The sequence below is a fragment of the Ptychodera flava genome, chromosome 16 (genome assembly GCF_041260155.1).
Source record: "Ptychodera flava strain L36383 chromosome 16, AS_Pfla_20210202, whole genome shotgun sequence".
Classification (NCBI taxonomy): Eukaryota; Metazoa; Hemichordata; class Enteropneusta; family Ptychoderidae; genus Ptychodera; species Ptychodera flava.
The window spans coordinates 34,816,173-34,876,111 of NC_091943.1; the positions used below are offsets into that span (position 1 = coordinate 34,816,173).

General features: G+C 36.2%; 1 protein-coding gene and 1 non-coding gene across 6 annotated transcripts; both read right to left on the bottom strand.

Annotated features, from left to right (window-relative positions):
- Positions 1–1,815: 1,815 nt before the first annotated feature.
- LOC139114681 (double-stranded RNA-specific adenosine deaminase-like) lies at positions 1,816–56,172 on the bottom strand. Of its 5 annotated transcripts, XM_070676546.1 has the most exons (11): positions 56,034–56,172; positions 55,131–55,191; positions 47,451–47,715; positions 14,183–15,639; positions 10,511–10,676; positions 9,121–9,292; positions 8,611–8,704; positions 7,549–7,823; positions 6,816–6,998; positions 4,722–4,968; positions 1,816–3,992 (listed from the first exon to the last, which is right to left on the bottom strand). In XM_070676546.1, exons 3-11 carry the CDS (start codon positions 47,688–47,690, stop codon positions 3,758–3,760), a joined length of 3,069 nt encoding a protein of 1,022 aa, XP_070532647.1. In that variant the 5' UTR covers positions 47,691–47,715; positions 55,131–55,191; positions 56,034–56,172; the 3' UTR covers positions 1,816–3,757. The 5 variants fall into 5 exon arrangements, with proteins under 5 accessions (XP_070532647.1, XP_070532651.1, XP_070532650.1 ...); XM_070676550.1 differs by lacking the exons at positions 47,451–47,715; positions 55,131–55,191; positions 56,034–56,172 and adding an exon at positions 46,143–46,353; XM_070676549.1 differs by lacking the exons at positions 47,451–47,715; positions 55,131–55,191; positions 56,034–56,172 and adding an exon at positions 31,136–31,240.
- A 2,577-nt stretch (positions 56,173–58,749) lies between these two features.
- Positions 58,750–58,822, bottom strand: Trnar-acg (transfer RNA arginine (anticodon ACG)). The gene has a single exon. It is a non-coding gene; the product is annotated as a tRNA-Arg (tRNA).
- Positions 58,823–59,939: the final 1,117 nt, after the last annotated feature.

The window sequence follows — 59,939 nt, forward strand, 5'->3', positions numbered from 1 at the left end:
CAGTGTGAGTGCTAAGGTCTTGGACACGGCAGACTATATTGTATGATAAACCATACAAGGTAAACAATACCTGAACCGGGAACAATAAACATTGATACATCACCTTGCTGTACAGAAATAGTGCTCAACTCTAAGATATGGACTGCAAAGTGTGCTGTAAGTTTACAATGGCGCCCTACCCCTTCCTCCTAGTGATCAACATTGCAAATCAAGTTGAATCAAGTTTAAACCCTTACAAAAATATCCTATACCAGTCCTATAGGGTAGAGGCATGTAGGGTCTTATAGGACATCAGGCAGTAGTAGTCTTACAGGATTTTGGAACGCAGTCTTACAGGGAACCCTATAGGGAGCCCTATAGGGGGTCTTATAGGGGCCCTATAGGGGGTCTTATAGGGAACCCTATAGTGGTCTTACAGGGAGCCCTATAGGGGGTCTTGTAGGCAGCCCTATAGGGGGTCTTATAGGGAACCCTATAGGGGGTCTTGTAGGGAGCCCTATAGGGTACAGAATATGCTTTACATATTGTTATCATACTTTCTAAGAGATTGAACTCGCACAAGGCAAACAAACTTCTGTAAATGAGTGCAGAAATTTTGTTAAGTAAGGAATAACTCCTGATTTTGCTATTGGTACCAAATGCAATGAATAACTGCAAAACTCACAAAAAGTCAGTCAACTTACAAAACAAGTAATTATAAACATGTAGTTTATTTCTAAAGGAATGAAGATTAACAATCAATCAAAACAGAAATCAATGCAACATACAGGGACTACAAAATATAAAGCAACCTACACAATGAATGCAAGGCCTACCTTTGACTTGTCACCTCAGCCAAGTGCATTATTAACTGAATAGATGTGTATCTTAACTCACGTAATTTCAGTTATGTACCAAAGTCAGGTCAGTTCAGTTGATGCTGCAATGTCGATTCTTACAGTTGTGACATATTAGTGAGCTCCCTTCTCCATAACACTGTTAGAATCTTGGTAATGGACCTTGGATCCTAATGTTCCATGCAATTTGGAGTTGAACTTAGTACTTAAGAGCCATGCATGTTCACTGGTGCACTGCCTCAAGTGCAAATGAATAATGCGTGGCTGTACTATTATGTAATCAGCCCATTGTAAATGCAGGAAACTATTTACATAACAAAGCAAAGGCACAGGTCAGCTCACTTGACCTTGGATCTAACAAAGAGAGTCTTTATCTGTGTACAGCCATGACATGTACAAACGGCAAAAGGAATATGGTATGTTCCTGGCATGTGTGTGTAAATAGAAGTAGCTTTTGAGAAAGGGTATATGAGAATGTGTGAAATTCTACAGACTATTTTCGTAAGGGAATAATTATAATTATAAACATTACTCAAACATTACTTGTTCAGTTTTACAGTCCTAAAAGTCAGGCAGAATCATCTTGTAGGGTGTCCTATAGGGCACAAATATGAGCCTATAGGACTAGTACGAACCCATAAGACATGACACATAAATCCTACAGCACAGGCGTTGTCCTATAGGATGAGTGCTATAGGATGGAGGTAGCCCTATAGGACTCCTGCAGGATCCTTGGGTCCTACAGGGATCCTGTAGGACTTTTTTGTAAGGGAAAGTTCAAGGACACACGATGGAGGCTTTGATATTGCTTTTCATTGTGTGTAGGCAGTCTTGGTATCTGCCCAAATCAGGGGGGATAGATCAGGAAAATACTGCAAGCAAGGCAGTATGAATGTGACACACTTTTGCTTCAAAACGGTCTAACTACATGGATTTTCTCAAAGTGGAACACAGATCATCAGATGTGACCATCAGCATAGGGAACAGTACTGATCAACATATCCAGTTATTCATATCTTGGTTGCAATATTGTTGACATGAGAACTATACTGTACCAAAACATGACATGTGTATTGAAGCAGTTTATATGAACAGTAACTTTTGAAGCGAACAAGATCTCTCTTAGTGTACATTTATAAAAAACTTTTTATTGCTTTGCAACCTAACAGGAAATGGCAGTAAATAAGGATAAATCTGTGAGTAAATACATTATATTTCACTCAACATGATTGCCAAATAAAACTGTATATTATACAAGCTAAAAACATTAACAAAATTCACTGAGTAATTCTGCAAAACCTAAAAACCAATCACCACTTTTTCTTGGTTGCATAAACACTACAATACACAATATCAGAAACACTTTTTCACTTTTTAGAAGAGGACAGTAACAAATATCCACATACCTAATGTGTTCACTGTATAAAAGCTTGGACCCTCACTGACAAGCGAATGAACATTTTGCCCGGAAATTCCACAGGTGCAGCCAATCACAATTGTGGGAGATTGCCAGTCATGATTGGTTGAAGTTGAATCACATGATGAAATCTGTTCATTATGATTGGTTTAAAGGAGTGCAGTGACATAATGAAATGATGACACTGATGTGAGTGAAATGGAACAGAATGACACTTCACAAATGAAAGATCTTGTATCTATCTTTAGCTTTACATGAACCCAAGGTAGACCCGTGGAACAACACATGATTTCAACCAATGACGCATCAAACACATTTTTAACCCACAAAACTGTATCGCCACTATCTTACTTAAACTTGTCATTTTTAACAAATGTTTAAAGCCGTAACCAATGGACTCAGGTCACGTATAGACTGACACACTTTGTAAGCACCCGGTCAGTTTTCTTTTTATCTTTTTTGGTTTTTTTTAACTTCAATTTTGTTACAAGACAACACAAAAATACACTGACTACAAAATAGATATGAAGACCACTAGACTAAGAATACACTCTGACATCTTCACAAAACATACATTTTACATCTATGTACGATAAATATATCAAATTCTGCTAGATTTCCACAAAAATTTCAATGTTTTTCCATGTATTGGAATGACTTCATTGTTGTCAATAGCAACAACATTGGCTACTGATGGGGACATGGAGGATGATAGGAATCAACTGTGAACTTGATCAAAATGACAGACTGGCAATGAGGGAGCTGTGTTTCATCAGGTGCATGATGGTTTTTTTGACATCAATGAGATTTTTTACAATAGGATATGGAATTAGCTTTGTTCCTCTTTCACTGTTTTTTTCAACACACTAAATATTGTAAATATCACACAGGCAAGGTGCTTTGTGTCAAGGGTCAAGAGGTCAATCTATTCAAGAGACAGGGTTGCATTGAGTTTGTCATTCTGAACAACTTAATGAGATGTAGGACGGCACCAAGTTGGTGTTGATGAAAAGGGATTAACTTGTTTCCGTGGTTGATCTCTGGCACAAATTCAAGGGTGTTTAAGGACTTGTATAACATACCACAGACCTGTTGTAAGTTTATATAATGTCTGTCCACAGAAAGGTATGGAAGAAGTGCTGACCTCAAGGCATGATGGGAATTACAAGGACATTACTAATCTCACAGCTTCAATAAAGCGGTTTTGCTCACAACTTTTGCACTGTAAGATCAAACAGTAACAATTATGATACAAGACAATGAAGCTGAAGTAACATACCAGTCAATAAACGAATCTGAATTTCTGGCAGCCAGCAATTTCAATACATCTGATTGAAATTATCAAGACACACTCATATTTTCATGATCCCACAAATCATATTTGTATTTTTTAAACTAAACACTGACTAGTGGAATAATCAGTGTACGTTGACTGGAATTCCAGCACACACTAATGCCTATAGTTTACTAGGCCAACACTGGGCAAAGCACTATTTTGCCATATCTACACTGAAAACATCTCCTCTTCAGGGGGTTTCTCCATCCATTTACCAAAGTCATTCTTTTCAAAATACTCCATCATGTAACTCTTGGCTTGCTGGTATTCCTTGGCCATCTTCTTGGCTCTGTGATAGGTGTTTGCCTGTAGTAGATCTTCACGGTTCAACCTCTTGCAAATATTCTGGAACTCAGCATAGAGTGGAGCCTTAGCCACCACTGATACATTCGATTGACCAGATCTGTAATGAGACACAAAAACGAATATTTCTGAGTATGTGAGTGCAAGAATAATTGTAAAAAGTTAGCCCGCTAATTGAACCACTCTTTTCTAAGAGTGGGGTTTTGGCCGAACAGTTTTGACTGTGATGTCTTTGCTTGGTGACTTGGTGCCGTACGTTGTGAGTTGGAATTCAATCAAAAATCTACTGAATTTGCATCTAACCGGCAGGAGACACTATTCTTTCAAGACATCCGTGATTATCTTATACTGCAAACAAAATGTACATTTGGACAATGACAGTGAGAAACAGCTGCATGCTGATTATTTGCCAAACATACAGATATCAAACAGAGAGAAGAGCCTATGACACACTTCTGAAAAAGGAGGGTGTTTACAACTCTCTGTTTGACAAACCCTTTGTCAGCTTTCACCAATGTTACCACTGAAACACTATTCTTGAACATAGTAAACTTGTGAGCAGCCATTGTGTCTGCAGCCGACTGACTAATTACATGTACACCACTTTTATTCATTAAATAGTCACGCACACTGGATGTGTATTGGATGAGAAAGGTTAATTGCAAATGAAAATTCCATTTACATGTGAGCATGGCATTTGAATTTCTGTAAAACATGGCATACATGCACATCCAATACACATTCAGTGTGCATGTGAAACTTATATTCATACATCATCTTTGGTATATCATTCAGACTATGTGCTTTCAAATACTTGTCAATATATTACCTTTCTAAGCATTTCCCTTTGGTACCATCAGTCACCTCTGGTTTGGGATCATTGACACACCAATTGATACTGAGCGCTTTGGTTTTTTCGGTTTCTCTGGGCGGGTCAAACGCTGTAACACATCCCAGCTGTGGGTGATGTAGTTGATACGTTGGTGGTAGCGACACGCTGTAGTCCTTATCTTGGTTGCCATGACTCAAACGACAACACAATGCTCTTGACAGGTGTCCATGGTGATACAAAGATCCTGATAATCATGAAAGTTCAAACAAAATTTTAATAGTTGCCCCATACTACACGTATAAACACCTATCACATTAAATGTATTTCCTTTGAACTTGGTATAAACAATACCACAGATAGACCAGAATGAAAAATTTACAAGACTTCTCTCCCAAATGCCATAAAGAAGTATGAATTATTGCTTGACTACTTTTTGCTGATAAGAAACAACAATGACACACTTATAAACTAACAATGGCCAAATAGATGTTTTTGAGTCCCATTTATAAAAACAATTTGGTCAATAAGAAACAGATTCAAATGTTTATTTGCCCTTTTTGTGAACGAATAATGGCTAGTTAGGAACAAAGAATATTAATAAGCCCTCTTTATTAATGAGGCCTATCTATAAACTAATAGTGGCCAATGAGAAAGAGAAATGTTAATGAGGCCCATCTGTAAACTAATAGTGGCCAATGAGAAAGAGGAATGTGAATGAGGCCCATCTGTAAACTAATAGTGGCCAATGAGAAAGAGGAATGCGAATGAGGCCCATCTATAAACTAATAGTGGCCAATGAGAAAGAGGAATGTTACTGAGGCCTATCTATAAACTAATAATGGCCAATGAGAAAGAGGAATGTTAATGAGGCCTATCTATAAACTAATAATGGCCAATGAGAAAGAGGAATGTGAATGAGGCCTATCTGTAAACTAATAATGGCCAATGAGAAAGAGGAATGTTAATGAGGCCCATCTGTAAAACTAATAATGGCCAATGAGAAAGAGGAATGTTACTGAGGCCTATCTATAAACTAATAATGGCCAATGAGAAAGAGGAATGTTAATGAGCCATCTTAATCACCTAAAATGGCCAATGAGGAGAAAAATTAATGATTGTACCATGAATTTTGTATTCAACTTGCATGGAACAGAAATATCAGTTGACTAATTTTCTCATTGACAATGAGTTACATGCAATCTAAGCAATACACAGCAGGGCATTCCTAAACAGACTATCCTGTCAATTCTATTGGATGAGGAAATTAAATAATTATGCATATTCAAGAGAGGTATCGAACACTTTGGATAATCATTGATACAGATTTTTCCCATTTGCTCAGTGAGATAGAAAATGCAGGGCAAGGGAGTAAAGTGTGATAATCTCTAAGCTAACTGAATAATTTATGTCCAAAGCCTGCAAGTGTCTGTGACTTGCCCTAATTAATAACGCATGATGACACGATCCACACAAGCTAAACAGGTCTGGGGGACTTTGAAATCAGATGAATATCATCTGTATATCTCTCAAATCATGAATTCTCAAACGACAAGCATAAATATCGGTACATCAATTCAATGAAGGCAAGTAATTACCATGTAAATTTTAACTAAGCAAATTGAACCAATTGTATAAAACTTGGGTAAGTCTAAAATGTTTTGAGAAAATGTTTGAAATGTTTGAAATCTGTATTTTCATCACTTTCAAAATCATGACATCAGTAAGATGTTAATCACTATGTATACACCCTCCGCATACTAAATCAGCCGCAATTTGCAAACTAGATTGCTCACCTTCTGTTGTCATGGTATCAAAGAAATTCAAATACTCGAAGTACAGTGTTTCAAAAAAGCTGGCTCAAAATTGCTTTGAAACTTTCTATGCATGTTCAAAGGGGTAAACTTTTTAAAAAGCTGGCTCAAAAATGCTTTTCTAACAGAGTCAACAGGTTGGATCTCTAAACATCTACTGTACATATGACTTTAATTTTGAAACTTCTAAAAATATAGAATACGTCTTACTTGAATTCTGTTGGATAAAACATGCTATGTACAAATATACATAATAGAGAAATAAAGAATATGAACTTACCAAGTGTAATGGAAGCCAAGTAAATGGGTTTGATGAAGTGTGTCAGTAATGCCCCCTGTAGACCCAGTAGATTCCATCTAGCTATCTTATCACTACAAGACATTGTACGTAACCTTTCACCTCGAATTATACCGTCCCATGTCTGAACTGAGCTGTCACGATCAATGGGAATTGTACCTTCACCTGTCAATGAATTGTAATGTGGGTGACGTGTTAGAGATAACATCATGATCAAATGAGTCACCTTCCAAGGCTGGACTTACAGTCCATGAATACAGAGTGTGAGAATGCAGTTCAGGAAAACTGAAGTGATTAGATTCACTGAGATCTGATCAATTTGCAAAATCTTTGGACAAAGTCAATGAATAATTCATGGTCAGTAATTCCCTGAATTATCAGATGCGTTTTATCAATAGAACATGTGACAAATGAAAAAAAATGGCTGTGGCGTTGTTAAAAACACATCTGAAAATTCATCCTTGACATCCATGAACATAGTACATTGATTGAAAGTGCTGATGATATAAGAAAATACAATACACCCAGTGTATCTAAAATCTATTTTAAAACTAGAGGAAATAGTTATTTTTTCGTGTTTATTTCCCTCTTATTTATCAGGTGTCAAGTATATTGGCCATAATTAGGACATGTAGTTGTATTGAGTCTAAAATTCCATGGAACATAAAATACAAATTTCACAGAGTCCAAAGTTATCTCTATAAGACTGACTTACCGCCCTCCATTTTTGTTCGCAGCAAACCTTGTATACTCTTAGTAAAGGTTGGCTGATGAGTGGCATTTCCGGTGAAATCATCGGAGCCGACACCGGTCAATGTCTCTCCACTGCTGTCACCTCTAGAAAACTGGGCACCATCACCACAAGGGGCAGTACTGATGTAGAGATGGAACGTTATTCCTTGCTGCACTCCTAGCTTGCCGCAAGGCTTGCTCTCAAAGATACTCTCTCCTGGATTGTCCAAATACACGTTCAATTGCTGATACAAATACCTGTCATGAATGATTTCATATAAAGTACATTTAAGGCTCTGTACAATAATAGAGTCTCCTAGAATTATTATACAATCAAAGAAAGCTCAAAATATCTGGTAAATACATCATGTAAATCACGGAAATGAGAAACTCTTAGTTCAGTAGATCAAAATATGACGACGACTTTGTTTGTTAAAATGTGCACAGACAAAGATGTATAATTTAGATTTAATCATTGAACAATACCCAGCAACAGATATACCACATGATTTTGACCAGTTCGTGACATGTATGTATGAACAATAGTGAAAGCATATATGTTGTAAACTGGTCAAAATGGAGTGGTATACCCACTGCTGACATGGTTTATTGCTTGGATATCATAACAGTCCATTGATTTTCTGGCATAAACCTTATACGAAAATTATTTTTCTCTGAAGTATTTTTTCTGTCTTAACCAATACGATCACTGTATTTGCGCCCTCAATATATAAGCAATATTAGTACATATTTTGTCACAGGTAAAGTAATCGTACCGGTATGTCTTGAGAAGGTGAGATTGGTGTCATTTAACGACAAATTTTACATAGTGTTCATGACAGCACTGCTTTGGTAAATTTGCTTGATTAGATTGACAATATTTAAATTAGAAAAAATTATCACAATCCCTTGCAATGGAAGCTTATCTTCAGTGATGAGTACTTGCATACAGATGACAAACTAGAGATCTTTGAACACATATATTTTTATGCCTGCCTTGGGATTATTTGTCAGAGTAATTTGTAAAATTATTCAGCGTATTTACCTCAGAAATGATCTCCTTGTGATGATTTCAGCGTGTGAATCATTGACTGTGTTTCCTTCCAGACTCAACATGTCTCCTGTCACGCAACGGTTACCTAGTCAAGCAAAAGCCAAAATACATTATGGCAATGACCCAAAATACACCATGGCATAGAACAGGCATTAAGCACATGAACAACAACCAAACAAATTCTCAAATGACAGAATTTTTTATTGATAATCAACATGTTATCAGATGTCATTGCTATTTTTTGAACGACATCTTCATGAATCTTCGGGTTTATGAAATCTCACTAAAAAACCCAAATCCCTTACTTGTCCTCTTTAATATATTAATATATTAGAAATTTTGATCGAAAGGTGTAAAATATCTCCTGCCTAAAGCAAACTGGGAGTTATTTTCATGAAGTGTTTTGCATAATTTTGCACTTGATGTTCTGCATTTGCGTAAGGAACAGAATACTGACACAGGCCCTGCGTTTGTGTGAAGTTTGCGATATCATCTACTCACCAGTACCCAGACTGATAACGGTGCCTTGATCTTCACAGTCTCTGAACATGACCAGTGCAGCCAGGATTTTCCGTCCTGAAATGCATTCTGGGATGTTGGCCACCACTGCATTGAATGTCTGATGGCTCAGTGCAGCAATCTTGTCAGCGTGTAAACTTTCATTGGTGAATATCTAATGAAACAAAATGATAGCATTTACTTGTTAAAGAGAAAATATTCTCATCAGAAACTGTTCCTTCAATATGTATGTCATGGTCTATGAGAACAACATCCTGAGAGCTATCACTTTTTACTACACATAGCTGACAGGGTTAATCAGCACTATACCTTATTCAGGTGTGGAAGAATCCTCACATTATTTCATGGACCTGAAAACCAGTATCAAAGTAACACCAGGACTTTTCAGCTTAGTTTGGTAATCCTGCATATACGCTGTTTTTCATACAATGACATAAAACAATCTCATTCCCAGAAAAGACAAGTTAATTAGCTGATCTGTGCAAAAGAACTGTCAGGTCTTCGTGCCAGTCATTGGCCCTATGAATTTCCTGCACCCTGTTAAATGGGAAGTAAACATCACAATGAGCTTACTAAAATTATTGGAACTCTTTGGTAAAAGAGTAATTTTCACAAGGATTTCACTTTGCTAGTTTGATGTGTCAGACATTTTTGCTAGCATTTAAAGTCACTGATTTACAACTTTAAGGATAAAACAATCAAATCTGTTGTTATTCATCATTTCCACTGGGTTTTAATTCAGCAGATTTTATCTTAGGGCAAAAACAGTGAATTATAAAAATTGCAATGAATAATGTGTGAAATGGTTCACACATCCATGTTTGTTTTTGTCCCTGATTAGAACTACAGTTATAGGGGAAAGGAACACCACCTGATCTTGATACTTGTACAGAGTTGAATGGAAAATAGCTATAACTTTTGATGATATTTTCATTAATTTTGTTCTAGAAAGCAAACTCTATTTTCTTCCTCATCTCTATACAGTATGCTGAAATACCCAGATTATTAATGCAAACAAAATTCATTGCATGCATGCAATGTGTAATGATGGCGTTAACAAGGGAATTACTAATCCATATTAAGCGGTTAGTTATCAACAGTATTAGTGAGCATTCCATGCATACAGGCTGTGTTATCATTGATCACTTGGCATTTCAACATCAGGTGAGTTAAACAAGAAACTTTATTTGAAAAACAGAACAAAACATAATGAAAAATACAGCATAAGTTATAGCCTAAGTTTCTATGACTTGTGTTGGGAGTACAGACCTGCTTGTATGCACGCCCATTCAAGCAAAGGTGCTAAAAGGTTATGAGCAACAACTATATCAAGATACCATACACAGATTCAACAAATGTTTGTTATACTTACCTTGTTGTTGTTTGGTATACTTGCTGCCTGTACCTGAGGTTTGATTGAACCCTCTGCAATAAGTACACGTAAAGCCTTGTCTGCTGCCTCCCTTTTGCCGTCTTTTTTGGATTTGCTGATCACAGATGGAAAACGTCTTCCATTCACACTGGCTGCCATGGTAAATCTGAAAATTGTCAGAAATATTGGTTCAATGTAGAATACCATTATTGCAGTAATTACAAAAGTACTGGTATTGTTATTATCGTAGTAATCATGAAACAGGCAATTTCTTGTCTTTATTAAAGAATTCAATCATGCAAGGGGTCTGTTAATTATTTCTATTTGTCACAGAAAAAAATCTTGCTATGGTACCAAACCTTATTCGATGAGAACTAAGTACCAGCAATACAGACTTATCAGCACAGCATCAAGTCTTTCTGGTGTAAAAGTTGTGATTAAGATAAATCAATCGTCTGACGTCAGTACACATTCACTGATGAAAATCACATTTACTGCATTGCTTGTGTATAATGGATGGGCAGTTAACCTAACAAACAACTTTGCCTGCTGTCAATCCTGTTGTGAAATAAAATGCCAACAAAACCAAAGCCATCTCATACAAGTGACAGACTATTCCATTCTGATTTGCTTACAGTTGTAAAATATTTCATTTCTCTTTGAAGTCTTACTGTTTGGCCAATCTGTCTGATATGAAGACATTTTGGTGTCTATAAACATAAAATTATATTAATGAACTTATTTTGTTTCTCAAGTAATTTTTGAATTCACACCATGCAATTTTATTACATTTCATAACCTTCCAAAAAAGGTACTTGGCAACAAACACAAGAATGTTAAACAAAGTTTATCAGATGTGTATCAAACTGATGATTTCAAATATCATACAGTTGATCCGCCTTATTCTTGAAATTTCTAGAACTTAAACATCTTGATTTTTACATGAACTAATGAAGTGAAAATATCACTCTTCAAAATTCAATTGGCTATCTGATACTTGAAGTTCCTTATCGTTAACACAAAATTTGGTTTGCAAGCTTTGGTTTGATTGCATTTTCTTATTTCTGATTAATTTTTTCATAATTCAACTAATTCTGATGACACAAATTTTTATAGTACAAGTACAATTTGCAAAGGGGTATTGAAAGATCTCTCTGATGATGTACGGCTCGATTGTGTACAAGCTTTATTTCTTAGAGAAATTTTGATTTTGATGAATGCTGCCACAAATACAACTTACAATCAGCTAATTCAGTAGCACACCTGATGACCACTATTACTGACAACCTAGGGTGATATGTAGTAATTGAAGTACTCTCAAATCTATTAGAACATGCCATGGTTCATTCTTTGGTCAATTAAGCTTTCTTGTCAAGCAATGTACGATATCTGAAAATGCCCTCTGGAAATCCAGTTCATTATTTTCATCACACTTGCAGTATATGGCAGTTCATCAAACTTACATGTATATGCACAAGGTTTCCTGATAAGATTATGAAAATTTCAAATCCATTCGCCTGTCATGTGATGGTATATTATAGTTGTATTGATAAGCACTTCTTATTGAGCGATGTACAAAAATTGTAGATTTTTTTTGGAAATCAAGGGTATGTGCGTTGTTAATGCAAACAAATCAAATTTGTACGCACATGGACTTTATGTATTCCAGAACAATCTGAGAGAGAGTTGAAACCTAAATATGGGAACTGCCATGTGGTTGGAGAGTAACCAGCACTACATTTAGAAATTTGGGGGTTTGCTCCACTAGATTCCGGACATTTTAGCCTGTCCAGCTCTGTGCATTTGTGAATCTGTTCTCTGAAAAGATTTGAGAAATTTTACTGGTTATGAAGTCAGTGGATAAGCTAGATGAATCATTTCAACAGTGATAAATTATGTTTTACAGTCAACAAAGGTCATGAAGACCATAACTGTCATTTGTTCCATGTATGATATTAAGACTATTAGATTTCAATTTTTTGAACTTTTTAACGACATATGTATAGCTGCTGGTAAAAACAGAGTGAAAGTTTAAATTTGACAGGAGTTAACACAGAAAAATGCTATATGTCTATAGGTTTGTTACATGACTAAGATTATGTTGAGAGAAAAATACACAATAATTATATGCAGTTTTCTGTACTGTCTTCTTAATCTAGCCTTGAAGACATGGTCCCAATCCCAACTACTCATGCTTAAGAGCTTAATCACCTTGCTGCTGTTACTGACTGGCATCGATACAAAATTACAATAGTGATGATGTGTCTGTAGACAGTAAGCATCAGTGAATATGTTACGAAACCTATTCAACTTTTGTGAATGTTGACATCCTAGACTCAGACCACTCAAAAGTGTTTGGAGTAAAAATAGTGAACACTGATACTTGTAGACATCAACAGGGATAATATTCCTCTTTATGACCCTGATACAGTTGTTGTGGACTAAGTTTGTACAGGTGTATGACGGAATGAACCAAGCTCACAAACGCCCGCGCGCTGTATTACTGAGGGCTGCAAAACCAGTATCAGGGCTGTAAAGATTGTATCATATACCTTATGGACCGATAAATATGAAGTTTTTTAATAATATTCTAGGAAGTTATACAATGCTGAGATAAAAATGCATTTGATATCAAAAATGCATTGCCATCAATGTCAATTATTCTCAGTCGATTTGATAACATCCTTTCAGTTTACTTCCTAGGATCATGTACTAAGTAATGCGCTTACTTTACATGATATTTTAATAGTAATATCAATCAATGCTTCACTGCTGCTACTACAATCAAAATGAAGAGATGTTTTATAAAGTCTTGCACTAGTTTGTGGAAAGTTTGCAGATAGCAACGCGTATTGTAACCAGAAAGAAAATCGTTCAGAAATTCGTAGGATTGCCTATATTTGGACAATGTGTGCCTGGGTATGATACAGCAAATTATTGCACTATTTTGAGGGTGCTTTTTGCCATAGCATTACACAAGAACATGGCTTGAGGTATATGACAAAAAGTAATTACCCTCTGTGGATAACACAGTTCATTGGTAGCAGACTGAAATCATGATAAACGATTCAAGGAAAAGCAGAAATGAAGAATAATATTCCTTAAGACGTCACTAAAATATAGCACCATCTTGATACAAAATCAAATAATCCAGGCTGGTTTTACATCTATTTATAGCACCAGTGAGGATTAATGGGCAAAAACCTTTGCATATGAAGAAAACAAGTTCTCCTAGGGGAGTCTGTACTATATTAATTACCTCATAGACTACCTAGGTTACAAGTGATTAATGTGAAGCACTGTGTGAAACACTTTAAGACTAATGCTTTCTATGCCCACATACTTTAGGTACCACAGACAAATGAATACATAACCTTCTTTTGTGCCGCATGGTGCAGTCCAAAACTGATGAATATACGATTGAAAGTTACAAATCGGTGTCCCTTTAATCTTTTGAACCCAGTTGAAGTGTAGGTCACCAAGGGGTCAGGGTTCAAAGGATAAACTGATCCCTATTCTCAGTAAAGACCTCATTTTATCTCATACTGCAAACACTGACTTTCAATCACCAAGCAAACCCCCTTAGCACAAAAAAGCAAATATCTAATATCTCACACAATACATATTTCGCTACTCAGCATACTTCTGACAGAGCAAGTGAACATAACTAACCTTGGGCTATGAGGTGGTCCGCTCTGGTAGAGTACATCAATAGAACATTTGAACTGCCGTGACTGTGCATATTCCATCAAAGCACTGATGGGGTTTTTATTGATGACAGCAAATGCCTCGCTGGTAAGCATACTGCCAAAAGCACCACCATTACCGCCACCTGTGAGGGCAGTCTGCTGCAATAAAGCCGTGACACCTGCGCTACCATCCATTGTATTCTGTTGCCCATTCATATCACCTGCTGTAGTCTGCATTGTGTCCATTGGAGTAGGAGGTATTTTGAAGGCAGTTTCCTCATCTTCAGTAGGACAGGGACCCATTTGTACGTCTTCGCCCTCTATTTGTTCCTTACCTTTGCTGGTAATGCACCAAGTTGGTGGTGAGTCGTTGATCTTCTTGGTAAGCCCCTTTCTTTGTAAATGGAATAGTGTAGGATTGATGTCCTTCTTGCTTTGAAAGCCTACAGCCCTGGCAAGGTCCATGGCTTTGTAGGATTCTTTACTTGCCAAAGCCTGTAAGAGAGATTTCTCCAACTCACTTCTGTTGACTTGGCTCGTGGCTACAGGCTGGGTGAACACATTAGCACCAATTTGGTGTATCACTTGTCTGGGATCCGGAGGGACTACAAAGGCGCTTTCTTGAGACATCTGCAAGTCCTGTTCCTTGACATTGTCAGCACCTTTGTCCGTGATGACCCACTTGGGTGGCACATTGGATACCTTGGATACCAATCCCATGTTCTGCATGGGAAAGAGAATGGGGTTGATGTCCTTTTTGCTGTTGAGACCCACTAACTTGGCCAAGTTGTTGGCATGAATGGGCTCACTCTGCTTGCTCAAGGCTGACAGAAGCTGCACCTTCAGTGTTTCTTTATTATTGTTGATGATGACAACTTCAGCGTTTGGGGTTGCCATGTCTATTTGATTGGGCATCAGTCCAACGTGATTTGAATCACCGTCTGTAACTGAAGACTGGAAACCTAGTCTCTCGTGATTGGTCTCCATAGCAACAAGATCTAATGGTATCTGTGGACTGGATTCCTGATAATACATTGTGTTTCCATGGTCACCAGCAGAAGCATAATTTTCATCAGGTTCTTCTTTTACAACTGGTAGATTCTCATCATTGTGATCGTCGTCGTCATCACCATCGTCATCATCATTATTACACTCTCCCTCGATTTCATTGTCCTGAGTCACGTGCGCATCATCTCCAGAGGTCTCTTCTTCATCAGATACACAGCGATCAACAAACACGGGATGTTTCAAACCCCATTTCGGTGGTACATCTGACACTTTGACAATAACTCCTTTCTTTCGAAGTTTGTACAAGATTTGGTTTATTTCCTTTTTCTGCTTGATACCAGTGTCCTTCAATAACTCACTAACACTGAGAGAAGTGTTGTGATTCTGCAGTGCACCAAGTATCCTTTCTTCAATGTCTACTTTTCTAAAACCCTGCAAAAAAACAAAGGCCAGAAATAATCATTAGGCATATACTCCTACAATTTAAACAAATTGGTACCAAGTGATAGTAAAGGCTGGTTAAAAACAATAACAAAATACGCAAGACAGAAAATGGTTAAATATTTCAGATCTACTGCATGTTCTAAAAAAATGTTTCATAGACAAGAAAGTAAAGAAGTTGAATTTTGAAAATAACATACATGCTGTGCTTGCTCCAGTAACTTTACATTGTTGAATCAAAGGGTAGAATGTGCCTCGGGGACAGATATTCAGACTCCATTTTCTGAAGGGGCTCATTTTAAAGCTCTTGGAATAAGACAAGCTTTCACTGTTTTAGTTTTTCGAAAATTATAAATTTTATTTTTCCCCATGGAGTTAACACTGAGATAACAGCCATTTTAAATTTCAAATATCAGTAAATGTTACTAGGTAATTTATTTCTCTCGTACCAAATTTTGCATGGTGACCCATGGGTGGCAGCTGAATGAGAGAATGGTTGACAGCTTCATGGAGGAAAATTTGAGCGAAAGTTTTTATCAGAGTTTCACTTTCGAGGTGCATACTACCTAAACACCAAAAGATTTGCCTATCACGATTTTGACTATCTCCTCAAAGCTGCATGTGGAACTGCCCAATCTCTGAGCTGCTAGAGGCTTTGTAAGATATTGCAGATCTGTGATGATTCCACAACAGTCTCAGAAACTCGGACAAACACCACCACATGTGCAATAGTAATAAATGCATATTAAAAGTTAAATAACTTCAGAAAAAGATAATTGATTGTATTATGCTGTAGAAAGCGTGACTTGCTTCACATAACTGCAACTGAATGTATCAAATATCTGTATGTGTCAGTCTTGCTACTGATCTCACAAAGGGCTGAAAATTGTATGCTTCATGGGTTATTTTCACAAAAAGGTCAGTGACAAACAGAGTGTGCTTCCTTATGACAAATCTGCACAGTATTCACATCAAAGTGTCTTTCAGGTAAATTATATGCACTCACTACCACCCAGTACAAATTCCTGTAAAAATAGTCATTTATTTTCACAGTTTGGTGAGACATCACACGATAGAAATACAGTACATGGGCAGAGCCATGACCTGCAGCTTGAGCAAGAGCTAGGTCTCCGAGGAACTGAGAAATGCACTCTGGGACAAATTTATCACATGAGTTCCAACAAATCACAAGCTGCTGGCAAAACTCATTTCACATTGCTTGCCTGTTGAATTTAAAACAACATATCCACTGGCAACTCAGCCATACCGGTACATCTGGCTAATTATAAAATTTTGCTGTTCAATTTCAAACGTATCAGTTCCCTCTTTGATACTTATTCAAACTGACAGAATAAAGATGCACAGGAAAAGCCTTTGGGCATATCCCATATAATATAACATGAATATGATAAGCAGAAAGGTACTATAGGTATGGCTTTTGATAAATTTTTGTTACAATTGTCCTGGAATACAAATGTTTTCTTTTTCTTTTCCATTACATGTATTGAATACAAATACTTGCTGAAACTCTTGTTAACGCAGTGCATTGTGAATAATGTGCGATATTATTGTTGACAAATTAATTCTAGTCTAGACAAAGATTCATTTGTCAACAATAACACTGTTGAGTAACTTACAGGTACATAAAAGTATAGACAACTGAGTGGAAGATAAAAGCTGTATTGACAAGTTGCATGCTGGGTATTTAAGATAAATTTGGGAGCAGTTCAACAGACAAGATTGTGCAGGCAGTGGAAAATGTATTAGACTCACACTTTCATACATTTACTTTGTAAAGTATTTCAAGGATACTGTATCCTTAAAGTCAATTTCTTTCTGCCAAATAATCCAATTAGTGTGATAATACGACTCTGTCGACATCTACTGGCACAACTTAGCAAGCCCGAAGGTAACTGAACTTGAAGTTCAAACAACCTCAAACCAATTCTATATGATTACAGGAATGTAATCTCCACAATGCCAAGCAGTAGTATAGGTACATATATTTCACAATCCAATCTAAAAGCATGTAATATAAAAGGAATTTCTTGGTTAGAGAATGGATCTTTAATGAGTTTTTAACTTGATCAGAAGAGGATAATTCTCTCATAACAGTGCAGTATTTGTTTCATGCCGGTTGCTATAATATAAGGGGGGATTACACAACTCCCCCTCCCACCAAGATGTCAAGGTGGAAATGGAATTATTATTGAGGGAGGGTTGAAATCTATTGCTTTCACAGAATTTAAGTATTGGTTTCACTGTGAACTGTTTGGTTTCCAGTAAAATGTCCAAACTAATTTGCTACTGCTAAAGTGCTCAGAATGGTACCAGTGAAAGGTTTCTCTGATGATAATTACAACTACTACAGTACCTCAACAAAGTGTTACAAAGGTAGTCTTGAATGCTATTCAACAAATGAAGTTCTAATCTGGGTTACTGAGTTACAACAGTCTGTCAGAAGGGAATGTGATTTACGGAGGTTAAAAAGTCAAGAAATTTGCAGAGTTCTTGCCTGACTTGCAATGGGCATATTACACACTGGATTGGGTACCCTCCCTGTATTGCCAGTTCTTGTATTGCTGGCATTTGGTTTATCTTATATAAAACAAGTGAACTCCATGCACTTAACAAGTGCATGTTAATTGTCCTTGTCACATCCATAGGAGTACCATCATTTACTCAAAATAGTATTCCACAGGATGAAGAATTTTGGAATAGCTGAGATACTGTTAGCATTCAATCTATGTATATTTCATTTTCAGCTTTGCCATAATTTTGATAATCCACTACAAAGCAGACCATTTAACTTCTGACCAGACGCAACAGAACTGGTCAAGTAAAACAATGCAATCACAGTAATTTTCATTCTTTTGGATAAAAACACTGGTACCTTAAGAAGGTCAAACACTCACTACACTTTGTATTTGATGACAGTAATACATACATAAAGTGTTTGCTTTCTATAAGTAACTGTAATCTAGTAACATGAGATATCAGACATGTGAGAGGCCAAATATAAACACATAGATTAAATATACATGGGAATAACTGCCTGTATATGAGTGTTTGTTTATTCCATTCAGTGGCATGGATTTCCTGTGATGGGACAGCAAGGCTCTGTCACAACCTCATCCTTCCAATTGTTTTTATAGTCCGTGGGCCGACCTCGTCTATCGTGTCAAAAATGCCAGATGGTCCTGAGGATAATTTTCATCAGTACCAATGAAGGTTCCTTGCATACATAATATAGAAATATCCATGTTCTACTGCCGAATCTTGAATAACCTTGGCGAGAATTTCAGGTGAAAATTAAATAAAAAATGGTAGACGCAGACAAGGGTAAAGGTCACTATACCGTCATGTAATATAACAAACATTTTCATTGGCGGCAACTGCAGGAGGGCAATCAAGGTCGCCAATCAGATGTTACTTTACTTAGTAATTAAAATGGCTGCCTCTACTGCTACGCAGTATGCTTGCCATGTCGTCGAGACAAAAAAGAAAGGAGCCAATTTGCTCCTTTACAGAAAAATCACGGGCAAAGTTGCTTGAGTGTAGTGAAGTATGGATCAATTCCGATGGCGTTGAGAAGGAGGTCGCTCAACAATTACTCGGTGAATGCGAGATCAAGCCTCGGTCGGCTACCATCGTGTATGTTGTCAACGTTTCACGGATAAACGTAGCTGTGGGTCCATAGCTGTGGTGTTTTCAGACGGGATTCATGCCTTTTACGGGCTGGTTTTGACTTTTACGATTTTAACCCCGCCACCACACGGGGTTAAAATCGTAAAAGTCAAAACCAGCCCGTAAAAGGCATGAATCCCGTCTGAAAACACCACAGCTATGGACCCACAGCTAGGATAAACGTAGCTGCAGTAAGCTCGAGGTTTTGCCTGGGTAATTCAATTTGGGTCGGACAGCAAAACCAGACTTCGGGATGTGAAAAATACGCTCGGGAAATGACATGTTTTTACCATCGTGTATGTTGTCAACGTTTCACGGATAAACGTAGCTGCAGTAAGCTCGAGGTTTTGCCTGGGTAGGCCTAATTCAATTTGGGTCGGACAGCAAAACCAGACTTCGGGATGGAGTTAGGTGCGGAATCGTGTCTTTTCCTGAAAGCCATTTCTAAACAACGTGCATTCCCTATGGGATTGGAGCTAAACTAGCTAAAAAACGATAAACACGGCAAAAAACCTGATAATTATCACTTTCTAAATCTCGTTCTAAGTTTAGAAAATAGCTGTAGTTTAGAAAGTCGGGCTTGAGTAAAAAAAGTTTTCCAGGGATATATCGGATAAAAACGATAATTATCACAATCTAAACATCGTTCTTAGTTCAGAAATTAGCTGAAGTTTAAAAAGTTTAGAAAGTCGGGCCTCAGGTTGAAAAATTTCTTCCAAGGATATATCGAATAAAAACGATAATTATCATTTCTAAATATCGTTGTAAGTTTAGAAATTAGCTGTAATTTAGAAAGTTGAGAAAGTCGGGCCCGAGGTTGAAAATTTTTTTCCAAGGATAGCCTATATCTACGGTGGCCCCTACACGCCACGGAATTCTACTACTTTTGAATATAAACTCTAATTTTTCTTGACAATATCTTTAATATTTGTAAGAGATTTTATTTCTCCACCGCAAACTTTTAATTTTGTACGGGCAACATTATCTTAACATTATCTTAACTTTAACTTCTCGAAAGTAGTTTTAGTTTTAACAATAAAGAAAATATGTTTCTCAAAAGTATTTTTATTTTGTAAAACAAACGTAAAATTTTTTCAAGATAACAAACTCCCCTACACGTCATTGAAATTTATTACTTTTGAACATAAACTCATATTTCTTGACAATATATTTAATATTTGTAAGAAATTTTATTTCTCCACAGCAAACTTTTATTTCTGAACGGGGAAACTTTATTTTTGGGGTAAACTGTTTTTAAAAACTTTTAACAAAAACACTTTAACTTTTAAAAAATAACTTTAACTTTGAACAAAATATTTGTTTCTGAAAAACGTTTTTTATTTCGAAAAGAAGTAAAAATTGTTCACAGCAAGAGTTTAAGATTTTTGCTGAGCGCGAACTGAGTTACTTAAATGACATAACCTTATGTTTTTAGAGCAGAAAACTTAAATTCTTAAAGAAAAGTTTTATTTTTCAGGAGTAAAATTAATTTCTTTATGGAAAAAAGATTTTCTCAGAGCAGCAAATTGAAATATAGTGAATAAAACTTTTTTCTCAATGGACAGAAATTATTTTCTGAAGACAACAAAACTAATGTTTTCAAGAAATATTTTCTACATATGAGTGTGGTTTAAGAATTTGGTAAAACTGAACTGAGAAAGAACGAAAAAGGAAGGATGAAAAAGTCAAACTTACTTTTCTTCAGAGCGAAATTATTCCTGAGGAGAAATATTTCATGTGAGGGCGCAATTACCTATAATGCATAGCAAACTCTTTCCAGCGAGAGTGAACATATTTTTGGGAAGAGTAAAACATTTTTCCGACGAGCAAAACTATTTTAACGGCGGCGGAAGTTAAAGTATCCCACCATGCAACACCCAAGTGTGATGACCCAGAGTCTCCGAGTTGGTAGCCGGTATCAGACAGTTCGTGTTCGTGTCGGCTACATGGACGATCTGCTCTCCGAGACAACCATGACTGACTTCATAACAGTCATAAGCGATACGGGCACGCCCGCCCGGCCCTACCCTGCCTGCGTACGATGCTGTGTGTTGGGGCTGTATAACGCCGGGAACTCACAACATCATACACAGGGCTACGGGCACGCGGGTCAGTTGCCACTTGTCTGAGTCCCCGAAGAACGGTTTTATGTTTGAGTGATTCGTCCTGACGGCAGACGGTGTGCGACGGACCGCATTGCGGTTCTTCATTAGCTCTGCATTGCATAGCCCTGCGTACACGGTACAGGTCTGTGTGTTCCCGGCGATACGCTGGGAACACACAGACCTGTACGCAGGGCTATGCATGGCAGGGCTGTGTGTTACCGGCGTTATACAGTCTCCCACTACATAACACCGGTAACACACAGCCAATGTGTGTGATATTCATTTTTCTAAGAGGAGAAGCCAGATTCGTAATTTATAGAAACTGAAAGTGAACCGAGCCCGCCAGATTTGACCACAGTCGCGGACTGGTTTTGACTTTCACGTGCTTTGCGGGGTCAAAAACGTGAAAGTCAACCAGCCCGTAAAAGGCATATCCCGTCCGAAAACGCCACAGCAGTGGACCCACAACTACTGTATTGAACCAGGCTCGACTGTGGTCAAATCTGGTGGGCCAGGTTCAGTTTCAGTCGAAGACTCTATCAATTACGTATCTGGCTTATAGAAAAGATGACTATCACACAACATAACATTAACAACACAGAAACTGATGAAGGAATAGCTCTGCATGGCAGGGCTGTGTGTTACCGGCTTTATGTGGTGGGATGCCGTATAACGCCGGTAACACACAGCCAATGCAGAGCTAATGAAGGAACCCGATGCGTCCATCCCGTCGCACAACGTCTGCAGTCAGGACGAATCACTCAAACACAAAACCGTTCTTCGGGGACTCAGACAAGTGGCAACTGTTGAACTGACTCGTTTGCGTGCCCGTGCCCATAGCCCTGCGTACGATGCTGTGTGTTCCCGGCGTTATACGGCCCCAACACACAGCATCGTACGCAGGCAGGGTAGGGCCGGGCTAGCTGCAGTACAGTACGGCAAACCGTCTGACCCAAATACCCAGGTAAAACCTCGAGGTACTGTACTGCAGCTAGGGCCGGGCTAGCGTGCCTGTATCGCCGATGAAGTCAGTCATGGTTGTCTCGGAGACTCTGGGTCATCAAACTTGGGTGTTGCATGGTGGGATACTTTAACTTCCGCCGCCGTTAAAATAAAGTTTTGCTCGTCGGAAAAATGTTTTACTCTTCCCAAAAATATGTTTACTCTCGCTAGGAAGAGTTTGCTATGCATTATAGGTAATTGCGCCCTCACATGAAATATTTCTCCTCTCAGGAATAAATTTCGCTCCGAAGAAAAGTAAGTTTGACTTTTTCATCCTTCCTTTTTCGTTCTTTCTCAGTTCAGTTTTACCAAATTCTTAAACCACACTCATATGTAGAAAATATATCTTGAAAGAATTAGTTTTGTTGTCTTCAGAAAACAATTCTCGCCATTGAAAAAAAAGTTTTATTCTCTGTATTTCAATTTGCTGCTCTGAGAAAATCTTTTTTCCATAAAGAAATTAATTTTACTCTTGGAAAAATAAAACTTTTCTTTAAGAATTTAAGTTTTCTGCTCTAAAGACATAAGGTTATGTCATTTAAGTAACTCAGTTCGCGCTTAGCAAAAATCTTAAACTCTTGCTGTGAACAATTTTTACTTCTTTTCGAATAAAAAACGCTTTTGAGAAACAAATATTTTGTTCAAACTTAAAGTTATTTTTTAAAAGTTAAAGTTTTTTTTTGTTAAAAGTTTTTTAAAAAGTTTACCCCAAAAATAAAGTTTCCCCGTTCAGAAATAAAAGTTTGCTGTGGAGAAATAAAATTTCTTACAAATATTAAATATATTGTCAAGAAATATGAGTTATGTTCAAAAGTAATAAATTTCCATGACGTGTAGGGGAGTTTGTTATCTTGAAAAAATTTTACTTTTGTTTTACAAAATAAAAAATACTTTTGAGAAACATAATTTGTTTATGGTTAAAACTAAAAATACTTTCGAGAAGTTAAAGTTAAGATAATGTTAAGATAATGTTGCCCGTACAAAATTAAAAGTTTGCGGTGGAGAAATAAAATCTCTTACAAATATTAAAGATATTGTCAAGAAAAATTAGAGTTTATATTCAAAAGTAATAGAGTTCCGTGGCGTGTAGGGGCCACGGTATAGTATCGGATAAAAACAATAATTATCGCTTTCTTAATAGCGTTCTAAATTTAGAAATTAGCTGTAGTTTAGAAAGTCGGAGTTAGAGTGGAAAAGATTTTCCAAGGATATACTAATTGGATGAAAACGTTGGAACACCATTTCTGTTGTCATCTGTATATTCCCTAGTGTTTGAAGGGAAAAAGTGTGAGCTTGTAGGAGCAGTCTTGTAGAACCTGGAAAATACTATCAATTTTCTCCAGAAGTAAGTTTTAAAGCCAAAGCTGAAATGTGACTTGTCCAATAGACCGACGAGATAGTACCTCCAAATTAATGCATTGACCCTATCAAAAGTGTTGCCAGCCAGGCTGCCATCTCTCAGCTGCGTGCTCACAGTGAAATGTAGAGTGCGTGAGATGAAGTCCACAAACTTTTCCAAGAATGTTTCGGATAAAAGGTTGATACATGGTTTCTGTTGCCATCAGGATATTCCCAAGTGTTTGAGTGTGTAGGAGCTTTCTTGTAGAGTCCGGAAAATACTATCATTTCCCCCCAGAAGTAAGTTTTAAAATCCAAAGCTCAAATGTGACTTGTACAATAGACCAAAATGGAACAATACTACCACAGTTTTAATGACCAAGGTGTGTTCAATAACGATCGCGTGCGTCAATTTTTGCTTCAAGTTAATGCTAATGAGGCATTGATAAGGCTTAGATAATTAGCATTAATTTGCACCACAATATACACGATTGTCGTGGAACTATCTGACCCACTTCTTGTCTGTATCTGAACACACCTTGGTCATGCGAATTGTGGCAGTATGGTTATTTACATTCGTCTTCACGTCACACATCTGGTTTATTTGTCATTAACACTTGCGGTGGCTATTTGACAGTCTTTGTTTTTGACGGTCAAAGAATAAACATTCACAATTTTTCGTCATCGCTCACTCACAGCCACATTTCTCTACTTTATGACATTCAATTCTTATTCAATTCAATTCTTTATGACATTCAATTCAGCATGAGGCGCTTTTCTCGCTGGTCTATGGAAAAAAAATCACATTTGAGCTTTGGATTTACGATTGGGAAAACAAATATAATAGTATTTTCCTGGTTCTATATATCCGACATATCCTCGAACAAATTGTTTCACCCGAGGCCCAATTTTCTAAACTTCAGCTAATTTCTAAATTAGAACGCTATTTAGAAAGCGATAATTATCGTTTCTTGCTAAACTTTCCAAGTTTAGATTTAGATTTAGACAATTCTAATTTAGCTTTCTAAACTTCCAGCTAAACTTTCTAAACACGATCAAAACACAATTCGGCACCCTAATGCCTACTCAAGCCCAGAAGCGCAAAGAGAAAGGTAATCTGCGGAAAACGCTGTTATCAAGTACATCAAATGAGCTGTCAGACTTTGATAATGACGACAAACAACACGTGTCTCCTAAAAAACGACACCTACGGTCTGACCCTGCCTCTAGTTCCATCTCTGCAGGAAAACGCAAAAGTGCATATGTACTACCACCGATATGTACGGTATAATATGCACACGTCAGAAACAACGACTTGATCCTATTACAAAGAAGAGGTCATACGAAAGACTTACTGCCCGTGAAACTGACGGACGAACATTGATTAAAGCTGCCGAATGACTGGAAAGTTTTACCACAATTTAGAGGTCAAGACTCGGTCAGTATTGGAGTGAAGTATCACAGATCATGTTACTTAAATTATACCGGATGCGTAACTTACTCGTATCAGAAAAAAACAGAGGAAGACAGCGGTATCATGTATGCTCCATCCTTCAAGAAATTTGTGATGAAGTTGTACAGAAGAGAGTCATAGAGGGACGGGAGTGCATTGCAATGGATGTGATGAGAAATATCTTTATTAAAATGATCAATGACAATGAAGGCATTGATGCATCCACATATCATAACTCGTCATTAAAAAGAAGACTGCAAGCAAGGTTTGGTGACAAACTTGTGTTTATTCGACCTGAGTATCGGCAATGCGAAATTCCTATGGCTAGCAGAGAAGACACCGGTTTAGATAGTCATATCTTGAATATTACCAATACAGATTCTGAGAGTGGAGGGAGTGAAAATGAAATGGAATCACAGTCGATGACAACAAGCTATGATAACAGCCAAGATTAAAGGCTTGAGATGATCCACACTGCAATGAATATTCACAGTATTCTTGAAGAAACTGAAGGCGTTAATAACTAGCCTCTCAGGGCAAAAGACCTGTCAATCCAACAAAGTAGTTTTGTACCCACAATGCTGAATAAACAAAAGAATTGCCTGAGACCAAGATGGATATTACTCAGTGATGATAGAAAAGTAGCGGGACATCTCTGTATTTCAGATATATAGCAACAGAAAAATTAGTACACAGTCATAAAGAATGCGTGGCAATAGTGTTTTCTCAATATTTTGTTAAAATAGAGTTAAAAGAATGATTTTTGGTCAAAAATTAGTTATAACTATCATTTTCCAAATAGAAGGACATAACTCATCATATATTTTCTCTGAGAATCATATACTAGTAAAATGAAATCATTTACAATTCAATTTTAGGGCCTTTACAATGTTATGAAAAATTTTTAAAAAAACTCTATTTTGGTCAAAAAAGGTTTATTTGATGTTTTGATCAAACTTAGTGTTCATTTTATGTCAGTAAATGTGAAATGAGAAAGGAAAATGGTTTACTTTTCATGAAAGAAAATAAACTTGTATGCATGTCAACATTTTGGTGAAAAAATTGAAAAATGCACGTTTTTGGTAAAAAAGGCCCCTTTTTACTGTAATTTCATTAAGTTAATTGCCATTTTGCTGATAAGTACAATTTTAACTGGTAATCACTTCAATAAATGCAATGCAAAGTAAAGCAACCTTGACTTAGTCATTTTTATCAAAAATATGCAAATCTGTACTGATTTGGTCAAAAATCTGAAAAGTACAGATCTAACTGCGGTAGAACATTAAATTTTCTATACAAGTATGTGTAAGGTATCAATTCCACCACATGACAACTTGCTCAAATTTCCTCTTTCAAAAAGTCAACTTCTAGAGCCCTTTTCAGGGTTCGGCCCACAGACTATTAATGCCTGTACCATAGATATTGTATCATAACCCCTGGTGATGTTGCATGGAAGTACAATTCATAGCTAGTACAGAACTTTTCAACAGGACAAATACCTGACAACATGGGCAGAATACACCTCACATTTATTGTTCAAATATGCACTGTCACATCTCCATCACTGTCCAGGGTTATTTCTACTCATTATAGACCTGACTTTTCCAGCTAATCACTGAATCACCGATATGTCCCTTACACTAAATCAATCCAGGACTTTCATTCGTCAAAATCTGTGTGCTCTGAGTGACAGCCTAGCCTATCACTGCTGAGCTTTGGAAGCCACTATAAAATATGTCGATATACTACTGTCTTTTCGTCCTTCTATCCAATCATGGCCTGGAATTAATACTCTACAGCGTAATTTCCACCTTATCTAAGCCTCTTTCCTAAATAAACATCAACTTTGTCATATAATGTAATTCTGGCATATTTTGATGAAGTACATTTCTGTAACACAGTAAACTTTAAAAAGTGACTTTTGATGGGATTACTTCCGGAGTTTCGATGATCTGGAAAATAAACAGTCTGAGTTGAACATGGAAAAACTGGCATTGATTACAGGATGTATAAAAACATAAGTCTTTCCAAAGAATAAACTAGTATACTCAAAGATGGAAGCATGAGGTAGAATATGTTCTGACACTCACTTGACAATGGTTACACTGAGAGCTTTCCAACAATCTGTACTCACTGATGTTCCTTTTGTGTTTCATGAACACCATTGTTGCCAGGCAACATTTGCAGTTCAAATTACTAAGGATATGGCTATGAATTTTTCAGACGTGATTGTGAACAAATATCCGTGGATCTCAGAAGCTCGGATATAGTGAATTTCAAATGGAACATTTTCAAACACATTTCAGGGACATACCGGTATAGATGATACAGTTTGTACTTGTCTGTATGGGACTGAGTTGTTCGTAAAGGACTGAGCAATTCTGAGAAACAAGCAGAGAACTGAGAAGTGCTGTATAAAATTACCTCATATAATTGATGTTACACATAAAGCATGGCAGAAAACTGTTTTTCACATTCATTTGCCTGTCAATGAAAAACACATCACAAACCTTTGTGGATTCCGAGCATTTGGTTGAACACATGGTTACTTTAGGGAATGTCCTCTAGTACAGTTTAGCTGTACACAAGGTGTCCAATGCCATATACCACGTATCTACACCAGGATCCTGTGTCTGCTATGCTGATGGAGGCATGATGCCCACAAATAAACCTTAGCAGGAGACCTTTGACCTCAATTAAACTTTGGTGACTGAACCCAAAGTGTTGAGTCAGCCAGTGGGGAAACCTCACAGCCAAGATGGAGACAAACCGGACTGGATGTACCATGAAACATTCGTCTTCATTTCCAGTGTCAGCTTTTGTTGAACAGTAAACCTTATTAATTGTACCTGAACCGTACAATGTCGGAACATGGGATTGCCTTCAATCAATGATCACTGAGTTTCAATAACAGATACATTGACAAATTATTCGTGTCAGAATAATATTGACTCACTCATAGCATCTACCCGAATGTACTTTCTCTGGCTGATTACCACAAAACACTATGCATGCTGGGAAAATGTAGTCTTATTTTATCTGTTATACATTTTAGATTGAACAATTTTAGAACAAATATAATCGCAATTCCATCAAAATAAACCTGAAAAGATCTTACTATTCACAGCAATTCAAAAGAATTACGTTTTTATATGACATAAAGAGCTAATTTTTTAATTAAACATGCCATTCGTAACCATAGAATGTTATTCTTTTTATATTCATAGAATGTTACTATATTTATATTTTGATTGATTATATTGCTTGAAAATAGACCGACCATCTTTTACAGGGGACTTATTATATTCAGACGTCATGATGGTATTTTGTATTTCATGATGGACTGGCATCACAGACTTAATTTTGTGGCTGGTCCAGCTCCGTCATAACACAATGTGAGATAATAGATTTGATTCATAAAATCAGTGCACAGACAAATTCAATCAAGATATCACTGACACTGCACAGTAAACTCTGTGAGATAAAGGGAAGGCACACGTTCAGTAGCCACAGAACTGAAGTTACACAGCTGATAACGAGATTGAGTTTCAAGTCATCATCATAATAGCATTGATTGATTTTCACGATTAGACAGATACAATGGAGACAAGGACAACGTTAATTGAAATAAATATTAATGTAATATTAAAGTAGCTATGAGATGGCAATTCAAGGTGGTGGATGACTCAGCCAGTGTAAAAGTAAAATGAAGAGATATTTGCCGTTCACCGGTGGAAATAAATTCTCACATTTTCGCCCTAGCCAAACAAATCCACCTTTAAGCTGTATTGCTGTCTGACACCATATAGAATAATCATTACAGGCTATTTACAGGAAACGTCCCCTCCCACCGTCATATCTGAGACATTCTATTTCACCAGGAATACATTCCCGCTGTGTCACTGATGACTAAACACATTCCCAGAGGTCAACAGCCAGACTCTGATTAGGGATATACTACTCTCATACAAATCACTAGGGTCAATTTCAGTGAAAAAAGCCAAGTAAAATCTATGTGTACCACCATGGATGTGATGGCAACAGTTATTGATGCTGACTTTGTTATTCACGTTGTATCACTGCAAAATTATTAGCAACTTTCATCTGGAAGGCTGGCACTGGCTTACTGTGTCTGTCTTAAAGAATTTACTTGTGAGATAGTGTAAAAATAAACTGATGTGGTATTTCAGTGTATTTCAACATATTATGGAAACTGAATACGTTTTAAAATATGTATTTCAATCTAGATTAGAAATGACATTAAATTTTCTTAATGTTTTACAATATTGATCAACATTCATCATTGGTTATCTTGAATTATACAAAATCAAAGAAGAAGAAAGAGCATATCCTATATTTCTTTGCATCTTTTGCAGAAGGAAGTGAGGTGTCTTGTATCTCAGTACCTTGTTTAGCTCTCCTTTACAATTATCAAGTAATGTTCATTAGAATTTCAAATTTTACATACGATCATCGTTCCAAACACGCATTCACCACTTCTTCAAATTAACAGAATTATATTCATCAAACCAAGGTAAAAATGTGTTCTTACATAATCACACACACACACACACACACACACTAGCCATGTGAGTGATCCACAGACAAATGACTCTGAAGGATAATATATGTCTCACTGAAAAAATATGAATAATGTTAGACTCATGTTAAAAGGTTAACTATACTATGAATGCATGATTTTCACTATTAGATATGCTCCCTGCACATCTCATGGTACCGTCTAGCTGTCAATTAAAATTTCAAAATGTTGCAACTTAAAGACGTAAATATTTAATACCATAGCTGATTAAAGATCTACAATATTTCTTTGATTTGATCGAATTTCCACTCAGTAGGTATTTGATGTTGCTTTTCGACATGCTTCTCATCGACACATGCAGACATATCCCTGTTTAAAATAAATTTTGATATCTTCAGATTTCCAAGAATTTACCGTCATTGTCGACCAATGGCAACCATTAGTGCATTTCTAATCCCGCATAAAAATGTCTGACATGAAGGAAAGGAATTTGTGCGTCTGAAATAAGAGGAAATGGAAACGATGCAATGACAATGGGTGAAGTCTTGAATTATTCAACATGCAAGTGATTCATAGATGAGACACGATTGCTAGAGACATCACGGCAAAAAATGATGACGTTTTATAGAAAATAAAAACGTTAAATCTACGGAAATAAATTCTTCTTTCAATTTTGACAAGAATAAATTTACACAGAAAAAATATGAGATCAAGACAATGATTGAAATACAGCCACACTTTATGTGTCTGCAGATTATAAACGAGGTCAGTTGACTGCATTGTGACGTTTTAAAATCAGAATCTGACATTTTTAAGCCGGGAATGTCTGGCACACAATAATGGATCAAATTAGAAATAAAGCTTGCCATCACAAGACATAGAAAATTTTGAAGTGTACTTACCCACGCCACAATAACAATACATAATCAGTTATTTCAATTTGAAAACGGATGCCTGTCTGGCACTGATAGCATTTATACCGTCTTCCCAGTGTTGAATTAACATCCTCTCCGTTATTCTAGCAACTCCCTGTCTCACCATTGTCTGGTGAACTAGATCATACCCTGTTCTTTGTCTATCTGAGCCTGTCTACATCTGTCTGTCCATCACTTCCATCGCCCTGTATAAAAAGCTCTCAGCAAACATCCCCGTTCACTCCCTGCCATGTGAGCGGCAGCATGGCATGTGACTCGAAATCCGCTGTTACATGAACATTACTAAACCGATAATATCAACCAATCTCAAGCATATCTCAGTCAGCAATAAACCCCAGAAGGCAGGGCAGACATGAATCACTGAATTCAGCTCACCCGGAAGGCTGTCAAAAATTTGGAAAGGAATGGGTCTGTGTATATATCTTACCGTTTTGATGTTTACAGCATTTGGAATGGAACTGGTTCAGTTTCTGTATATCTTATATGTATATATATGATGTATTTCTCTATACCTGAATGAACCCACCTGTCTTGAGTACAATGATTGGTGAAAGGCTATTATGATAATCCACCTTTCAAGCAGACAGCCATATACTTACTGAATACACATGCACTTGAGTACTGCGACCACATTAATATTAAAGCAGCACTTTCAGCAATGAAGTCAATTAGCTTTGATGTTTCTTGTTCTTTGTGTAATCACGTTACCAGTAACTGTAATACTATTAAGCGCTACAAAATATTCAGCTTTTATGCCATCCAGCGACACAAAAACATTTTTTTCTCTTGGAATATGAAATGGTTTCATTTTAAAAATCTTTGATGAGTGAAAATTGCATTATATCCACATAAAATAAACTTTCACGTCGTGGTGCATCTCATTATCATATATGTCATTAGCGTTGGGTTTAAATTTCATGAAAATATGAAAAAAATTCCTGATAAACACTAAAAACAACTAAAATGGATGGAATAATTAAATAATTAATAACGAGAAACCATTTCTGATAAAAAATTGTGAGATAGACAACTTGCAATGTTAAATTCATAGTACACGATTCATTTAAACCTACCAGTAATTATGATGAGGAATTTTAAAAAGTCCAAAATTGTAATCAGTTTGGATACGATGAGTATTCATGATCAGCTCTGAAGTTAGATGATTATTTGATGCAAATGCTGGGGGATAAAGTTCCATTCTAAATGATGCATCCTATTTTCATATATCTTTTGCAATTTTGCCATTTGTCGGTTTGAGAAAATGTGAAAAATAACAAAAATATAAACACTGAAGCCAATAAATGAAATAAAGAGAAATCTAAATGACGGACGAAACAAGTAAACTCATTAAAAGTGCAATGTTGAGAACACATGCTCAATCAGACCACCAACAACATTAAATTTGAATGACCTGGGTCACAGAAACCCAATTGAAAACAAAAAATCAGAGCAGGTACAATGTGATTAGTTCAATTAAATCTACCATGAGAATCTACTTTACTTCATGCGAATTCTGGGAACACATTTTGGTAAAAAGTTATGGTTAACAGACTAAATCTACAAAATTTTAAAAAGCTGTCGTGTTATTAATACCACTACCATAAATCATTTGCTCAGCTGTCATGGTATTGATTGTACTACCATAAATCATATGCCCTTTGTTCTCAGAAATAAAGGCTAGCCTGGAAATCTATTTTTATAGTAACACTGTCTCAAAAAAATGTACAAGATGTTTTCATAGATCAACTTATAAGTTCTAAAACAAACACTGCTTTTAAAAAATGACAATACCAGTAGTTTACAAAATTTAGAATAATTATGCGATTACATTTTTAAGGCTAGGTCACTCTACTGTGTTAGTCTTTAAAAATAAATATAATGAATTTAAGATAGCTCTTTGGTTAAAGTTCATTAATTTTAGGTTTTGAATGAAGTTTTTACAGAAGTTTGCAAACACCAATTACTGTTTGTTTGGTATGTTCATTTGTCTTGCATTGAGCAAAAGTAAATCTAACTGGTGCAACATCGAAATAATGGAAAGGAAAACTTTCTCTTTGACCTCATATGAAAATGTCAAATTTAATCATCTAGATATTAAGTGGGTACTTTTTCAACTCAATCTGTTAATTGAGTTTTCACTTTTCTTGAAACAGAAGTCCAAATTTTAACCCTGGCGATAACAATCGGTGGTATTCAAATTAACAACCTTTCATGGAAGATTGACATGCAAATCAAAATTAATCTCTATATGAGGTACTGATTTTTTTCTGACACTTACAAATTTATCTATGATTAAACAAAATGTAATAAACAAAAGATATTTGATTAGACAAATTGTGATATATCTTGGTATATTTAAATCACAGTTCACTCAAATAAACTGGGGGGGAGGGTGTTATGCCTATATGGGGACTGACAGATTCCGTTTTCTTTACATGGCAAACATTTTGGCAGTTGTGCCTTTCAGTCAATAAAATTTGCATTCAAAATTAATGTTTCTTTAAATCTGTACCAAGTTTTGAGAAATAGATATTACTTTATCGCTGAAAAGACAAATTTCTGATAAGTTTACATAAACTTGTAAAAACTCACAAGCAAAAACTTACGGTAAAAGTTTGATGTTTACTCTTCAAGTGATATTTTTAATGTGTGCATTGCTAATGAAGTGACTTCAAGTCTTGATGAGAAAATGAATAGATGGAAAAGAGCAAATAATTTCATCTAAACTAAATGTTCACTTTCCATACAGCAAAGCATTATGGGAATTTTCATGGAAAGGATGTCTGCTTAACTACCAAACAGCTGGCTGAAATTTCAAAAGAAAAATATCACAATTGCTCACTACTAGTGACAAATCGTTTTCTTTATTTTTAGCAAATACACTTTGCCATTGTGCCTCTAATATTTGTATGATATGACATATCCGACAGAAAAACTAGACAAAAACACCTGATTACAAACTCTGAATCACTAAGACTATGTAAAACACATTGGGATGAAATTATTTGCTCTTTTCCATCTTTCATTTTCTCCTCCGAATATACTGGTAAATGTATATAGAGAGATTAAAGCACACATACATGTACTAGCATAGTTGCCTGATGATGATGAAGTACTGGAGAAATTTATAACCAAAGACAACCTAAAGGGAATTCTACTACAACTTGTTATTCATACCTTTATACATTGCAATCATTGTTGTACCTTCATGAGAATACAGTAATGCTACAATGACTTGTCACTTCTTCCATGACTGGATATTTTACAGTGACATGAATAACTTTCAAAGAAACATGTCTGACTCATCTTTGAGGGTGTTTTTAATATCTGCAATGACTTTGTGACTGAAATGCCGGTAATTACTAACAAGACTGTATCTATCATTCTTAACTGTTAACTTCGCTGAGCATGTATAGGCATATTATTTGTTAAATAATACCTTTTTCAATTCCTTAGAATTATGGTCACAGAAATCTTTGGCACTATTAGACTTCTGAACATCATTAACATTATTTCTCAAACTGACCTAACCTTTCAATACTTTCTTGTTGCCATTTAGGCACTTGTAGTATTTACTGTCAGTAAGTAGCATTACGAGATGTACTGTTCAGTCTTCCAGACCTTTTAATGTGAAATTAGTAATGCTTCCATGGTTTTACATTTAATTAAATGGCTTCAAAGATGACAAGCATTCACAACAGGTGGTCCTGGCAATGGCTACTGACACTTGTGGCACTAGTGTAGTATTATGGAGTTGGAAAGCCAAGCTTTGCTGTCCCATAGATCAAGGAGGGGAGCTGCTGTCATGGCAACATGAACCCGAATTAGATCAGGCTCTTTCAAATGAGCAACAGGCATATCAAACGATGAAGAAAAGAATTGACACTGTTTGATGTAGGAGAGAGTGATGGATGGACCAGTGAGAGATGTACTAATTAGAAACTTGATATGCCTGTAGTAGAAGCAACAAATTTAGTAATAGGTCTACCACTGTCAATGGAGCAGAGAAAATATCCTGTGAGTACGCAAGGAAGACAAACAGACTTTCACCCTTTCACCCCCTTTCCCTTTGGAATGATCAAATATTTCCAATGGAAAACAATAGGGTTATGCCATTATTCAGCAGTGGATAGGTTAATGTAGAAATAGTGAGAAGGGAAAAGATTGATTGGGATAAAGGACATTGGAAACTCAAAACAAGGTAATGGAAAGATCTTGAGAGATGGGGATAGATTATAACCAACGGGTAAAGGATGTATAGACTGGAACAGAATTCTATGAGTAAGTGTGATGGAGAAAAAGCAGCGAGAAATGCTTATAGTAAACAGGATAGATTTCCAACCTTTCACACCAAACAGCTGCTCTGACTGTTTTCATAGTGAGAGTTGGTTAAAAGGTGAATGACACAAAGTGGATGAATGGAAGCAACGTATGGCCTAGAAGGAAACTCATGTGTATTGTTGTTGAGTAATTCATGGAAAAAAAAAGAAAACTGAATTTTACTGACCATAAATCCTGAGCAAAGAGTTTGTGACAAGTTTTTTAGTACAATACTTCAACTAGTGATACTAGATGTGAATTCATCATGGCCATTAATCTTACGTTAAAAAGCATTGTAAACCTGGTAACTTTGATCTGGAAACTAAATCTTAACCACTTTGTCCACATCAATTATGCTAATGTCTGTCTCTGATTAACCCTGGGTTGCAGCTGGTAGTGAAACCCTATCGTGTCCAATGATCCGAGACTCGTCGCAGCACTGAATGGGCAGTATCCAAGGATATATGTCATATCCGGTCGGCAAAGAATGGAGCTTTCATGCAACAAAACTGTTACTTCCAACATTTGAATGCACTGCATCAATAATTCAAACGCTGCGCCATCAGAAACTAATGCTCTCCTGTTGCCATGGATTCACAATAATTAACATTTAAAAACACATTAGTCTCAAGTCGTAGCTAGGAAAGCCCGCTTTTTTGCTCTTGTGTCATCACATGTCTAACCCAGCATGCCCAGACAATGTTTTTACAACTTTTAATAGCCTCTTGAAAGTAAATATACCCCTGTAAGGTCAAGTAAGAACTCACTTTGTCAAGAAGGAGTTTGCCATTAGTTGCTTGGAGTATAATTTTCCTGACAACAAAGCAGTGTTTTTAACACAGGAAAACATTCAACATCTCTTTCTTAGGTGTGAATATACTTTTTCAAAAATAGCCTTTCCAGGATATAAGTAAATGTCATTGTTCCTATTAATTTGATATCAAAACATACTTGAACTTCAGAGTTAAGATCCATATTGTACATAAGATCAGTAACGGTACAGAAAGTGCACATATACTGTACCTATGATGCATTACTAAGACATTGCACTATATACATTATTCAGAGTGCTCCCTAAGCCTTGTCACACAGGATTTGTTTGAAAGTATGAATTACGACCACTGCTTGATAAACAGTCAACTATAAAATGAAAGAAAATGAATTCACCTGCTGAGGTCTCCTCAGAAAAGTCAATACAATTGTACATTACATCTAACACTTTATGCTTTAATTTGCGCAACTTGTGAACAAAGGTATCGATACTGAGTACGATATATGAATGATAAATTCTTCAAAATGTTTTAAAGAGGAAACACTTTTTTACAGTTTGCTAACCTTGCTACATTTCTGTCTATTGCATCTGCTATATCATGACAACCAGTACAACGAAGCTGGGTCATACTCACTGTGTACTTTTTATTGAATGCTGGAATGTATTTTATCTGAAAATAAACTGGCAGCCTAGCCTGTGTGACGTGTACAGGCACTACCTTGGCAGCTAGCCTTAAATAGTGCTTTCTGTCTTTGAATTATGCCTGTTATGAAGGTGACAGCTTTGAGAATGTTGCTTTGAAGATACTGCTGCTACTTACTACATACCAAGACGGCAATTTAATCAGCAATTTATATTTACATGTATATCAAATGTACATTTAGGGCCGAACTATTTTATTTCTGGGGGTTGGAGGAATTTTGTAGAGTAACGAATTTGTGAAAAAATAATTTGATCATATAATTGCTTGAGGAAAAATGTTCCAATAGTTAGAATTAAAAGAAAATTCTTAGCAATGTGCCTGAAACCAGCAAATTAGGTGAGATCTGACTCTGACATATTCTCTGAAGGAGAAAAAATATTTCTGTCACAATGATGGGGAAACAAATTGATTCCATACTCGCTTCCTCCATCCCCTACAGAAATCAAATGGTTTTCCCTTACTACAATATGTATTCCTCATTAGGCCAAGAAAAATAAAAGTTTGTTTCTCATCCTAGACATACCGGTATTTCAAAAATGATGCGGTGACGCAGGGTTTTTTTTTCTACATTTTTTTTATTCTTCAACCAACAAGAAAAAAATACATGAAAACAGCATAGGAATGCAAACAGAGATAAATGCATGGCAGTGTTGCCTTATTTCTGCCGGTTGACTTTTAGTGCAGCAATACACAGTTTTGACAGCTTAATATAACAGTGACATATGTGTACAGTTCTGAATGGAATGTTAGTGTCAGTTATTTTGTTTACATTCTGTTTTATACATTTCTGTGTTATCGTCGCCTATTTTTGCATTTTTTTCATTTTATTTCCTCATGAGCAGAAAAGAAAGGTTAACGTGGTGGGTCTGAATTGATGCGCGTGAGGACTAGAAACAAACGTTTTCTTTTTCTTGGCCTAAGAGTTGTGTATCAAGTCACAGCTGCTCAGTAGAAGAGCTAGATTATATTAATGAAATAACAGCGGCCCATGTTGCCACTGTTCAGATAATAATAACAGACAAAATCGTAGTTGTAAACTTTGCTCCAAAAATTGCTTGTCTATGAAGTCTGTTATTTTGGATTTTGGCTGTGAAAAATTTGTAACCCCAGGATTGTCAGCTGACTTACAGAAAGTTTTCTGGAACATATTATATATTATGTAAGAAATCAATCTTGCAGGTCTTCATTAACACACTCAAGGCTGTATTTTCTTATCGTTTCTCAAACCCTGATCTGCTTTTAATTTTATTTGAATGGCTTAGTTTTACAGAATGATTGATTCACAAACTTCTCAAGTAGAAAAACATTGTGTGCCAGCGATAGAGATACGCTATAACCTTATACGAAGGTTGGCAACGGGGCAAATGCTGTGTAGGTGGAATATTGCTGACTGGTACACTCACATTGACCTTCCATTCCACCATGTCAGTTCAATATCCTGGATAATTTGTCATACAATGCCATTTCTTTGCAGTTATAACAATTCATAGACAGGAAAGGAAGGAAGGCAACTATTATCGAACATGACCTTTGAACTCGAAACAGAAATTGACCGATGAAAGTTGACTTTGAGTGTAGGATCGGAAGCTACACAGAACTGGAGTAGCCAATACGTCATGTTATATACATGTTACACAAGAGTATTTACAAATGTGCAAATTTTAATTTGGAAAATTAACTGATCCAAAGAAACAATTACAGTATGTTAGCATGTAATGTGATAAGAAAATTTCATATTATATTACCATGTACATCATTGTTGACATATTACAAGTTGGCATATTACATATCGCATTTCTATTTCTGGAACTATGGCATAATTGCTTGCAGCCAAAATGTAAAATAAGGAGATTTGAGCAATACATGGGGATTAAGTCCTTTTGTATGAACTGAAAGTCAATTGTAGCGGTGGTAACATCCACGCAAGAAAGTGAAATAATAATAGCCTACATGTTTGCAAAAAGCAATAAATTTTTGCAAAGTGAGTATGAAAAGTTGAGGTTGCAAAGCAACCGTGATAATTCATGACAGTGTTTTCTCACTAGGATGAAAGTGACTATCGACAACCAATAATAATAATACAGCAGATTCCTTAGTACGCATATTACCCGATAGAAAACTTAAAAAGACACATGAAATCAATTAATACTATGGCTTTCATAGCAATTTTTTTCTGAATTGATTAATTTTCATTGATAACACAATGTTGTCAATATGAATTTTAAATGATCATGTTAATAGTCATAATTGATATTTGTGAGTTTTGTTTTTCCATTCATAAATTATATCTGCCTATGTCCCCATGTAATACAGGAATTAATTTGATGTCTGCAATCACAAGTCACGTTTTCCCATGCATCACTATGTTTAAAATATTTCAGCCCTTGATCCACAGTCCTTGAGAATATCTAACAAAATAACATTTGGCAGATTTGAGGTAAAACATGATCTAACTGGGATTTTTTTTTTGCCATTCAAACATACCGTACAGCATCTTCACAACAAAAATTCATCGCAACACTATACCGGTAGCTCCACTCATACATAACTGCAGATGAAAACTGCATCACACAAAATTACAAAAATTTTGAAATCTTCAGCAGGGTCAAAGTGGCGATAATGAGGGCGCCCACACACATCACAACTCCTTGATCAACCATATATCATTTCAACATGTAGATCTTATGTGAGTGTAATCACAAATCCTTCTGACAACAAAATTAAATGCCGTTCTTTCTGATCCTTTCTGATTGATTCTATCATACATATTATCAACTATATGATTGAAACATGTGATTGTTTTCCTCATTGTGGAAATGCTCAATCTCTGTCCTGGCTTGTGCAACATTCTTCATTCCCTATTTCAAGAAACCTAGACTTTAATAATATATTCAATTTCCACATCTGTCCCTTAGACAGAGTCAAGATTTCAATCACTGGCGTTAAACATGTATTTTCAAGAATTTTTTGTCCTTTTTGTAAACTATGGTGTGTTTCCTTCTCTGTTTTTCTCCCAAACACATATTGAAACGCCTAGTTTTCAATTCTTGATTTCCAAATTCTCCGTAGTCTGGACTAGAATTCTAGCCCAGCCCAAAATTCAGTTAACAACAAATGTTACAATAAAATGGAATGTTTCACATAATGCATTGTGTTGCAAAGGCTATTGCTGTTCAACATATATATGCTTTAAAAGGGAAACAAATAATAAAAAAATATTTTTTAACTTTAGTAAGATCAACACTAATGAAAACATTATCACAAGTTATGGATTTTCTTTTTAGTTCAATACAGTAATCCTACAAATATGCCCCATGCAATTTTGATTTGATTTATTTCATATTAAAAGTCTGTGATAAATACAGCAATTTTCTAAACCAACAGTGGCTCTTCACTTATCGAGAAAGCTCTTGTTGCCATAGGCCAATCAACTGAACCAACTCTAGACTTGGAGTTACAGTATATGGCTTGCACTGTCTATCAGACTATTTTAATATACACTGTTATCAACTCACAAGGCTTGAAGAAGTAGTTCATTTTATGGTAATACAGCAAAATACAACAATGGGGTCATCCCTAAGGACATATCAATATACGACAAATTATCTACGAATTTTTCAACGAAAATGATAAAACTATCCTGAAATATGCTGATTTTTAACATTGTTGTAATGAGAGGTCTGAATTCTGTAATTAAGAATGACCTTGCTCAAAGTAAATTATCAGAGATAAAAAGATATTGGACAAGCAGTCTCTGAAAAGCTGTGACTTAATATCCACTGGATTATATCAGAAGTGGAGATTATAACTATCTGTTTTGATACACCAACTGTATCATTGACACTCCGGTGAAAAAAGTGATTATTCTTCATAGTAAATTATCCATGCCACAGACAAGTATTGTTTGAAAAGGCAATCATTAACTGGATGAATACTACAATCGGTGATACCCACTGTCAAATTCAGGATGATCTGTCGCCCAATCATCTGTGAACACAGCTTTCTTCATGTAGATTAATTAATAAAATGAACTGAAGGTAGCTAGAATACCCAGCACTGCCTTTGACACATTTCATTTTACAAAGTGCATGTTAGATTATTTACTTTTGGTGCAACGTGTACTATCCTATGTACAAGAACTACAAATGAGTAAATATATTCCGTTTCTTCTTTTGCAATGTCTCTTGAAATTTTCACAAAAGAAACAGATCAGAGAAACTGGTTTCCATTTCAAAGCAGATGCCAAATTAGTTTGTTCCAAAACTTAGCAGTTTTTTTGCATTCAACAAAATCGTACTTTGTATCTCTTGACTTGGTCAATTAATCTTTTGTATGTTGTATTTGGGATTGTAAATTTGGGAATCCCTCTGGTGCAGATTTCGATTTTACCACAAAGTTTTTTAAGTACATGAATGGTACACATACATGTAGCAATATTATTCACAAATTTCAATTTATTATTTCACCTAAACTTTCCATGTTTCCTTGAATTTCTTTACTTATTAAAATTGTCAGTATATTTACGCAGTGTCTATGCCATATACCGTACAATGAGGTCAGGACCTTGTCAAACATAGCTTTCAGTAAATCAGAAGCAATTTCCAGATACAGTAAAACCTGTCTAGACCAAACCCTGTCTAAACTTGAAACCTGCTTAAACTGAACCCTTTTCCGAGTCCAATTCCAACAGAACTCTATATTAAAAGGACCTCTTAAACCAAACACCTCTACAAACCGAACAATTTTCTCAGTCCCTGACAGGTTAGGTTTAGACAGGCTGCCCTGTAGTGGAATATTTCAAATTTTCATTTCCCTATGCTTCAATCAATTTAAAAGTGTATGTGCTGTGTTGTGTATGTGTTGTGATATATATAGTCCTTTATCACCAAACTCACTACACACCTGTGATGATCCGCTCCTGTTTTCGTTCTCACTGTTTTAGCATCACTTTAAAAGATTGAACGCATTCACATTTTGTCATTACACATAGCTGATCAGCTGACAGAACACGATGAGTCAGAGATGAAGTATAAAATGTGAGACATCTTTTCTGTCAGTCAATATTTCACCCTTGCTCTCATCAATCACAGGTAAATGTACATCAATAAAGGATAATGTGAAGCATCAGAGCTACAGATATTCATTGTAATCCTACAACATTCAGAGTTTATGCAATTCTATACCATTTCCTATATACTTTCACAGTCGTCACAGCATCAGGACTTATGTCATTTATAACTGCAGGTCATTGACAGTAGTTTATCAATGACATCCACTCTGACCTTTGAACCTTCATTGCTTGACATTAATACCGCGTGGTAGATTTTGCCCCTAGACAGTGGGCACACAGTCCATGTAGCCGACAATGAGATGCAAATGATATGCGGTCAAGGTCTCCTCAACTAACTTTCAGCTGGTTCTTCACTTTCTACTATTTTTATAGTATTTTTTACAAAGGCACAGACTTATTCTACCTGCAACTTAAAACTGATAGTGATTTTGTAGCTCATTCTTTACTATTTTTCACAGTTTTTGGTAGCCGGTAACAGACACTTCGTGTTCGTGTCGGCTACATGGACGATCTGCCAGACAGTGGATGTGTGTCCTTTGTACACTTTCAAGGAACACATCTTACTGGTAGTATGCAAAACAAATCCTCTAAGCAATAGCTGTTTGATTTCTGTTTTAATCTGGGTCCATTTTGAACGTTATACATAGCATGCACTATACTTATAATTCATATCAACATAGACTGTGCAGGAAGATGAAGTCACTCAAGTTGAGAATGCAGCACCATGCAACTGAAGCTGGCATTTGGCAATGAAGCAAGTCCTTGTACAACAACTGTGGATTCTGATTGTAATTTTGAAAAGCAAAGCATTATTCATGACATTGGCTAGAAAAAAGGTTTTTTGAATGGAAATCCTATATGTGTAGTTTGAACCATTGATGTCTATCAACAATGCATAGCCACATTTTACTTGAACTTGGAGTACGTATCATGTGACCAGACGTTGAAACAGACTCCTCTGCATGACTGCATGAGCTATTAATCACCCTTTACCTGCAAAGTTCATATTTTACCATCAGATCAAGTTGGTTAAAACTAGTGACAGAAACAAAATATGAATGTCCAATATTGTGCATTTTAAGAAAGATGAAGAGGATTTGAAGGTCCCTGAAGACAGAGACTGTGAACAAGACTTTTAACAGACTACTGAAACTAGGAAAGCTGCTATAACATAGTATTACATACCAAGCTAAGTACCGGTAGGTGAAAATACATTTGGTTTTGGCTCAATACCGCTTTTTACTGACTTAGCAAATGAGGAAGTGATACTGTCTGGCAGGAAAAGGGCTATAGAGAAACATGCTTGAAATTTTGCGATGCTGTATAGATTTAACATAGTCAAATATAACAATTTTATTTTCTGTATAAAGTTTGTTGACAATGCAATTAGTCAACTTTTGACAATATGCAAACAGGCCAGAAGACCTGGTGTACATATAGTATTGTTTGTCCATATGACAATGGCTAGTCCATGGGCCAGCATGGGTGAAACCTAAATGACTTTTGACAGCCCATCATATGCACAGTAAAACCATCTGAGTCAGTTTGCTATCTTGTTGGCATTGGAGCATTAGACAGTATTGGCTGTTTTAAGTAAAATGCATTTAGTTTTATATGAAACCTCCATTGGCAGTGTCTATTTGTGTATTGTGTAACTAATGCAACCAGCCTTTATGGACCCTTTTTGTGTAATTCTGTCAAAGAAACCCTAACTGTAATACTAACTGAAGCAAGTTCTGAAACAAAATACAAACTGCTTGTCAAACATAACACAGACTAAAGTCTTTGATGGAATATCACAGAAATACATTACATGTTCTATACAAGAAATTACAAACAGAACTTTCACTTCCAGTGATGCTGCAGGCTTGTACAGTCATGAAATGTACACAAGTGCTAAATCAAATGTTACATGTTCATATCATGTGCAATTTGTAGTTTCCACAGATTCTAGAAACAAAGTGCAAAATAATCAAAAAATCTGTATAATGTGAATATAATATTCTGTTTAAGACACTTTCCCATCAGTAAAAGGTATTTCATCAAGGGGACTGAGACTATTCTTTTTGCAAGTTGAATTGAAATTGTGTCATTGTGATGTGATTACTCAAATTAGCTGTATCAAATTTTATTGTTAATTCAATTAGCTTTCTAATCATATAACATGCACCTTGACTGTGATCAGAGATAATGAATACAATGGGTATTTTACAAGATCAAGTTAACCCTTATATCAACAGTCATGGCCTGGAGTTTTGATATATAAACTGCTTCATTTTCCAACTCAGCCAATAACTTTTAAATGTTGCAGACTACGTTTTACTCATACATATGACCAGCTTTCAGAATAGCCTTGTCTGGGAAATTCCCCGAGGGTGGAAATTTCACCTTTGATAATGTAGCCCATGGTCTAACACGGCCAGTACTTATAATACATAAGGCATGCAATATATTCACTCATATCCGACAGCGCCGCATTGCATATCAGGTTATTGTTCAGCATTATGAGGAAATATCCCATAAATTGAACATAAATACATCCTAAATTCAACACAATCAGGCCATTTCAGCTATACTATTTGCAGAAAAAACTTTTCTAAAAGTTGGATATTGGATTTCAAGGAAATACTTACAATACTTACATTTTAACCAACCTTCTGTCTGTTGGAGCAGATATTTTTTCATAAAAAAGTGATAAAAAGAGATATGAAAGCAAGAAGTGAGAAGGTCATGCCTTGTCACTTCATTAATTCAGAAAGTAGCATTGGAACGTCCCATTTTCCATATTCATGTAATGCCTATAGTCACTTCATTAATTCAGAAAGTAGGATTGGAATGTCCCATTTTCCATATTCATGTAATGCCTATAGTCACTTCATTAATTCAGAAAGTAGGATTGGAATAGCCCAATTTTCATATTCATGTAGTATGTGCCTTGAAACTAAAAGCTTGAACTTTTGCTCAAAATATCCTCTATGAAACTTTGACTATTCTTTATAACAATCTAGAAGTAAAACAAGGGGTCATTCTGTGACTTTTGAATAAGAGAAACAAATTACCTAAAATTTCCTAATACTTATTCCTCTTTGAAACTGCTGTCATTTATAAAATTATATATAACTCTGTTGGGAAATTATGAATAAATATTTTCATGGTAGTTTAAAGGTGGATTTTAAAAGGCCAGTACTTGCTCTAATTTTTGATGATCTTTGCACTATTGCAATTTCTTTTTCTACTCTCCACAGCCTGTCGAAATATCTTATCTTGTCAACGCGCGGAGTGTTCAATTGTAAAATGCAAGTCACTGTTGACACTTGAATTCAAGCCCAGACCAGAATTCACTTGTCAGCATTATCAATACAGTCTACCAGTACACATGTAGCACATGCTGAGTTTACGAGCTGAATACTCTGTATCTCCACATGCTTTGGGGAGTAGAACAAGAAACTGGTTAAAACTGAAGACAAAAATAATTTTAAAAAATCATCAACAGTTGTAGCTGGTGCCAAACTGAGCACATAACATTACATTCTTGTCAATAACACATGCCAAGTTGACAGTATGGCCAAAGACAGACCCACAGGCCTGGCAGAAAAGGGTAAATGCACTTCGAGTGAATTTACTATGTTTCACACTTTCCCATTCCAAATCATGTTTTACCCAGGAAAATGACACTAGCCTGTCAGATAGTTGCATAATTTCCTGGAAATGTTGCACTTTGTGATAACAAGTTATTCCAAAACTACACTATATGAAATCCTGTGGCATAGGGATGATACCTACCAGTACCTACTGATAAATCAGAGATACTATGGACAACACAGTTTCCCTTTCATTAATACAAGCCACTTTCCTTTCAACGCACATTGGTCATATCATATTTTCAACAAGAAACCTGAACCTTGGAGTCAGTCTGTTTTAAGTTTGTATATTTTTTTGATTTTAAAAAATTCCACCGGTAAGTCATGGCATCAAGACTGGTTCAAAGTTTCCATCTCTTTTTCAACTTTTTTCCTGCATTCTTCTTTTTCCATCACATTGTTTTCATAGAGAAAATGATACCACTTTTGATTTTGGTATTAAAGTTCATTTTATATTATTAACTTCTAAAAAGAATAGCCATTCTTCAGCTTGACATGCATAAAAATATTTTTGCTGTCATCAGCATCAAAATTTCAATTTTTATACCAATATTTTTTCAAGTTTTATGGCAATGGATGTGAGTAGCGATAGATAGCATCTGTGTAAATATTGAACTCACTTCATGACCTTAATATAATGAAATGACCTGGATGCCTCTAAACTTGTAAATAATTAACGATACGCTATACATAAAATGAAATAGAACCATAGGACTCTGTGATGAGAGAAGAGAATGCATAGTCTAGATGCTAGCAGTATTCATGAAAGTGTTCATTAGTGTACCAATACTACCATTCTGTGCCAGACCGTTCATGAGTGCAGTGTAGCATATGTTGCAATATCTCAGTTTCACATAGCTCTTTGTAACAAGTGATGAACATGATACTGTAGTAATTAAGATGTTAGAAAAATGGACAACACCTTACCTTGAACACAAGCAGCTCTTTGATATGTCAAAATAACACACCACATCAAACACTATGCCGGCTATCAGAGTGTCAATACTGTACACTTACACTGACAGCAACACATTTCAAATCAAGGATGTACACACTGTAAAAACCTTGCCATGAGACTTGCACTCATCCACTGATAAGCATTCAAGACTCTCTATCTTTCTGCAGCCTTTCAGGAAATAGGGAATTTAATCAACCAAGGAAGACCTGGCAGCCATATGCAAATGATGATGCAAATGAGATTGACCATAATCTTGCCAAGCCACACCGGCACTGTCAATGTCATGTGACAAGAGGGGCTTTCTAGCAATTTTCATTGGAAACTTCAGCCCTTATCATGGGCTGTGAATGTGGGCCTATCCATCTTGCTGCAAGCAATTTTCCTAGATATCATATGATGCTCAAACCATTATCTATGCACTTCATAAATGCCTTCTACAGCGTGAACTACATACGACATCTATGTAGTACAACAATTCACATTTACTTTTACCGGTCCATTTACATGGGTAGCACACAGAAATATAAATAAAGTATATCTCTTATTGTCTTTAAATCATTTTAACATAGCACATCCCACTTCTAAGCTACACTGAAACTTTAAGGTCAGAGTTTTATGCTATCAAATCCATCCATAGATGCAGAGAAATCCAATGCAATCCTCAAATATGAAATGTCTTGTGCACTAGTGTCACTACCAAGGGATATTTCCAACTTTTCACAATTACTGATTGATAATATCTCTCTTCTCGAATACACTCAAAGGGAGTTATCAGGTAATTTTGATTTGAAATCAGGAAGAAGCAGCTTCTGCTAAATGGCTTCCAACACTCAATCACATCCTTCATTGTCTCTGCATGTGTACCGTACATAAGAGTACTCTTACTTAATAGTTTACCTAAAGGCTCACTGGCACCGTGATGTGTTTTGTGACAAGACTTTTACAATAAATCTGACAAATATATTGATGACTTGAAAACTTGGCTACCAGTTTGGATGTAAACTGTTGATACATAAGAATCTGGCATAAAAGAGACATCTAAAATGCAATTTAAAACAGTGTAAAATACCTGTACTGACTCAAAAAGTTCAGAAATATTAAAGTTAGAGGGCACTGAAATATAGTGGTGGGACAGCCATGTTCTTGGGCCATGCCTTTGACAAGGGTAATTGTCAGAACAAATGTATGGTATTTTAACTTGTAAATTTTTCATGTTTTTACCATAACTGCATTGGAAAAACGACAGAGTTTTTCAAAAAAGAGAAACACCATCTCACCTTGATTGCCAGCCTTGGTGAGACTCTCCTTTGATGAGATGACTTGACAACATTATATAAAGGCTGGTGTATTCTCCATGTGGCTGGTGAATCCTGTACTCGCTCTACTTGTCCTGTTTTCTGTAACTGGTGCAGTAGTGCATTCATCTGTCGCTTGGTTACTCCAAGAGCTTGAGCTAATTCATGGGCAGAGCAATGGTGGTTTTGATGTTGAAGGTATCTCAAGATGTCATCAGCCATTTTGGCTCAGTGCGGTTTTTTGATGCTGAAAGTGTCAGATGAGAGCACGCTGAGTTAAGAGATGGACCATTAAATTAAGGGGGGGGGGGTAGTTTAATATGGAAATGATACACTGTTAGAAACTGTGAAAAATGTTTTCAGATTGGTTTCTTCTGCAAAATTACACAATGGAAAAAAGTCAAATTCTGAAATAAATGTATGCATTCTCTGCCAGCATGCTGAATCAAAATACATAAAATCTTGGAAGGCAAAATATTTGCATATCACCTCCGAAATATGTAATAGTCAATCCAAAAAAAATGAACATTGACAAACAACAACACTTGATCCATATTAAGGCATCAGTAAGTTTTTTTAACATCACAATACTTGTACACATTATGGTGTTATCATTTCCATAATGAAAACTGTACAGGTACACTGATACACTTCATCGGGGCTGGGTCAATACATGCACAGTACACTACAGAGCAAACATCAAGCCATTGAACATGTCAAGAATATCGACAAATTTAAGTATCCAAGCTTACAGTCATTACCCTGTCATGTTAAATCCCCATTTAACAAAATGAAGCATTATGTACTTATATTACCATTAAAAATTTGTATTTTTAACACATTTGCCAGCTTTTCATTGTAAGAAAGATCAATGAACCTGATTGACCAGGTTGAATAATCCCGTTAAAAACTGTGTTCACGAGTAAACATGCGTACCGTGCGTACTGAGCTGCATAAAATGTATTATTAATCAATCAATTTGCAGAATAATAGAAATACGTTCATTCAACTGTCTCACTCTAATGAATACAGTATTTGAATACTATTGTTGTATCAATTTAATAGGACTGAAAACACCGGGAACATCATTGTCACAAGATGGGAAATTACAAATTCAGATGAACAAGAAATGATTGATGCAGCTAACTGCCTCTTTTTTAATTAAGTCTGGAGATAGTGACAGCAGGTTACTATGGTAATAGACTTTAGGTACACAATGAATACAGTGCCTCATTAACTTCACAGTACTTGTCACTCTTTAAAAATACAAATTACTTACTTGAGAATACATTGCTGAGTTCAAAGGTTAACGGAAAATGTTAAGCGTCGCTTTAAGGATAATTTCAAATCACCTTTGAATGACCGACACAGTCAAAAGCTATTGTAGATGTACATCGTAATGATTAAAATAGAGGTCTAAATATTCTATGGAGATTTACAAGATTTCTATAAACTGCAACATCATTGTGTTTTTCTTACTGATAAAAGCACTACAGGATTCAGGTAAAATGTTAGAAATCAAGGATGAACATTTCAAAAAATTTCAATGCGATCCACCTATAAAATATTGCAAAAATTGGTAAATACACACGGAATGTGCCAACACTATGGCCTTACCTCTGCTACAGTTTGTGTTTTCAAGTCCACAAATGTCAAATAATCCAAGTCTTAATCTCCAGCAAAATCTCCTCAGAATTGCCTTCTTTGATATTTTTTCATGTTTATAAACTAGCACACAAAATCTTGTTGATTTTCTTAAATATTTCTATGAACAGGCATGATAAAATGTCATTGAATGTTTTAAAACATAGCAAATTTAAAGAATTCTTGTATAAGTATCAAAAATCATGAAAGAAGCACACAGAAATTATTTCCACTTTATAGTTAAAACATAGACTGTAGAGAAAATGTTTCTCTAGGGTCTGTGGTTGAAACATCAAATTCATCCACTTTATCATGGAAATTTAAATTTGCAGAGTCATCTATAAATCAATGCTTTTCAAACTCTCTGTTATGAAATTGATTTGACCACAAATCTGGACGAATCACGAATCACAATTCACTTTAATTGAGCATTCATGATGACACTGTACTGTATTTACTTGACCATCTATTTGCAATTCACATCAAACAACCTCAGAGAATTCATTTTCTCTTTAGAACTCCTACACCATTTAGCTGGGCAAAGATTAGTTGTTAATGGTGCAATGAATCAAGCTAGGTCACACAATGCACCCTGACCACTGCCTATGGTCAGGCTGACCTAAATGTATCTTTGGAACACAAATTACAAACTGCAATTTAAAGAGTTGCTATTCACGCCCTCTTCACATTACTCTGGACATTTCCTGTAGGCAGGCACAAGTTTGACCTAGTTGGAAATTGAATGTCATCTCCTGTTGGTACTCCGAAATCACAGATAAATGAATATTCTAAATTGATAATTAGTTATCATAATCAGAATTAATTATACTTATTAAGATACTTTGCATAAATTATACTATTTATACTTCACACTGAAAGTAATGACCTAGTTGGGAATTGAATGTCATCTCCTGTTGGTAGTCCGAAATCACAGATAAATGAATATTCTAAATTGATAATTAGTTATCATAATCAGAATTAATTATACTTATTAAGATACTTTGCATAAATTATACTATTTATACTTCACACTGAAAGTAATGACCTAGTTGGGAATTGAATGTCATCTCCTGTTGGTAGTCCGAAATCACAGATAAATGAATATTCTTAATTGATAATTAGTTATAAAAATCAGAATTAATTATACTCATTAAGATACTTTGCATAAATTATACTATTTACACATCACACTGAAAGTATTTGATCATACTGCCACAGATAATTACCCTGCAGCCAGGACAACAGCCCTCTATCATTATAAGACTGTAGTTCCTTGACACTTTTGTCCTGATATGCAGTGACAGCGAATAGCCCTATACATTTCACATCTGACCCAATATGCCAAAAAATAATGCAGATTCTGTTGTCAGGTCATATGTTTAGAAGATGCCATGAGTATACAGAATATGTGGTTGCAAATCAATCTTACTTGGCTAGAACAAGCAATGAAGGAGAATGTGTAAGTCTTTACTTTGGAAGCCACAGCTGAGTAAGACAAACAAACTTCACTCAATGCAAACAAAATTAGCTCTAAAACTGAAAACAAATAATTCAAAATGATGGATGAATATTAAAGTCGCCACGGAACTGACAAATTTGACATTATAATTTTGATCTGATAAATCAAACCTATTTAAAGTATTGTAAATCATAAAATGATGTCACAACTTGTCTGTATTATAGTTCCATTTCTAGCAAAAATTTTGGGCAATTAAAGAATAACTTACAGCAAATCCTGATAACCATGAAATCATCAGACAACCAGGAAATTATAGAATTGTTTGGTAGTTCGGTTTGTGAGCCAAAGACGTTAGATTTGCATGATATAAGTATCTAAGGTCATTTCAATGACAACTGGCCTGCTAAAACACCAAAAATAGAAATAAAATGTTTAGTCATAAATTTCATATGCAAGCCAAAATATACAGGCTTACCAGATATAAAAGGCTAAATTACATGACCAAATGAATTTAAAGTAAAACAAGTTTCTAATATCAACTTTTTCAAATTCATAATATTCCCACATCTTAATGAAAGTACAATTCAAGTTTCTGAAGACATCTAGTTCTTACAGAGGACATTATGCAACATTTTCAACTTAACGTCTTTGATCAAAAACATGCATGCAGTGTGCAAAACTGAATTCATCCCTTTTTATTGAGATTTTTTCTTGAAATCTATCAATCTACAACTCCCAGGCGACAGTTCTGGTCAAAGTGTTCCTGCAAGGTCAATGACATGAAGTTGACTTTGCTCTTGTACATCTTGGCACTTGAAGACAAGAGGAATTTCCATAGAAATGTGGGAGGAAAAAGCCTATTCATATCCCAGTATTCCTGTCCGTGACCTTTATCAAATATTCAAACTATACGCTTTACTGCCTTGCTGTTACTGTTGCTGCCATAATGCACTGCCTCATTTATTTCTAATATTCATAAATTGCTGACTGTCCCTTCTGATAACTGATGCAATAGAACAACATGCTAATAACGGGAAAACAAATTGCTGCAAAGATTGAATTGACATCATTTGACAGAGTTCTTGTTATCATGGTTTGTTGGATATTCAACGCCATCCTGTGTAACATACAACCAAAATGGTTCAATAACATGCTGGCTGGCCCTAGCCAAACTTCCTATTACAATACAACATGCAGAAAAAAATTACAACTTATGAATGACACCAGACTGAAATTTTGTAACCATGGAAACAACTCAATTTACTACTTACTACTTGTTTCCTGTATAAACTTGATATCAGTTATCACACTTTGTGCTACGTAATAAATGTGTAAAGTATATACTACCAACATCTTTGCTTGAATGTCTAAATATGAATAAATAAACGCATTGACAAATATAGCATGGTAGTATTGCCAGTAACACTAAAATTAGATATAAATATAAACAGGCATGTAAAGTATCATACAGTGACACAAAATGCAAGAGCCACGTCAGTAAATACTATCATAAACAGGAACAGAATTCAATGATATGCTACAAATCATGAGCCATGATAAACCTGCTAAAATTAATGATGTACCTTACATCTTTCCACCTTACCATCTCATGACACATCCGAGACTAGTTGATAAATTACATTTGCAAAGATCTACGCATAATACACATGAAAGGAAAATAGTTTCAGAAAATCATCCCATCCTGTATATAGAATTAGAAACTCTCTACAAAATCTGATCTTTCTTTGAGCAGTCTTCATGCTGGCAGAGTTATGATTGCATGCTTTACTCTAATATTACCTAAATGCTATTTGAAAAATATGCAACAGCAAATGATAAAGTGAAATTGAAACATAAATGGAGATATTTGGCACTGGCAGCAGTGTCTTGCCAGTGTGTACAGTCCAGTGAGTCACAGGAGGCAGGACTATCAGGCACATCAAAACTGGGTGGTTTTTCTTTCATTTTCATTAAAAGTTATTGAATTGTAACAAAATAGAATAACCAATGAGGTACAATGTGTTGCAATCAATGTTTCAACGCACACATACTGAATAATTGGCATTTTTGCACTAATATCTTAAACCATATTATTCTTTGCATCATCATATTCTTCTCTGCTCTGTTTACTTCCAGAAATTAAACAACCTGATTGGCTGTGATTTGTTCAGCACTGCTGGAGACTTACTAATAAACGGAACAGCCAGGTAATTTCACTACCCTGGTAGTTCAATAGTTACAGCAATGTGATGTCGTGTTATAAACAAAGCAATGCACCCCCCTCCCCAATGCATACTCCATTAACACATTTCCATTTCATGGCCGTATTTTGCTGCTTTTCCCAAATAACCATAGCCATATTTGACTATGACTCCACCGGCAGGTTTGGTCTGAGCACGTACAATTAATGCACATAATCTAGATGAATGGACACTGGCATTCTTCCAAAATGCATCACACATCATCACTATCCTAGGGCCCACACAACTCCTACATCTTCATCCACAACACCTTGAGACTTGTGACAGACTAAATTTCACTCCAAAGAGTTTCCATTAATCGCTGGCCCATGAAGATCATAATTGCAAACAAGTTTGGCTCTAAAAATCAAAGTTGATTAAATTATGATGAAAAATTACCGTAGTCAATAAATTGTTTGGAGGCCAGGTGTTGCCTTAACAACATGCAAATTATTATGTCTTCTGTCTCAATAATCATAAAGAGAACTGTGGCACAGTACAATAAATTACCCACAATCCTGTTTGATTTGTACCAACAACGTCAGTTTTCTTATAACTTTTTCAGTTCTGCATAACAGCAATAATGTGGAGTCTCAAGATAATTGATTAATTATATTTATTAACAGTACATTGAAACACTGTAGTATAAATGTCAAAGAAACCATTAAATAACCATAAAAGTCACATTCTGTAGGTACTACAAATGTCACAGTTTTGGACAGCAAGTTATGACCAACTGAACAGGTCATTCTCTGAAAAAAGTTAGCATGTAAATTTCTTTTGTCTTTTCTATTTGGAAAAAATCAATATCCTTTGTTTCATAAAACAGATGCAACTAGTCTCCCTACTTTCAATCACTTTATTCTGTATGGCTGAGGACAAATCAGTGGAAAATTTACAAAAACGCTATCTCCTCTCTCAATCAAGCACAATTTCCTTAATCCTTTAAAATGGAAATTGAGAAAAAAGGTGTACTTAAAAGTACGTTTTCAGAAATTTTATAACTTGTCAAGGAAATTGTCTTCACATGGGTGACATGGTAGACTTCACAGGGGAATCTACGTTGGTACAAATCATGATGTATTATCGGAAATCTCTAGTACTGTGTGTGGAGTCTCATTATCATTTTTTTGTGTGTGCTGTGATAGCATTTGAACATATGCTACATTAACCCTTTCACCCCAGTTCCCTGTGTACAGGTCCAACTTTACCATAGAATACACTATGGGTTTGGGACAAACCATGGTGGTGAAAGGATTACACTAATGTGTTCTATTGTAATACAGTGCTTGCAAGAAAGACACCATATAATATCACCTCAGTGAAGATTTTAATTCGTAATTGGAAATTTTACAGACAGAAGATGAGAAGCCAGGTACTAAGGCAAAGCACTGGAGACCAGTTTCAGTCTTATAAAAGCCTTACAAAGAAAATCCTCAGTGTTGGTGGTGATCTGTAACAGGGACCACACTTTTGAGAATACACACCTATTCAGTCTAGGTCAACGACAGTGTAAAAATGTGTTTGAATTGGAATAATAATGTATCAAACCACTGCACACTTTCACTTACCCAAGACAGATTGAGAAACAAATATGACATACAGGAAGAATCGAAAGCATATATTCATATTACTAAATTTTCAGTCATGACAATGTATAATAATAATTTTGTCCTATGTTGCATGAGCATAAATGCTCTTTGTTTTGTCCTTTCAATCCTAGCTGTCACAATATTTTGAACAGTGAACACTAGAATTCTACGAAATAAACAGGGACGCAGCAGCTGACAAGAAAGACACTTTAGTTGTTTTGTACTTGGAGTGCAAGGTCAAACCTGCTAATAACACCTGCAGTACCTGTAATTTCCTAATGTCAAATAAATTGACAACTTTTATATCCTTCTTCACAATTGCGAGTGCAATGCATGCACACTGCCAGGTCCATCCTCAGAGCAGCACATTCCGGTAAAGCCATGCATTTGATAGTGGTTTAATACAGCCATTATAACTGTTATTTTTGTCATTTAAAACAAATACATGTTTTATAAGTTAGTGATTGCTGTAGCAAACCATTAACCTTGGCATAATAAATGAGCTTATTTTGACACTATAATAACAATAACATCAACTCTACTTAACCTCATATTAATTCATGATTACTGGAAATTGGCATGCATACAAAACCATCAATTTGTCTTTACACCGTCCCATAACTTTCAAGTTTTTATACATCAACATTATCAACATGTACTGGGTTCGGTCCTCCATAGACTGACCTTACATTCTATCAGTATAAGTGCAATTATAAACTGGACTTACCGAATATAATACAGTATTACTTCAGTGCCCACCAGGTCCAAATAGTACACTGCCTGTGAACCTACAGGAGGATGCACATAAAAAGGAGAGAAACTTTCAGACTTTCTTGTTGGAGGCCGGGGAATATGTCATGACGAGTTTCATGATAAGTCGATCGCTACTCTGGACTCGTAAATTTCTTTCGTTTTCGAGCTTTTTCTCGGAAAATAGTTGACAAATTTGGAAATTCCAACCCTCACTGCCCATCCTAACTTCCGGAAATCCCCGGCCATCTATTTTAATATGGATGCCGTTATCGACTTGTACGTACTCGAATGACATGCCAGACTAACGGATTTTTCCAAAGATAACAATCGTGTGTCATGTCAGATTCAACTCTTACAAAATGTGTACTGTAGTTTTGTTTTAGATTTGGTTATGTAAAGCAAGTGTAACACTGACAGTTTGTACAAGGATGGCGTGTCACACTGGTTTTGCAAAGTATGACACATACCACGGTCCCTCCACAAAACATACGTAGTCGCTGACGGAAATATCTCCCCAGTCAGTTACTGTTTGGAACCAGAACATCCCCACGCCGCGCCCGCTTACTCATTTCGGGGCAGCCAGTTTTCTGCAGGGTTGTGTAAATCAACTGCCTAATTCTGTAATTTTATAGAGAACATCGACATCCTTCGACTGCATGCATGATCAACGTATTACTATCGTGAATGAGCGGCGCTACATAATGTAGTTTGACTGAACATGGAGGTAGACTGTATCACTGTATTTATGTTCACTTGTGCGAACAGCAGAAACACTGATCCTATGAAAATACAGATAATTCTGAATCCGTTAGAGATTTTCTGCCTCCTCTAAGCCATTATCTAATCTAGCAATATAGAAAATAATAAAATGGTTTACCTTTTTTACAGTGTCTTGTGAGCTATATCCCATCTTGTTGAGATCTGCACGCACGCCTGGGCACTTCCGGGGACAACAACTTGCAGCTTGGTAATAGATTCAGCATCGTGGTATAAGACGATACGCAGCCAGCTTTTCAGTGCCCTAACCTCGCAGTCACACACGCAAAGTCGCGAATGACTTTGTACACCCGGAATATATTTGTGTGCAAATACGAATCCTAGCCTGATATATTCTTTCGGAGGGGGAGAGAGTCTTTATATTAATTAATCATACATATGCAGAGAACCGCTCGAACATGGATAAGAAATCAACTTTTAAAATTTAACTTTTTGTTCTACCACTACTAGTACCAGGAAAACTTTCCATTCAACGTAAAATAATCTTTTTTTGTAAATGAAAGTGACAATTTTTAAACACAGTTAAGCTTATACATTTAAATTGAATTTCTCTGTGCAACTATAAACTAGAACGCAGTGAACTGGTCGTCATACAATGCACTAGCAACATCAAAGCTTGGTTAACATGCATACATCTAAGGGGTGGACCATTTGATATAATGGGGGAATTTTCGGGGGGATATTCCGAGAGGTTGCCTTTTTAAAAAATCCAGCCAAGAATGGCAGAAAAAAGACCAAAAAAAAGATTTCCAGCGGATACGAAATAAAAAATATTGTACAGGCAGTTACTTTGATCAGTCTTTGCTCAAAATTGTCGGCGTGTCCTTTGCGGGGGGGGGGGGGGATCGGCCACACATCTTTCATTTTCGGCGCTCTCTTTGATCACAATATTTTCATAACATTTGAATTCATTAGGCCTACATTTCATTTCACTAGTACCCTGATTTGACAAACATTTTAACTGACACTTTACTTTTGTTTCACGTGTACCCAGTGCTTCATTTGAAACGTGAAGTAGAATTGGGGCAGTTGGGGGCCTATTCATTTGTTGTGCTTCTGGCTACAGGTTCTCACAATGCTGAAAATATCTTGAATACTCAATTCAACTTGTCCACATACATAGCCTGACATAGCCTGCATATCATGATGTGTCCATTGTTGTTCTTTGCCATGATGTGCCAAGGCTTATCATGACTTGTCAACAAAACTATAAGTTGCATAAAATGGTTCCCGCACCCACCCCTATATTGAATATTTCTAGAACTTATTTTTTCAATTTCTAACAACTTGATGCATAACACATTCAATGCATTGTGACGAGGGTTGGACAAGGGTGTAAGAATTTGCCATTGAATAGACTTACTTATATATGTCTTAATAATATCCTTAATTCATGCATATGTTTTTGTCTTTCAAAACACGTGATGGTACGTGACCTGCTAAATAGAAGCTGCATTTCAAATGGGTAGTCGTACCCTGACTTTGATGAACTATTGTATTCACATAAACTTGCGAAATATTAGAAATCCCAAGCACATCTGTATCATATACATATGCAGAAGCTGCATTTTGATTTCTTTGCATTAATTTGCATTTCTCTACATTAAGTAGTGAAAAAAATAGAAATTCTTCCAGTATTGGATATTCCAATAAAATCCGATAGAGAGATTGGTCACTCTTTTACGCTATCGTGTTACGGTATTTTTTTTTTCTACGGTCCTCCTCTCACATCGGATTTTAATCAGATTGGGTATATTCACTTGTCTCTACCTACAAAGTAATAATGGGAAATCGGTTTTTCTGTGTTTTTTTGTTTGTTTTTTTTTTGTCTATTATATTTGAGTCTTCATGAAAACTCTGATAAAAACACTCAAAATGGCCACCACATAACCCCACTTAGGCCTAATATGTAAAATTCAAAATTTAATTATCAAGAGAGGGACACCCCTCCTGACCACCTCCAAGTAATTGGATCGTGTCATTTCAGTATTTAACTACCTCTATGCAGTTGCAGTCTTTCGAATCCTTCGTGCCACATTTTTGCAATTTTTTTGGTGAAGAAATTTGCATTAGCCCTACTGTTTCCGCTTTGGAGCAAATACATCGCCCACTAAATTTATCACGATCGTATTGTTTCAGTGACTATGCATCAAAGCACATTTATGAAACAATATCATAGAAGGGTATGAACATAGGCCTACAGCATCGCTGTTTCTGAACTGCACGGACGCTCACTTTCTCTATCTGCCACCCGGCCCTGTGATTGCAATGTTTATCTGTTGCAATCATAGGGTCGTACATACAGCAAGCATTCGGCTTGCATACACGTGATGTTTTATATGTCACAAGACATTGCCCCAGGCTTTGAAATGTAGGCCTACTGTATTCAGCTGTTGTCGTACTAAGCGAGGCTAATCTAATGCGTATTATATTATTATTACATGTAATTAGAAAAATTATAGCAATTAAGGACGACAAACAACCAAGAGGTAAAATTTGTTACTGGCTGGAAATGTTAAAGCCCCAGTGATGCCGACTTTTAACCCCCCCCCCTTCGAAATCACCCGTTTTCCCTTCAGTTAACAACCACGACAAAACAATGCATGCACAGTATAAAGTGGAGGGCACACGTGATTGGGCGCGCAACATGTACGATGAGCACCCAGTCCCAGGTTTCTTTAATAGCGTAACGTTATGTAATATAAATTGTTATATGAATTGAGTCACCAATATTGATCAGTGAAAGTCAATGAAACAAAATTCCGGAAATAATCAGCAAAGGGAAAGACGATATGGGACAAGAAAAAGTGAAGGCCCGAGCCTGCCAGGATTCGAACCTGGAATCTTCTGATCCGTAGTCAGACGCGTTATCCGTTGCGCCACAGGCCCTTCTGACAAATGATGAAAATTACTGTTGTTTTATTCCTTGAGCTAATATTCTAACTTGGTATTTCTGTTGGATTTGTTTTGTATCACTTCGTTTAAAACTTTATTTTGCAGGCTAACAGTATTATCTATTACGGTTTTTCAAGGTGGAAATGTTTATCATTGGTGCAATCGTGAAGGTGTCTTTGCGTACGATGCAGTGTGTTGACGGCGCCCATCACAGGCCGTACATCACTACATAGCGCCGGGGAACCGCACGCTGCAGACTGACACAGTCATCGTACGCATCACGGAGGTGACGACCACGTCCATTTGTGTAAATGCAGTCCTATCAAGTGACGTTCACTTGCTGTAGTACAGTAGCTCGATGCTCTGCCTTGGGTGGTGGGTTCGACGGCAAAATCAACCCATTTTGTGGAGGGACCGTGGTGAAACTTAGAAAATTTGTCTCTGGGTAGGTTTGATCACGTAGATCAATCCCTACTATACATGTAGTGCTACACTCAGACTACAGCAAGGCAGTATCTAGTAGGCCTACAAGTTATAACTGAGCGACATGTATCACACTGAATGGGTCCGACATCCTCTGCTCATCATCCGCTAGTATGGGTCCGTCCAGCTCACAGGCGTGATGTTTTCTGGGTAGTTTCCAGAAATTATATTTTATACGTTTCGACGTTCTCTTCCGTAACCTAGGCTACGGAAGAGAACGTCAAAACGTATAAACTGCACTTGTAGAAACTACCCGGAAAACATCGCGCCTGTGGTCCAGCTGCCCGGTTTGGAGACTACCTATGCCTTGCCAGGCGAATACATGACCACACATATACGCACGTCCAATGATCAGACCGAAGGTCCGGTTAACTGAGGGCGCTCTTAATCTCACAGCTGAGCTTAGCAAAGGAGAGCAGCAGCAGTGCAAGTGGCAGTGGGGTAGAGTAACCGTGTTACCATTAACTTAAATATAGACCGAGTACTCAAAACTGTGATAAATCGACCGAATCCATCGCCAAGGATTAAATAAGGGGTGGACCATTTGATATCCTGGGGAGTTTGGAAGATTGGTGGGATAGCATTATTTTTTTTTCTACCTGATCCCTTGTGAATTTTTCCACTCTCT

Bases quoted from the DNA above. Each gene is read 5' to 3' on its own strand.
- LOC139114681 (XM_070676546.1), bottom strand. From the start codon at position 47,690: ATGGCTGATGACATCTTGAGATACCTTCAACATCAAAACCACCATTGC. The intron at 15,640-47,450 runs GTGAGATGGTGT...GTTTTTTTGCAG, and splicing joins CACCAAGGCTGGCAATCAAG to GGTTTTAGAAAAGTAGACAT. The intron at 6,999-7,548 runs GTAAGTCAGTCT...ATTCATTGACAG, and splicing joins GCGAACAAAAATGGAGGGCG to GTGAAGGTACAATTCCCATT.